Genomic DNA, 72,089 nt, shown 5'->3' with positions numbered 1-72,089 from the left:
TGCGCAATTAAAATTCGCAATGCAATAACAGTTTAAGGAACAATATTAAATTGCGAGATGTGGATTTTTAGTCTTATTGGTGCGAATTGTTTTGCTCTTTGCGACTTTTATTACATTCCCCTGAATAAATTGTAAACCACTGGACCTCAGCAGATTTTTGATTGCAGATTTTATCTGTTGCATTTCTTCTGCACAGAGGGGAGAGTTTGGGTATATTATTCTGAATTCTTATTATGCCATTCCTTAGTATGCAAGTGTCACAACTCCAAGAGGGTCTTCATCAAGGGTAATGACCCTACGAAGGCTCCTTGGGGAGTATTCAAATACTGTAGGCTACAGTAATCTACTTGATTATTTTCTGGCACAAGAATGGGCAGTCCTTTTTCTATATATTTTACTTACTAAGGGCACCTTAATACAACTTTGGAGTGTGCCCTCAGATCTAAACTATACCTTAAATTAATTAAAAATGAATTACTAAAAATGAATAAAGTGCCCAGTGATAGTTAATTCATCGACAAGTTAATTCCAATCATTACAGTGCAGTGCTAGTACGTAATTAGTTTAAAAAGAATAGATTCATCAAGTGGGGATATCTATTCTTTTTAAACTAATGATGTACTAGCACTGCAATGATTGGAATTAACTGGTCGATGAATTAACTATCATTGGGCACTTTATTCATTTTTAATTAATTTAAGGTATATAATTGATGCATATTTACATATTTATTTCATTGCACTAAGCATGTTAACCTATCATTCAGGGGCAATTTATAATCCGATTGCCCATTCCTTTAAGGTTGGTAGGGTGGTGTTGTTGCAGATCTACAAGTCTACAATTCCCTTATTTTGTTTGGTCTTGGAATTGACATTGCAGTAACCTTAGGTTCATATATGTGATAATAGCGGGTGCTTTTCTCTTTCTCTTTGAAATTAACTCAGATCTAAACTACCATTAGCATTTAAGTATGACTTACCAGGTTATGTGAAACTGCTATATACTCTATCTCAGCATCTAACCAACATCAGTCATGCTCCCAAATAAACCAACCACATTATGCACTCGCACCGTTTCCAATTATTGGATATGGCCATGTATGCCACAGTCACTACAGCATCAAATGATGAACGGAAGAACCTGACTGGCCTGTACAAAACCCTGACCTCAACCCAGATAATTGAAATTTCCATGCGAGTAGTGCCTGATCCCCAATTTCACTGCCCAGTCTCCTAAGTATGAATGGACGTAAATCCCATCAACAATGTTCAAACATCTATTGGAAAGCCTTCTGAGAAGAGTAGAGTGCAAACATTGTTTTAGTAGCAAAGACATGGGCAACTTTATTATAATAACCTTGGTTTTGGAGTAAGGTGTTGGATAGGCAGGTGCCAACTTTTGTCCCTATAGTGTAAAGGCTAATGAAAAGCTTGGTTGGTATTATAAAACACTAAGGGGCACATTTACTAAGCTCGAGTGAAGGATTCGGAGTAAAAAAACTTTGAATTTTGAAGTGTTTTTTTGGCTACTTCGACCATCGAATGGGCTCCTTCGACTACGACTTTGAATCGAAGGATTCAAACTAAAAATCTTTCGACTATGCGACCATTCGATAATCGAAGTACTGTCTATTTTATAAAAAACTTCGACCCCCTAGTTCGCCATCATCAAGTATTTTTTTGGGTACTTCGACCGTCGAATAGGCTACTACGACCTTCGACTACGATCCGAACGATTTGAATTAAAAATCTTTTGACTATTCGACCATTCGATAGTCAAAGTACTGTCTCTTTAAAAAAAAATTTGACTACATACTTTGGTAGTTTAAACCTACCGAGGTACAATGTTAGCCTATGGGGACCTTCCCCATTACTTTTCTAAGGTTTTTTTGATCGAAGGAAAATCCTTCGATCGATGGATTAAAATCCTTCGAATTGTTCGAATCGAAGGATTTCATCGTTCGATCATAGGATTTGCGGTAAATCCTTCAACTTTGATATTCGAAGTCGAAGGATTTTACTTCGAGGGTTTATTAACCCTCGATATTAGACCCTTAGTAAATGTGCCCCTAACAGTTTCATTAGCTAATGGCAGATGAAGTGCTGGGCCCTAAAACAGGTGCTAATTTGTAATTATAATAACACCACAAAGAAATTATTTATACTGTGTGGTTGTATTCTTAAGGAGAGAAATTAGTTTTCTTGTATGGGAAAATGCTTTCACACTTCTGAATGATCTACCGTCATTTTTAAAATCTGGAAAAATTACCCACTTTACTAGAAAATCAATCAATAAAAAGAAGTATAAAAAAAACCTGTCCTAGTTTGTTAGTTGAACATGCGGAAAGCCAGTCATGCATAAAGCAATGTCTTCACCTGGCCCATTTAATGAAGTATGGCAAGTGGTTGAGAAGTTTGAATGTGTAGTAGGAATATCGTGTGATCTCTGTCACAGTCCATACGACAAGAAAAATAAGAACGCTATCTTCACTCTGGACCTGCCGAGGCACAAAATATTATACTGGATTGCTTAGTCACTTCAAATACTGTACATATAAAATATAATATGCGTTATCTATTAGATTATAAACACCAGTTTCTATTACACTGAGAAGTGGTGAAAATGGATATCACACCCCAATCTGACCCCTTACCAACCATAATTTTAGTGTCACCATTCGTGTAACCTCTTCCCACTCATGTGATTATAGGCAACATGTTGCATCATGGGAAGTAGTATATTAATGTAACCTGGATGTATGGTGTTTTGAGTGAACCAGATTATTTAATACGGGTTGCCTGCAGGTAGAGGGTGGAGTATACAGTATATATTTAGACCAAACTGGTCAGAAATCCTATCGGAAACCCATGAGATAAACTTGGCATGGCAATGTAAATGACAGTTTTAACTGTTTTACCTTTGTTTTCCATTAAAGTAATTTCATAAAACTGTATTTAGGAAAAATACTGCCCAAGGGCAAGTGTGAAATAGTTGAAAATGAGACAGCCACTGTATGGGCAAATGAGTATTCTTGTATATCTTTATGATCTCTTCCAAGCAGTACAGAAATTTCTCTCTACCTATAAAGTCTTCTATAACTGAATAGCAAAAACTTATAGGGAAACATGATAGATGAGAACTTTCAACAAAGAAATTCAGAGTTTATTTTCTCACACTCGTCTCCACCTTTCTTCCTTCAGATGGAAATGTATGGATATCCAACTCGGGACTCAACTGTATTGGCTTGTGGTTGAAGGCCATTGGGGGTGAGGACAGTTGTTTGCTCAACAGCAGTAACTAATGGCTACAGATTATATATCCCACATTGTGCTTACTTTTCTAGAAGAGGGGTTAGAAGGAGCCTGTTGGAGTGAGTAAAATGGGCGTTTGTCCAATATGGCTTAAATAACATTGCAATCATGATATTTAAAGACAAGTCTAAGCTGGAGTAGAATATCCGTTACAACTTGCTTCCAGAAAGTCTCAAGCTCTCTTCATTAACTACAAAAATGATGGAAGAGATTCCAGTAGTTTCAAGGATACGTTCTGTTCCTTCTTAAACAGCCCCAACTGCACATAGTTTTTGCCTAACCAGGAGTTGCTCCAAGAAGCGCAAGCATCAAATATGAAATGTAACCTTAACCAACCACTTCGTTTCAGACAGGGCAAGATGAATGCACTGGCTACTAGTTTGTAAAAGGTGTACACAAGGTGCAAATACAATTAGTTTGAGACTGTCTCAAGCAAGGGTCTAGATGTTGTTTTATGACAAAAGAGGCCTCCATGGAGGCATTTTTCTAACTACACTGAAAATGCACTTAATTGGTAGCAATCTATCAGCTCCACATGAACTTGTCTTGGTGTCTTGGGACACAAGCTCAATACCAAAAAGTAGAAGAACAAATGTAAATAAGTGTAATTTCACCTGCTTTATACTGCTTGTAATAAACCAGACCATGAAGACCCTTGAACTGACTTGGACCCCTGTTACTAGCACCGATGTGTGCACTATTCCTTAAAAAGAGAAGACAGAGCTCTTATCAAACATCTTCAATAAGTAGAGTCCAAGTCGCAGATGGTTCCTGTGGAATATCTGAAGCCGAAACTTACCCAGTGCGCAGTGGACCAGCTGTAAAATAAATAGAAGGCCACAATTTACTTCAATTCCATTTTCACAATATGCATCCTCACATTCTGCCCAACCAGACATTTTTCCTCACCCCTTTTGCTGGTAACCACATATTGAAACCAGGGCTACTGACATGTATAAGGCTGATGGGCACAGGGAAAATACATTCATTATTATAGGGTTGTTTAGCCTCAGTTCTGCAACAGCGGCATGCAGCTTTTGTTGGGGGTTTATTCTCTTTTAATCCACGATTAATAATTTTTATTATTTTACCGAAATAATGGTCTCAAAACAGTGGCTTAAATATGGAAACTGGGATAAAATGGCAGCTGGGGAAGAGATAAATATTATCAGGCGATTCTAAAATATCTAGTCACACCTTCAATTGCTGCATGGACAAGTAATTCATTAAACCGTTTTAAGCTTGTGTTCAAGGGAGAAGTTACCCAGTTATCAGGTCAAAGAAGAAATGAATGCATTATAAATTGTATTATATCTATATATGGTAATATTCAGATGTTTATCTGAGAGCAAGCAGAACATTTGTCTTCTGGAATCGTTTCCATTTGGCTTTGCTCTGTAGATCTTTACAGCAACTTGGCATGTATTTCAAAAGAAAAATAACTCATGGTAATAGAAGTTTATCCAAATTATAAAATATGTGCCGAATGACTTCTTGCAACATGACAGTCATTATCAGGTCCGGACTGAGAATTAAAATAGGCCCTGGCATTACAGGTACACAGAGGCCCAATCAGCCCACACAGAGGCCCAAACAGCCTCTACCAGCCCACTAAATACTGACTTTCTATGGGACCTTATAGCAGCCCCTCTGGCATTTGCCAGAACCCACAGATTGTCAGTCCAGGCCTGGTCATTATCATCCCTAATAGGTGTGTATATAAAGTCCACTTCGACTTTAAAGGAGAAGGAAGGCTAAAATTAAGTAAATTCTACAGAAATAATTTTCCGCACCTTCTAACCACTTGCAACCACTAATTCAGAGTTCAAAATGGCAAAATAGATGCGCCGACAACTCTATAAATGAAAAAATCGTCAAAGTGCCAAAAAAGAAAGGAAACGAGAGTTAATATGTCGCACAATCTAGAACAGATTGAATGTGAAGATAATTGTGTTTTGCTGGAATAAAGTGTGAACAAGAAAAACACGTCTTGGTGTGGTTAATTCATTATTGCGTCAATTAATAAATAAATTCATTTTGTGAAAAACTAAATTCAGCGTCATTATTGAATATTGTGAAATCAAAGAATGATTAATTCTCTGTTAAAGTGCTGGTAGGGCATTAAGTGCCAATTATCTGATACGCAGTTCACAGTCCACTGATGAATAAATTACCCAATTAAAACGTAACATTTAATAGCTCCTTTTTAAAAATAGAGGAAAAATTCATAAATTAACAACACTTGAAATTAATATATGTATGCTGATCTGGTATGGAGATTGTAGGGATTACAGCATCTATAGTAAATTATTATACTGGTCCCGCCTAGATCTTTCATCGACCTAAATGCCCTTTGGTAGAGTCCTGCAGCGGGTTGGGTACCCGTGGGTTACCCGCAAAAACCAGCGGTACCCTGCGGGTTGAAGTTTCAGGTGCGGGTATAGACACGGGTCTTCGGTTCTGCTGGTTTGCGGGTCGTGGGTCGGGCCGCGGGTCTTCTCAATATCGATTTTTACTCCTTTTTTCTGATCACGTCTACTTCGATGATGTCACTTCCAGTTTACAATGACAGCACTTCCTGATTCTTAATGGTCAGCCGGGTCGCAGGTCGTTGCGTATAAGGTATATGCGGGTTGGGTCCAGTAGCAGGTCCAATCGGGTAAGAATGCGGGTTGAAGGTCCGGGTTGCGGATTGCGTGTACGGGTACGGGTTCTAAAAAATTGACCCGTGCAGAACTCTACCCTCTGGTTAAATATATAATATATTGTGGGGATCACGAGTATATGCGGCACAGTAAATAAGGTGATTAATGATGTGAATAGGAACGGCGGACAGACCATTCAATTGATAGCAAATCCTTAAATAAACATCACTACAGTCATTAGATCCAATGACGGTGTGCAAACAAAAGTTAACTGCCACTTTGTCCTCTCAGAGGCACCTAAATGAAATTGGCCTATTCCCTATCACTCGTTATATCGCAACACCTTGTACTGGAAGAGAGCAATTGCCCAAGTGAGGAGTCTGTATAAGTGTGATAAGGTTATTGTAGGTCTGTCCGTCGTGTCTCACAAAAAAGTTTCCATAATTTCGCCTCCTCCTGAGATACCGTCCCCCTACTGCATCAATCGCTATTGCTGTGAATCTAACGAAGGCGCTAAATGCCTGACGCGTGTTTCAACCGTGAAGGCTTTCTCAAAGGCCACATTGTGCGACCTATTAACTCTCTTTTAACTCTCTTTAGCGATTCCTTTTTTTTGGTACTTTGTCGTTTAAAATTAAGTAAGCTTTATCAGAAAGGTCTATAGAAATACACCAGTGAACCCTCAAAGTAATGCTGTTCTGAGTCCTCTGTCAAAAGAAACACTGCATTTCTTTCCTTTTATTGTGTACTCATGGACTTTTGTATCAGACTTCCTGTTTTCAGCTTAAATCTCCAGGGCTAGGGCTTGAGCATGCTCAGTTTGCCTCTCAATCCCTCTCCCCCTCCCTGCTGTAATCTAATCCCAGAGCTATAAATCAACAGGGAGAAATAGGCAACCTTCTTGACACAGAGTTTTTGTTCAGGGAGAGTAATTTTGCCATGTACTCAAAGGCCTGAATATTACCATAAATGTGGGACTATGCACTTGTCTTTCTTTAACCAACACTGGGATGCATTATTTGCCTAGTGGTTAACCTCATTTAACCAGACTTTTGAGATGCTTTGGTATTAAAGCAAGCTTTGACTGCACTTTTTAATATCACATTGGATTTAAACCGATACTGCTATTGCCGGGATGCTTCTGCGAATTCTAAATATATTTCAAAACTCAGTCCCTGAAACAGTTTGTGAAGATGCAACTGAAATCAAAAAGATTCCCTTTTTTCACATTTGCTGCAGTCCCATGAATAGAATAAAGAACTTGATTGTTATGACAGATCGATACTGTAGATAGACAGACAGGCGCAGTCTTGGGGCTTTGGAATGATGTGGGTTGAATGATAAAAACAGGATATAATTAAATTTTTCTGAACAAAATTCCAATATTTTCAAAAGACAATGGGGCGCATTTACTATCAACGGACATATTTGCAGCAGTCGTTAACTTTGATCAGTCCACTGCAGTTCAACAAGTATTTAAAACTCTGTCAGTATGAATTACAGGTATGGAATCCCTTAACCAGAAACTAGTTATTCAGAAATGACGGGAACACCCTCTCTCATAGACTCCATTTTAATCAAATAATTCAAATGTTTAATAATAATTTCTCTGTAATAATAAAAAGAACTTGGACTTGATCCCAACTAAGATATAATGAATCCTTATTGGAGGCAAAACAATTCTATTAGTAGTGTATGGAAATCCAAATTATGGAAAGACCCCAAATCGAGAAAATCCTGAGCATTCTGGATAAAAGGTCCAATACCTGTACTGCATTTGAGCAAATTTGTTAGAATCTGTAAACTGAAAGAACGCTGGCTGAAACGTTATGTGCAGCAAAAACTCCATCTAATACTTCATTGTGATTGGTCAGTCTGAGCTGTATCATAAATTATGGCTTTCACTTTCACCTTTGCTGTGCCTAACAAAATATTATAGCTCATATAATACAGTTAATAAAATATGATATAAAAAATACTGGTCTATGGGTATGTTTGAAGTAAGAATATATTGCATGGGTATTTACCTCAAGTAAAGCAAATGTCTGGAAACATTTAAGCGTCTTCTGTATATTTCTGTACAAACCCTTGTGTGTTCCTTTTTCCGCATAAAATCGGATTATGGCTATGGCAAGAACGAGCCACCTGAAAAGAAAAAAAAAAGGAATTCTACATGTCAAACAGATGCTCTAGATATCCATTCTCTCTGCATTGTCTATTGTTTTTCATTTGCACCAAGCTTTCTATTAAGCTCAGAACCCTGTCGGCCTCGTTCAAAGTTTTGCGCCATGAACTTTATTTAAATAAACACTGATGTGCATCTACTTTGTTATTTTTCATTATATATATTTTTCAATTTAAGTAACTTTATCGAGATTGCCCTTGGACTTGTGAATATATATATATATATATATATATATATATATATATATATATATATATATTCAAATCTCAGTCATTATAGGAAATCAATCCAGTGGCATCATAGATTTTTTAGGTTATCATGTTCTAGAATGAACTCTATAAAACATTTGTTAGAGTAACATCCCACATTTATTTTGAAATAGAGATGGTACAGACTCTCTTTAGACATCAGGCTCAAATCCACCATTCATGGATCATTATGACACTTTCTTCCATGGATGATGGGTCCTTGGGACATACCTCCCAATGTTTTTGAAATAAAAAGAGGGACAAAGATTTGGCGCATTTAGCAAATTTTTATAACCGCACCCATTTTTGTGGCTACACCCTCTAATTACCATATTCATCTACAAAATTTGGCAGGCTATGAAAGTTTGAACACATTTCTGTGGTTTTTTTTGCTAATGAAAGTGACTTGCCCTTTAAGCTGCAAATCACAGTTTCCCCAAGGGACCTGCTTATCTTAAATTGTAACAATTGCTTCTTTGCTTATCTTAAATTGTTACAAAAGTACTGAAGTGCACCTGCCACATGTTCTGGGCTCTGAAAAGCCAATTAAGTTTGAAACATTGTATATTTTTCTTGCTGTTCAGTGCAGTAGATCACATTTCAGCAACAATCAGGGACTGTGGGTTGAGCTGTCAAAATTGGGACTGTCCCACTTATATATAAGTATATAAGTTGGATACACTGGTATAAGGAAAAATAATTTGTGAAAATGTAATAGCATGCCTAGGGGCAAATTTACCTAGGGTCGAATATCGAGGGTTAATTAACCCTCGATATTCGACTGCCGAATTGAAATCCTTCGACTTCGAATATCGAAGGATTTAGCGCAATTCGTTTGATCGAACGATCGACGGAATAATCGTTCGATCGAACGATTAAATCCTTTGAATCGAAGGATTTTAATCCATCGATCGAAGGATATTCCTTCGATCAGAAAATTGTTAGGAAGGCTAACATTGGTAGGGATGCACCGAATCCACTTTTTTGGATTCGGCCGAACCCCCGAATCCTTTGTGAAAGATTCGGCCGAATACCGAACCCTAATTTGCATATGCAAATTAGGGGTGGGAAGGGGAAAACATTTTTTACTTCCTTGTTTTGTGACAAAAAGTCACGTGATTTCTCTCCCCACCCCTAATTTACATATGCAAATTAGGATTCGGTTTCGGCCAGGCAGAAGGATTCGGCCGAATCCTGCTTAAAAAGGCCGAATCCTGACCGAATCCCGAACCGAATCCTGGATTCGGTGCATCCCGAAACATTGGCCTCGGTAGGTTTTAGGTGGAGAACTAGGGGGTCAAAGTATTTTTTAAAGAGACAGTACTTTGACTATCGAATAGTCAAATGATTTTTAGTTCGAATCGAAGGTCGAAGTAGCCAAAAAAAACATTCGAAATTCGAACAATTTTTCCTCTATTCCTTCACTCTAACTAAGTAATGGGCTCCCTAGTATGTATTAATAAAAGGGCCAAGCTATGGCGCCAATCAAATGAGAAATGAAATGCATTACAACACACATTCATTTCTTGCATTTACAAATTGCCATCCTCTTCTTCTGAAATATATGAAACCCTTGTGGAAAGGTAATAGAGTAGCAGATTTCAATTAAACTCTCTTGCAAAAGAAATGAGCTCCGATAGAAGCGCCAGCCATGTGAGACTTTTATGTTTTATTATTATTGTCAAAACATTGCCACCTGCTGTTAAACTTCGCTGCATCTCTATGTGAGGTCTTTAATTACCATCAGACGCAGAAACTTGCCGAATATAACCTTGAAGACAGCCCTAGACGTGATATATTTCTAATAACTATTAGGGGAATTTGTTGGGAAAAATCAGAGAAGGTGTTAGCCAGACATTGCAGCAATTGTGTCTGTCTGTAGTAAAGCATCTTTACAAATGATTGTCTACCAGCAAATGAACCCTGATTTTTAGTTTAGTCCTATCAGCTTGAAAGCCTCCTAGATATGAGAGCCCTAGGGGTTTCTGCGCTGTGTAGACTACATTATGTCAGGTCTGGAGACACAGCTAAAATAAAGGGTAGAAAAAAAAAAAACAACCTAAGCACACAATGGGGTGCTAGAACTCTATGTAGGTGTATCTGCTGCTAACTATGGCCTTGTGGATCCATCTCTTCACCAGAAACTTTTGGCCCAGCTCTGCCTGGGGTTAAGCACAACTGTTGGTTTCACAGGACACTTACAAGGGGCAGATTCTAGGGACTGAATAAGTGTGGGGACAACCCTTGTATTCTGGGAACTGTTCTGGAAAACCATGAACATCAACTTAAAGTGGCCATACATGGAGAGATCCGCTCGTTTGGCGATGTGGCCAAACGAGCGGATCTCCCTCCGATATGCCCACCTTGAGGTGGGCAATATCGGGCTGATCCGATCGTGGGCCCTAGGGCCCAACGATCGGATCCTAGCGAACGCAAATAGGCGGTCGGATTGCGGGACCGCATCAACGAACAGATGCGGCTGCGATCCGACGGGATTTTTAATCCCATCCGATCGAGATCTGCCCAACTTTCGGCCAGATCTCGATCGGGGGAAGCCCGTCGGGGGCCCCCATACACGGGCCAATAAGCTGCCGACTCGGTCTGCCGGCAGCTTTTATTGGCCTGTGTATGGCCACCTTTAGTCTACGGTCCCTGCACTACGTGGCCAAGTTATCTATAAAAAATGTAGGATAACCAATGCCTAATCTAAGAAGGCATGGCCAACAAATCCTATATACGTAATGTGCACTTTTAGGGGCACATTTACTTTGCTCGAGTGAAGGAATAGAATAAAAAAAAACTTCGAATTTTTTTGGCTACTTCGACCTTCGAAACGAACGATTCGAACTAAAAATCGTTCGACTATTCGATAGTCGAAGTACTGTCTCTTATAAAAAAAACTTTGACTTCCTACTTTGCCAGCTAAAACCTACCCAGGTGCAATGTTAGCCTATGGGGAAGGTTTTTTTGGTCGTGGAAAAATCATTCGATTGATGGATTAAAATCCTTCGAATGGATGAAGGATTTAATCATTCGATCTAACGATTGTTCGCTCGATCGTTCGATCAAACTAATTGCGGTAAATTCTTCGACGTCGAAGGATTTACATTCGTCAGTCGAATATCGAGGGTTAATTAACCCTCGATATTCGACCATATGTAAATCTGCCCCTTAATCTATACCATAGAAGAGAATATGCTATAAGGGGCTGATTTATTAAACTTCAATTTCAATCTTTTTGCTGCATTTTGAGAAAATCAAGACAAAAACTCTGCTATAGTTTTTAAATAAAATGGGTTATAAAAAACAGATTGAAGAAGTAAAAAAACACAATGGTTTTGTGACATTTTTTTTAGATTTATCATATGGAATTCTTGAAAATGTAAAAACTTAAAATTCCATCACCTAAGATGCCACGGAAGTCAATGGGAAGGGTATTTTTTAACATTCAAGCACGTTTTTGAGGCAATTTTTATATCACTTTTTTTTGGTGCAGAAAGTGTTTTTCCAAGTGACTAAATGTAATTGAAATAAACCCTTTCTAAATTTTAATGACTATGAAAAAACAAGTTGTATTCATTCACTTTACTTATTAGAGTCACCAACTATCTGGTGAGTCAAAAGCCTGAAACTCAGAAACCACTAAAAACTGAAAATTCATGATATTCTCCTACAGGAAAGTAGGAGTGAATCTAAAGTGCTATTTTTAGCTGCAGTTGGGGGTTCCAGAGTATGGTCACAGCTGCCATCAAGGGGCACAAAGGGTGCTCGGGTCATGGGCCTTCTTGATAAGAGGGGCACTAAGAGACACCAAGTGGAGACTTGTTGGTTATGAATGGGGTGTGTCTTGTGGGACAGTGGGTTTGGTGGCTCATGGGAGGGTTTTGTCATAAAGCATTGGTCTCCCATTCTATCTTTTGGCAGGGCCCCACCGCCCAGTGTCCGACTGGCCCACCAGGATACAAGGAGAACTACTGGTGGGCAGAGGAGTCAGTGGGCCCTCCTGCTCCTAACCATTTGACCTATTTTATGGTCATTTCCTATTTCTTAATGAGAACAAACAGGAAGGATAGATTATAATATTTAAAGGACAAGGAAAGGCAAATAAATAAAATCCCATATTTACTTTCTTTAATGAAAAAGAAACCTATCTCCAATATACTTTAATTAAAAAATGTGTACCGTTTTTTATAAGAAACCTGACTGTATGCAATGAAATTCTCCCTTCATTTACTGCTGTGGATAGGAATTGTCAGATGGTCCCTAACTGCTGAGCAGGGAAACAATCATACTTATGAACAGCAGGGGGAGCCCCTGCCTTACTTCCCAGCCATGCAGAACTCAATCAGCTTTGTTTATGACGATTCCTAAGCAGCCCAGTCAACACTGAGCATGTGCACAGTCTTAGTCTTGCAAAGATGTTTAACAAAGTTACAAGATGACCCCCCCTGTGGCCAACTTTGAAAGCATAAATCATTTGTTTGATTAGGCTTGTGGTGCAGTAAGTTTGTGCTTATGTTTAGTATACAAAATACAGCATTTCTAGCCTTATTCTATTTTAGACTTTCCTTGTCCTTTAAAGAAAAGAGACTAAGACACTAAAGAGATTAAGTGTAGACTGATGGGCCAAAGTTTTCTGCATCCCAGTCCAACACTGCCCACTGCCAAGGTAGACCAGTGCTGGGAGTTTGTAGTCTAGACAGGGATGTAGAGCCAAAGGCTGGAGAACGTGTAGGAGAGCCAGGATCTGAGACGTGATGGAATGCTTGGCAAAAAAGGATTCAGTGGAATTAGATATAAGCTTCTGATGCCAGTATTGAGACTGTTGCTAACTCTATTACTTTCCTAGCTGAGTCGAATAAAATATGTACAATGACCCATGGGATGATACATTTGCTCAGGGTATCTTGAGGTAGCTTTCTTAAGTGCAGCCTCAGTAACTAGAGTGTCTTAATGGAGATACCTGCATATAGATAGATCATTTCTCACAATCTAGCATATTATTCCATTAATAGTGTTCAACACACAAAAGGTTGTGTCATCAGTCCCATCCCCAATATTGCCAGCCTCTCCCTTGAAGTCATCTCCCCGTCCCATGTCCGTTTTCCCCCCAAACTGAAAAAGTGGCAACCCTAGTCATATTAGAGGTTCGGAGTTCATATATTTATATGGTTCATAAGATTACTTCCGCTACGTCTCCTTTTTTGTTTCACTCTCATTGTTAAATCAGCCACGGGCATTCAAGATGCAGCACAGATAATATTCAAGAGCAATGCAGATTAAAGATATTTTAACCTGTTTTGATCTCTTTCTCTGATCCTCCTAAAATCAGGAGGAAAATAGAGGAGGTTAAAATGCTCCTATCTGCACTTCCAAAAGAGAACTAAACTGCTGGGCCAATAACCAGAGTCTGCACCTTGGGGTTTACCAGGGGCAAAATTGTCAAGACTCGTCCATTAAGGAACACAATTATTTCCATTTGCATGAAGCCCATCTCAAGAAGGAAAAAATAATGTTCTATATTGGTACATGAGAGAATAAGCAAATCACTTCAACGGCTTCAAACCATGATAGCTTTCTGTCTGCTTTTGATAGGACTTTATTGTGCCTATATTAATGCTGAAGTTTCATGATTTGCTAAGCTACAGGCACAGTAGGCTCATACATGCGGAGGCTTAATTCTAAGCATGAAGCTGCCATCTATTATAGTATTATACCATTAATCTGCAGAGGAATATAATTAGACCTTTATTTACCATATGCTACACTGCTGCAAATATATGAAACTATCTGTGCCTATTATTTACATTAAAGGAGAAGGAAAGTTGTTAACCAATTGGGGGTGCCAAATGTTAGGCACCCCCAAGTGAATGTATTTACTTACCTGAAACCCCGGGCCGGTGCTCCTATCAGCAGAAAACTGCACCGGCCGGGGTTATTCCAGCGTGCACTATGGAACGCTTTTCTTCTTTCTTCGTGCGGCTACGCATTAGAGTCAAAAGCCAAATTTGAACCAAAAAGTCGGCTTTTTAATTCTACTGCGCATGCGTCTGCCCCGGGAAATTCGAGGAATGAAGAAACCAGAAGAGAAGCGCTTCATGGTGCTTGATGGAATAACCCCGGGCCAGTGCAGCTGCTGATAGGAGCTCTGGCCCGGGTTTTAGGTAAATAAATACATTCACTTAGGGGTTCCCAACATTTGGCACCCCCAAGGGGTAAACAACTTTCCTTTCTTCTTTAAGGATATACCTATTCTCTACCTTCTTTTTTTTGTAAGTCTTTATTTTACTTTTCATCTTAACATGGGGTACAGAAAGGAAAAAGGGGGGAGGGGGTCAAAGATTTGCACAAGGCATCCAGAGTCAAAGAACAATTGTCCACATCCAGTTCAGAGCATTATTACATATTCCTTCCATGTCGCCGACTGGCAATTCACATCAATGAACATATCAATAGTTGTCTCTCGCTTATACATATTGATAACTGACAACTGAGCATTGAACAAAGGTTCGAATAGGGGGGAAGGCAAAGAAAGAGGGAAGAAGGAGCAGAAAGTAGAGGAGTGGACATAACATGGGAAAGAGGAGGGCTGGGGGGGGGGAAGCAGGTCTAGAGCCACTTCAAGTAGCCAAATCTCCGTTAAAGGCCAGCATTAAAGACCCCATTTCGTTCTCCCTGAAAAAGCTAATTAGCCTCTACATATCGGATCCAGTCCGTCCAGGTTTGTCTGTAGGTCTTAGTAGCCCCATTCTTGATTGCCAGTAACTCCTCCATCATCCTAATATATTCAATTTCTTTCCTCCAATCTGCTTTATCCGGCGCTTGTTGACTCTTCCAGTATTTTGGGATTGTCATTCTTGCTGCCTGGAGCAGATGTATGGTGAGTTTATCCTTTACCACGTTTTGTTCCCGCTTGTCATAGCTGAACAATGCCATCTCTATGCTCTCCGTGAGTCTCAGGGACCGCACTTCTGCAATGGTATCAAAAATTTGTTTCCAGTACTGTTTCATACTTGCACAATAGAACCAAATATGGCTGAATGAGCCTTCCTCCTTTCCACATCTCCAGCAAGTCGCCGGTACATTATGATACATTTTGTGTAAAGTAAGTGGTGTGCGATACCATCTGCAAATAAGCTTATAATGTGACTCTTGTGCTCTCGTCGATTTGGCCCCTCTATGTGCTCTCGCCATGATCTTGGACCAGGTGGTATAAGGGAGGTCTACATTCAGTTCCTGTTCCCATTGTCTCATAAACAACGTTTTCACATCCTGTTCCCCTTTAATCAGTGTTTTGTAAAATTGGGACACAGGATGTTTCAAGGTGGGCTGCTGTAACAATTTTTCCCAGGCCGTTGGGGGTCTAATCTTCCGTGGTAATCCCGCAGTACGGAGATAGCTTGATAGTTGTAGGTAGTTCCAGTGGTTTCTAGGATGACGTCCCCATTGTTCTTCAACCCTGCTCAAGGGCACGATAACCCCACATTCTACAAATTGGTATAATTTAGTGGACTCATCACCAGTCTTGGCCCATCTATCTAACAATCCCTTTTTCGCAGCTGGGCGGAAAACCTGGATTGTTTAGCAGTTCTAAATCTGGAGACGGAAATGGAGATATCCCTCTGTCGTCCCTTAATTGGTTCCAAACCTCCAATGAAGCCCCAATGGTGGGATGTGACCTCGTCTGATCAGGTAAGTCTGTATATTTTACATTCATAATATTGTTCAAGCTACCCTGTATCTCATGCTTCTCAATTTCTTTCCACAGTTTAGTAGTGCTGTCCTGCTTCCATAACCAGATCCTGTGCAGGTGAGTAGCGAAATAATATTGTTCCGGGCAAGGGAGGGCTAAACCACCATCTATCTTTTGCTTAGTCAATATGTTATAGTTAAGTCTCGAGTGCTTTTCCGCCCAAATAAAAGTTGAAAATGCCTTTCTGACATTGCTGAAAAAAGATTTAGGCAGCTTAATCGGTGCCATTTGGAATAAATACAGTAATTTGGGCATCACCATCATCTTCAGGACATTCACTCTTCCCATCCACGAAATAGGCTTGGATTGCCATCTATCCAACATGGAACAAATGTCTTTGAGTAGTGGAACGTGGTTCAGCTCAAATATCCTCCCCAACTGAGCAGGTAGATTAATTCCTAAATATTTAATAGCTTGGTCTGCCCACTTGAATGGGAACGATGTACGGATACGTTCTGCCCTTTCGGGAGGAAGATTGACATTCAGCACTTCAGATTTAGCATAATTGATCTTAAAATTGGACACCAACCCAAATTCCGTAAATTCCCGTATTATATTTGGAAGCGATATTTCAGGATTCGTGACCACCAGCAGCAAGTCGTCGGCAAATGCAGCCGCTTTATGTTCTTGCTTGGCAACAGTAAGACCAGAAATGTTCACATTTTGTCGGATGGCGGTTATCAAGGTCTCCATCACCAAAACAAATAAAATTGGGGACAAGGGGCAGCCCTGTCGTGTTCCATTGGATATGTCAAAAGGAGGGGAGAGAATGCCATTGACCTTTATACGTGCGTACGGTGCGTTATAAAGAGCCATTATCCGAGCCATTGTCAGGGGGCCGAAGCCAAATGCTCTCAAGGTGGCCTCTAGGAAGTTCCAGTCAACTCGGTCGAATGCTTTCTCGGCATCAGTTGTCAGCAGCACCGTAGGGGTAGCCGTCTTGGAAGCATAAGAAATCAAGTCTATGACTTTGACCGAGTTGTCCTTTCCTTCTCTCCCTTTCACAAAACCCGTTTGATCAGGATGAATCATCAACGGGATAATATTCTGAAGCCTATTAGCTATTATTTTGGCAAACAGCTTTTGGTCCAGATTGATCAATGATATCGGCCTGTAACTGCCACACGTCGCCGGATCTTTATTGGCTTTGTGGAGAACCGTGATTTGAGCCTCCTGAGCTTGCTTATGAAAATGGTTATGGGCAGATATAAAGTTAAAATGATGGTGAAGGATAGGTGCAAGTTGGTTGTGGAACTCTTTATAGAATCCTGCACTGTAACCATCTGGGCCCGGACTCTTGTTAGAGGGTAGGGCCATGATCACTTTATTGAGCTCCTCCATGGTAATCGGTGTTTCTAGCTGCTTGAACAGCTCCTCAGGCAGCGTAGGTAGCTGTAATTGTCGTAGATATTTGTCTATCTTCTGTTGCTTATGGGGTATCGACGTTGCTGGCGGTAAATTGTATAATTCCTGATAAAATTCCTGGAAACATTTCGCTATATCTGGGTAGTTATGATGTAATTTCTGCTGTTTGTCTTTCATTTGGGCTATGTACGTTCTATGTTTTTGTGCTTTAATTAACTGAGCCAAGATTTTAGAGGATTTATTCCCAAATTCATAATAGTCACGTTTGCATTTTAGATATGCCTGTTCCGTATAAGAATCTAGAAGATGTTTCACTTGAAGTCTCTTAAGTTCCAATTCCGTTTGTACTTGCTTTGCCAAAGATTCCTTATGCCTTTCTTCCAACAGTCTGATTTCCTGAAATAATAGTTGTGTTTTAGAGTTGTGTTCTTTTTTCAGTCTGGAACTTAAGGCTATGAGGTTGCCTCTAGTAACTACTTTGAGAGTTTCCCACAACGTAGATGGATTCGTTCCTGGCAAATTATTATACAGTATAGTGTCATTAATCAGGTCGCCTATAGTGTCTCTAGTGTTCTTATTTAAGAGAATCCGTTCATTAAACCGCCACGCCCTATTCTCTACCTTCTTAAGTAGCATATGCAGCATGCCAACACAGACAGAACTATAGAAGAACTATATAGAGTAATAGAGGAAAAGACGCATTAAATGCATTAGTCCCAGATGTCTACACAGCTGCAGTCTCACGGGGGATAGTTACTGTCTGGCTTTTGCCAAGCATGACTAACCTAATTCAGCTTTTTCCATAAACATCTATGGGCTGGTAAAATAAGTGCAAATTCTAGCAATATACTGTAATTAAGAAAGAAATGGGATAGGTGTGTTAAGGGGGGGAAATATAGCCATATAGCAAAGAAGTGTATATTTATCCAGGTAAGTAGCAGAGTTTAGTTTGATATTATGGATGGAACATTTATTCTTGGCATTTCTGAAGCTGACATACAGTATAATTGGCTTTGCATCCAGCACTGATTCAGGGGAAAACGCCGCCCCCTCCCCAGTTTACCAGTCGTGAGGGGAGGCAGGAACGCTAATGTGGATAGAGCAATTGCGCTCTCTCGCATTAGTAAAGCCGAATTCACGTTTTAAAAAACGGAAATTCAGCTCTTAAAAGGTACCAGGTGCGGCTTTTTGCCACCCCGGAAACCTCTCCAGCATGCCGCCTGAGGCGAGTTTATCAACTTGCCTCGTTGGCGGCGCGCCCCTGACGGCATCAGCTCACCTAGTACCCAAGTGTTTCAATGTTGCTGATTTCTACCCAAAAATATCTTACTCTTTATCAGAACAAACAGAGCCATGTCATTGGTCAGTTTACCCTACAGCATACAACACTCTCACTATGAAATAAGAATCACTTTATAATCAGACTGATGACTTGCCTACTCAGGCTAATGTTTATGGTCACTACTTACCACTTAGGGGTAGATTTATAAAGGTTCGAAGAGTTAATTAAAATTTTCAAAAATTTTTGTGGTGTCGAAATTCACACATTCGAATTTTAATCCCCCAATTCGAATGTAAATTTGAATGTGAGAGCTATCACACCTCAACCATGGAAAGCGTTGTAATTTGAAAATTTGCTACCTAAAACCTGCCGAGTTCATAGGGATGAGCAAAGTTTTTTTTCCGCAGAAATGATGGCCACAGACTTCAATGGGAGAAAAAAAAAATTACAGCGCGTCAAAAATAATTTGTTGCCCACATTAATGCATTTAGGAGAATCAAAACGTGTTGAAACATTTTAATATGTTAATTGCCTTGCTGACATTTGAGGGTTTTTTTCGGAGGGAAAATGCAATTCGAATTTGATTTAATATAAGACATTTTTTCTTAAATAACCTCCCATTTGAGTTGTGAGTATATTAAAAAAAATTCACATAGATTCGACCTTTGATAAATCTGCCCATTAAAGTGGCTATAGACGCAAATTCAGTGCATATATGGTGGGAGATGAGGCGACTGATATCAATAAAACAATTTGGATAGAGGCCCTTGATGTTGCTTAATCAGTAACGATCACAGTTAAGACCAAAATCGTTGGTGTATTAGACAATGTATTACGGCTGCCTTTCAGAATAATGGACACCAACACAAAGCCTACATGTAGAGAGACAGATTGCTGAGAGGGAGAGAATGAAGGGTAACTTTATTACAGAAACTGTACAGAATGTTTGATTATATATATAGAAAACTTCTTATTTCCATTAGATAAAGCTTATAATTAGTGATGGTTGAATCTCTCCCGTTTCGCTGAAAAACTTGTGAAACGCCCAAAAATGTGCAAAATTCGAAAATTGATGCTTGCATCAATTTTGACCCTTGCGTCAGTTTTGATGTGGTGTTAGTTAATGGACGTCCGAATAGTGTTGATGCGCGGTGGTTTTGACGTGAGCACCTTTTTTTGCCGGCAAATTTTTGTGGGAGTTTCGTGAATTTATTTACCAGCAACAAAATGATGAAATTTGCGCAAATCGAATTTATTCCCCATCACTACTTATAATACATTTTTATTTTCACAAATGCTCCCAAAAGTATGTGATGTATCTATGGATACAAATAACCCAACATTTTTTACTTCCCTTCCAGTGTCGGACTGGCCCACAGGGAGACCAGGAAGACTCCCGGTGGGCCCAGGTGTCAGTGGGCCCTCATGCTGCTAAACATTTGGCCTATTTCATGGACATTCCCTATTTCTATGAGAACAAAGAGGCTAAATAGAGTGAATAATAGAGTATAGTATGTAAAGAGAAGAGAATAGAGGTTGAGTGAGGAAAGAAAAATAGTACTAAGAGTGGGCCCCTGGTCTAAGATTAATTGGTGGGCCCCTGATCAAAGGTATTCGGGTGGGCCCCTGGTGTCCTGGTCTGATACTGTTCCCTTCAATTACTTATCAGTTTAGTGTGTGTAATATACAGTATATGACATGCCAAATAAAGCGCCTCAAATCTGGAACAGATTCAGCACTGACAGATGGACTTGCATGTGTGAATTAGACTAAAAGCTAATAATACATTTAAAACTTTTCTTATTGAACTATGTGAATAGTTTGCCAAAGACATATTTTTGTCTCAATAATTTAACTTGCTTGCAACAAGAACAGAAATCTATGTGTGCGTTTTACAGGGTAAAATAGGCTCTTCTTATGTGCCCCCCACCTGCCCACCCCTCATTAATACAATGAGCCTGAATATTTATGAGAACACAAGTCCTTGAGACACTAAAGAAAAACATGGTGGCTTGAGCGTTTTTTTTTCGCACTTGACTCCCTACCTCTATGGGTAGGACTACACGGACGATTTTTAGCTGCACGATGCATCTGCATCAGACAGTCCGACAATGCATTCACTTACCTTATTTCCGTCGCAGGCTATTTGTCGCAGCGCATCGGATCGTGACAAAATCGTCCCTGTAGTCCTACCCTATGTCAGAAAACAAACCCTTGCACCTTTCTGATCTTGGTCAGGTGTCTTTTTGGTGTAGGGATTTATATGCAGCAGACCCCACGGTCTGGGCCCTCCTTTTCTCCCCCCTCCCCATATCAGCAGGGTCTGCTGTCTCTGTAGTTACCCCACTGTCCTCCAATAGAATCCTTCTTGGAAACTCAGACCCAACAACGTGCATTTCTGCCTGCTTGGACTTGCTACCCGACCAGCAACTTCCTTAACCTCAACCTGATCCAAAGACCACCATTAAACAGGAAGTTTTGTTGTTGTAAGCTGGAAATTACATCATTAGCTGTGGGCTGGACAAAAAAAACAAAAATATTTAAAGGCGTAACATATAGATTATTTAATATAAGAAATATCAATAAGACCTGCAATCTGACGTGTGACCCATATTTATACCTGCATCTGAAAATCCAGTACTCTGCCCTTCAGCTTTTTAGTTAAACTACATTTCCCATCATCCTCAGTTACACCTTACCCAGACCTTGCTTGCCACTTGAGACCAGTAGCAGTAATGTTTTATGTTGCAACACCAGTCGCTTACAAATCTTCATTTGACAAATGTACTACGCACAAGTGTAATGAAGCTTGTCGGACACCTGATACACGACACCTGTTGTACAGCACAGTCAGCACTTGCACAGCTTCGCACAGTATAATATGTAACGTGGGAGCTCTGCAATGTATTCGGGAAAAATTCCTTATTCACTGCTCAAATAATGTTGTGCAATACATTTTCTTTAGCACATGCTCATTGGATGTATTTTAAAAATTATTTACCCTGATACATTTTATTTTCTTACCATTACATGCATAATGTAGAGAACGACAATACAATCATAAATTAATTCCCATAATACAGTAGGGTCCATGCAACATTTATATGCATTAAACAGGAGCCATTAACCCTCCATTTGCCCAGTATAAAGTATAAGCTGATAACCCTGTAGTGTGACTTATTCATACATTTCTGATACTGGTCACGGTGTGATTCAATTCACTAAACTAAAGCATAAATGGAGATGTATACCTGAAAAGTACATTTTGCCTAATATAATGTGATTCTAACTTTTCAAGATATTATACAGGTAGGGGATCTGTTATCTGGAGACCCATTATCCAGAAATCTACAAATTATAGAATGGCCATATCGAAAAATTATTTCCTTTTTCTCTGTAATAATAAAACAGAACCTTGTACTTGATCCCAACTAAAGGTGGCCATACACGGGCCGATAAAAGCTGCCGACAGACCGTGTCGGCAGCTTATTGGCCCGTGTATGGGGGCCCCCCGACGGGCTTCCCCGATCGAGATCTGGCCGAAAGTCGGCCAGATCTCGATCGGATGGGATTAAAAATCCCGTCGGATCGCGGCCGCATCTGTTCGTTGATGCGGTCCCGCGATCCGACCGCCCGTTTGGCGAACGCTAGGATCCGATCGTTGGGCCCTAGGGCCCACGATCGGATCAGCCCGATATTGCCCACCTCAAGGTGGGCATATCGGAGGGAGATCCGCTCGTTTGGCGACATCGCCAAACGAGCGGATCTATCCGTGTATGGCCACCTTTAGATATAATGGAGGCAAAACAATCCTACTGGGTTTATTTAACATTTAAATGATTTTTAGTAGAGTTAAAATATGGAGACCAAAATCATGGAAAGACCCCTTACCCAAAATCCCCCATATCCCAAGCATTCTGGATAACAGTTCCCATACCTGTACTACAAGTTTTCACTGGTTTTAAAGTGAAATGGAAATGCAGTTGCTGCTGAAAGCAATATAAGTCTGCCCCTTGCTAGTCATTGCACTGGGGGTTGTGTCTACTGAAATAATGTGGCGGAAAATGAAGTCTTGGCTCAAGGGAGGCTGACCTGCTACATTGGTCATGAGTCCAAACAAGAAACAAAGCTTTGAACTCCATTCACAAATAACCCTAAACCTCTTGAAATGTTAAATTAATTAATGAAGGAAGGAATGAATGAAAAGTTGTTAAAATTTCCTTTTGGGTTTATTTCCCTGTTAATGAGAGCACAAGCTATTGTGAAAACTTTCAGAAAAAGCATTAAGTTAGGTTTCTTTCAAATGATTAATAATATAGTAAATTAAGTACCCGCTATTGTAAAATATAAGGATATTGTAACAGGCAGACAAAAGAGGATGATGCAAAGGTCACCTCCAGCCTACAGATGACAATCCGGAAACAGTAAGACTGATGCCATGTGACTAGTGATGTGCGGGTCGGGTTTTTCCTTCACTGTAGCCATTGCAGATCTAGGGCCCAGTTAGGGACTAAGGGAATTGTTGCATAAGAAACCAGAAGGTTCATTAGTCAGGTCCCTTCTCTGATCAGAGTAGGTTAGAGCCCCAGGTTCCAGTGCCCTATAGGGTCAGTCACTCCGGCATAGATACTGGCCCAGTTATATCCAAAAGGAGAGCCAGGACTAACTATTGGACACTGCACTCCCTGGGAATACAGCATGGGTAACCATTAATGGATTACAAATCAATGTACTGGGATTCATGGATGCAACACCAGCGATTACAGATAAGTGATCACCAACATAAAGCGTACACAACAAGCAGGCCTGAACTATTAGTTATATGTGTTGCACCTAGTGTTGCCACCTGGCCGGTATTTTACCGGCCTAGCCGGTAAAATACCTGCCAAGGCCGGTATTCCAAATTTACAGGCAATGTAGCTGCCGGTAAATTTGTAATACGCTTAAAAAGACTACTCGGCCTGCCCCAAGTTCATGGTTCTGATTTTTATGTTCTAGTAAAACAGAGAGTTCCGTGTTCACTCTTATTATAAATACAGCAAGTGTGTCATGTTTACTTTGTACCAGGCTGTTAAAGGAACCCATACCTTGCCAGGCTACCCAGAAGGTAACAGGTAATTTGGTACAATATTATAAGTCACCGAGAAGTTTCATAACAATATGGAACTCAGAGGTGACTTCTAATATCTTCATATTTTCCAACAAGGGGTACCTTATTGATAATACACGTTTTAGCGAGTCATGTGACAAATGACATCACTACTCACCATTTATAACTGATGACATCACTAGTCACAGTATATATAGTGAATAAAGTACCCCCTCTTGTAAAATATAAGGATATTATAAGTTACCGAGGAGTTTCATGACCATATAAAAACACGAGGCCGAAGGCCGAGTGTTTTTATACAGGTCATGGAACTCTGAGGTGACTTCTAATATCCTCATATTTTGCAACTGGGGGTACTTTATTTATTATAATACACAAATTTAAGTAAGTCATGTGACAGAAATGACATCAGAACTCACCGTTTATAAGGATATAATTTACAAGATATTCATAGCTTTTGTGTATTATAAGGATATATATGTCCCTGCCTTGTACCATGTAACCCCTCGTCTTGCCCTGTCTTTTCCAGTCCTCTCCTGCTATCCGCTCCAGTCCTCTCCTGCTTTCTGCTCGCCCTCTTGCTATCCAGTCCTTTCCTGCTATCTGTTCCAGTCTCCTCCTGCTATCTAGTCCTCCAGTTCCCTGATCTCAAGTCTGCTCCTGTCTCCTGATCTGATCTACGCTCGCACCATCCTTTTCCCTCCAGTCTGTTCCTGTCCTGACCTTTGCCCTCTTCATCCTGTCTAGTCCAGTCCTGACCTTCGCCCTCTTCATCCTGTCTAGTCCTGACCTTCGCCCTCTTCATCCTGTCTAGTCCTGACCTTTGCCCTCTTCATCCTGTCTAGTCCAGTCCTGACCTTCACCCTCTTCATCCTGTCTAGTCCAGTCCTGACCTTCGCCCTCTTCATCCTGTCTAGTCCTGACCTTTGCCCTCTTCATCCTGTCTAGTCCTGACCTTTGCCCTCTTCATCCTGTCTAGTCCTGACCTTTGCCCTCTTCATCCTGTCTAGTCCTGACCTTTGCCCTCTTCATCCTGTCTAGTCCTGACCTTTGCCCTCTTCATCCTGTCTAGTCCTGACCTTTGCCCTCTTCATCCTGTCTAGTCCAGTCCTGACCTTCGCCCTCTTCATCCCGTCTAGTCTAGTTCTGACCTTCGCCCTCTTCATCCTGTCTAGTCCAGTCCTGACCTTCGCCCTCTTCATCCTGTCTAGTCCAGTCCTGACCTTCGCCCTCTTCACCCGGTCTAGTCCAGCCCAGTCCGGACCTTCGTCCTCTCCATCCTGTTTCCGGTCTGACTCAACGCACTTTTCAACCTGTACCTGCCTTCCCTTTACATGTTCCCTAGGCACATACAGCTCCTGCCTGAAGGACTCGCCCTTCCCTCATCAGTCTCCACAGCGCCCCCTAACTAATCCTTGACATAAACCAAGTAAATAAGTTAGTATCAGAACATAACCAATGCCTCTATAGAGAAACCAACTTTCTTATTGAAACAATCACTCATGATTTTTTTTGTTCCAAAAAACAGGCACTTGCAGAACACATGAATAAACTGTATTCGTACAGATATTGTTCATTCCCGATCAACAAATACCTGGACAACCATTTCACTAGTAGCATAAAATAGAATTTTCAATTCAGTTAGCAGAAGTTATACAACATATTTTATTAGAAACACTCTTCAGTTATTGCTGGATTTTACCATACCTTTCCCAAAAAATAGAATCCTTTCTAAGACCTAGAGTTTTGGGATTTATTATATGATCCTTTTGTAAAAATTGAAAAAGAATGTAAATGGAATCAGAAATCGTTCTGTAAATTGTACAGCTTCTAACTGGAAACAAAGCAATAGTCAGAGCTGCAAGGTAAAATAGCAACACTCTTAAATTTCCCTTTAGCGCCTTGGCATGAGATACAGGCCTCACATGCCATAAATATTTGTGAATGGCAAACCAATTAACCAGTAAGGAAGGCCTCAGCATAAAACAATCTCAAATTGATTGAGCCCTGGGGGGGCCTGAAGTTACCGCTACCCTAAACATTACAGATCTTTATAGTAACACCATATTACACCATCCAGACTTGCAATTGTGCATGGTCGCAACTTAGATCTTGGACTTTATACAGGACACTTGTAGTCATCAACACACTTTGAAATATATAAAGTTTAACTTTATATATTGTGTTTTTCCCCCCTCTCTTTGCTAAGACTAGGGGATAGCATTATTAATGCCATTTGATTTCATCCTGCCAAGCAGGGGTATTTGAGGGCTCCTTTCTGATGCGCCCCCCCCTCGCACATACCATTTCCAGCGATGAAGCGGGTGTGGGGGGGCTGTATATATTGCGCTCTCCGCACTGATATACTGAGAACATTTGCAATTGCTTTTTTATTATTTGTGGTTTTTGAGTTATTTATCTTTTTATTTAGAAGCGCTCAAGTTTGCCATTTCAGCAATCTGGTTGCTATGGTCCATATTACCTTAGCAACAAAAGCATATATGAATACGAGACTGAAATATGGAGTTTGCCTGAATAGAAAGAGGAGTAATAAAAGTAGCAATAACAATACATCAGCAGCCTAACAGAGCATTTGTTTTTAGATGGGGTCAGTGACCCCCATCGAAAGTTGGAAAGAGTCAGAAGGAAAAGGCAAATAATTAAAAAAAAAACTATAAAAAATAAATAATGAAGACCATTTGAAAAGTTGCTCAGAAATGGCCTTTCTATAACATTACATACTAAAGATTCTATAACATTTCATATTAAAAGATGAACAAACCTTTTAACACTGGAGGAACACTAATGAGCTACGGTGGCCTTACAAGGCCAGATTAAAGCTGCCAACATCTGTCCTTTAGCCCAATTGAGTATCTTATCTAAACGTGTATGGGGGCTTCCGACAGGTCTCTAGTCTCGATATCTGGCCACGATATTGGGAAGGTTTAATTTTTCAGGCGATCTGACCCGTCAGAGCCCATTGCTCCTCATTGTAATCCGACCGTTCGGCCCTTGGCGTTGGTGGGCATATTGGGGAAAGATCTACACTTCAACCATATCAGTTATGGAAATAACTTTGGTTGCTTGTCGTTGGCATACCACAACAGAAAGGGACATTTCTGTTGTATATCAGTTATGGCAATAACCGTGATGTAATAAAGCATGAATAATTATCAATATATATATGAATGTATTCTGAATACTAAAGATACTAGACAGAACTAATAATGTGAACCAATAACAGATCTTCTACTTGGGAGAGAACATTCTAAGTTAATATCAGTAGGGAAAATCTTCTCCACATTCTACTTTTGAGTAATATCTATCAGGAAACATTCTACTTTTCTGGCTATCCGATGGTCAACTTGTCTTCATGGATTAAACCAATATAAATATCAATATGTGGCTATAGGGGCACAAGGCGCATACGTCTCATGCTCATGACACTAACATGGAAATCAATAGTGCCAATTATAGATTCAGTATTATTTGCACACCAGCACAAAATCTTATTTTGAAACAAAGACTGTGATAACAGTTTCTACTCTTCTACATTGTTGAAACACTGCAGGTCAGAAGACAAGAGTATACAAGACAAGACTAAGGACCTCCAGTGGCATAACCGGTAACTCAGCACAGAGTGCAGAGTTTGAAACCCAGGAAGTCCTTACAGAAATATAGATAAACACCCATGACCAACAGACATGCATCTATAAAATTCTGCATCTGAAAATCCTACCTGCAACCCACAGGTTACCAGTTTTTTTTTTTTATAGGTAACCTGCCAGTACCTGACCAGCTGCAGGACTCCACATAATGGTGCAATTGTTAGTACTGCCGCCTTGCAGTGGCGGGTCCTGGGTTTTTAGCTTCCATAGGCTTCCTTCGGGTACTCATTTTTTTCGGACACATTTACATGTCTCCAGAGTCCAATAGAGGCCCATCATTCATCATTCCAGCCATGCTTGGCATTATACATAATGCTACTAGAGTTGAGTGTAACTGCTTGCTCTCAAGTAACTCATGCACCCATTGAATAGTTCTTGTGCTCACTTTGATTCAAGTCAGTTTAGACCTGGCAGTGAGTATTCCAACTGAGAACATTCAATATTAGAAGGGGTGCCTGAAAACGTTTGGGCTTGTGCATAAACTATGTGACCTGGCCTTGTATATAAAATTAACCTTATCCCTAGATATTAAAGCAGCTCTGGATATTTTACTGCCCAAGATGACATCCAATTCCCTCTTGACAGCATTAATGAAATTTGCCTTCACATCATGCATTTCTTCCCACTCATTTCTGTAATTACTGCTAGAAGCTACATTACAAGCAATACGTTTTACAAGAAGAGAATTGACACATATAGATGGCCAGACCGATGCAGCAGGCTGGACACCCCTGAGTTGTATAAATAGCAGAATTAGTCTTTGCCTTGTAAGCATGCAACAAAACCAAAGATTTACAAAAATGATGGTTTGAGCAAAGCACACCATAAAGTCCATCAACATATCCATTTATAATTGAATTTTAATAACTATTTTCTGCTCCATAACCATGTATGAAGGCACAGCTGCATATCAGGCTGGAGGCTAGTCCATTATCCTTGTGGTCAGTTAAAATGAGAGGTAAGGGATAAAGGGGCAAAAAAAAGTTTAAATAAATATGTTTGTTTTTTTTTTTTGCTGCAGGAACGAAAATTTGAAGTCAGGACTATGTGTTCAAGTTTTTCATATGTACCACAAATTTATTGTTTTGGCCATCGCCTGAACAATCTGAACAGCCAATCTACCAAAATATTCCGTTATGACAGATGATTCTCAATCTACCATGATTTTAGGAGTATCTGTCGAAAAGGTCTTACACTTTTCCATATACATCCAGAGCAGTATTGTCAAAATCCAGTAGCAGCTACTACCAACTAATTGTACAGGTGATATCAGCTATAAAGGGACTCTAATGACAGGTTCTACTTTATGTATAGGTCTAAGTGTAAACTCACCTCACTTGAAACCCCACTTGCCTGGTCCTCTTCTGCCGCTAAAGATTATATTCCTGCAACTTGCCGCAACATAGCTGCACGACACAACATAGGAGTCATAGACTATGCGTATGAAATCCTTATCTGGTTTTCCTGCAGGGCAGAGCAGGAATCTACCCTAGCTCCCAAACTCAGAAGGGCCCTAGAACGAATCCTGGGATAATCTACATTGCATAAAAATTCATAGATATTTGAAATATCTCTATTAGGTATGTCCAAACAGCAACCCCGCTGTGGTGGCTTTTTAGCTATATCTCCCCCAAAGGTAGTGTTGCAAGTTATGATGTAGCCGTAAAAGGAAACCAGGCTCTAATTTCCTGATCTAATAACTTTTAAATCAAATTTTGGATAGGTTGAGGCAGATTTTAGTTCAATGGGAAACGCTCAGTTTGTGTTGTAACTTGTGAAAAATTAAAAGGTGTACAAGAGAAACCTTGAACTGAATTAGGAGATACATTTTTCTCTGACCATATTCAAGAATATACAAAAAAAAAAAATAAGACCTTTTTTCATGCTGAAATGTTCTGTATGTCCCCCACAAAGAATAAGGAACCAGTCAGAGATGTTTTATATGGCTTAATAGACTACGGCAAAGGTGTATAAGCAGAAATGGAATAATTTGTATTGAAAGTCAGTACTCCATGCTTATAAATGAGCCCATATATCACAGGTCAAGTAATCTTATTAATATAGAGTAACTTTGCAGCTGATCTACTAACTTTACTTTTATACATCTTCGCCACTAGATCTTTTGAATTTTGAGTCCTCTATAGTTCTATAGAAAACAAGTGCAGAATTAATTTGTCTCTAACAGTAGACGGGGACATGTGTTGATATATAGAAGGCAATAAAATAACGATAATATTGATACCTGTACCAACATAACCACTTGGGTACATTTAGTTGAAACAAAATGGCAACCGACCCAGATTTATTTCAGCATGATTACACTTTGAACTCACGACTACATGCTTCAGTTACTGTAAAATGTGCCTAGGGAAGCGCTTTGCCTGCCCACTGGCATTTTTGGATCTTGCTATACTTAACCACAGGGACCGGCAATAGGACGACACAGCTGCTGTAATGCACCGTATTAGGAAATGCATGGAGCACAACTTACAGTTCTCCATTGAGCCCATCACCTTCCCCTCTCTCTCTCTTTCTCTGTACAAATTCATAGAAAGGGTTGTTATATAACCGCCATGATCAAACAGCTGAAATGACAGCTTAGCTCCTCTCTGTGCCAATTATACTGCCCATTATTGTGATACCAGGCTAATGAAGTCGTGGCAAGTGTAGGGGATTCTATTTCACATTTCTCAGAGGTGGAGGAAATGTATGAGGTGTTCCGTTACAAACTTCCAAACCTGAATTCCTATTAAACATGTCTAGTAAAGGAAAAGCTAGCATTAGTTCCAGATTTCCCTATGGGTTCTTCAGAATAGCCTCCAGTGATTTCATGGTAAATACAATCCAGCCCTCACGTAGTGAACATACTACACAGGCTGCCAGCTTTAATAATCCTTGAAGTTTATAGATCACATTAAAACAAAGAAGAAACAAGTAGGCATGTGTGCAGCCATGCAAGTTACATCCCAGGGTAATCATGTTATGTTATGCTTTCTAGGGGCTTATAGAAGCCATGAACCTCTTATCAAGCTGGCCAATGTTTGAAAAAGGTACATACCCAGCTGTCATGGCAATGTTGTAAAAGGTGAGCCATGCCGTAGCCACAGGACCGATCTTTTTCTTGGGGGGTTCCTTCTCTTCCACAGACCCTTCATCATCGCTTAATGCCATGGCTTCACAGACACAAGCTGTTTGTTAAGCTGAAGCTTCAAGCCAGGCTGACAGCTGGAGCTGACACAAAGTTAAGTGACACCCAGGCCCTCCAATTATAGAGCACGAGGGAGGATCCAACATGTCAAGGCTTCAGACAATATATACTGTAAGGCACAACATGTTGTAACTCAACAAGTAAATAAACAGGAATAGCCAAGCTGAAGTAGAATACCAATAAGACAAGCTCACTGTGATGAGAAATGACCCAGGGAAGCCAGCAATAATGCATAACAATGAACACTACTTGGTGATTAATAGAAAATAAATTAAAAAATGTATCAACTAAATGTATCAATTTAAAACAGAGTCTGTGACCCCCCCCCCTCCCACAGCTGCTTTTGCAGGTGAAAAATTAAACTTTACACTTCAATATTAGAAAAACAGTCACACATAGAAAATAGAAAGTATTTGGGGAAAAAAAAGCCTATTTCTGGTGATCTGTCTGAAGCCAACTGAACAGAAAAAAGTGTTTGAAGGTGAAAACCCCCTTTAAGTCCTTAAAGGAACAGTACTATTGAACTGCATTGGTAAGATTCAAAGCTGAAAATATATAAATATATACATATAGACACATACAAGAGTCCTCTGCACTCAACCCATTATCAATATATTTAAGGCAGAGACATTTTGTGCATACTGCTACTGAAAAATGCCTTACCCTTTAAACAAAACAGGGATTGTTTGTCCATATATTGCAATATATTTAAGCTGGCCAACTACGTCACAGTCATCCCATATCTGGCCAGTCCTACGCTTAATTTTCATCTGATTCATTGAGAATTCTATTGCTTCATTATACATTTTACAAAGGGACTAAGTTTTACCTGCAACTTACTTGCTGCTTTCAAAGTAAAACTCCCAAACTTGGCTGCCCTTTTATTAGACACCAGTGGGATCACCTGACTATAGCTGGGAAGGGTGGGAACTACAACATGGAGCTGGTCACTGCTCCTGTATAAACTATAACAAACAAGGGAAAGTTGCGCTCACCACTAATTTTTAAAACCATTAGGCGGGGGTGCAATGAGGGTGTGACCACAAAATACATAGTCAAATACAAGATTCCTCTGCACTCAACCCATTATCAATATATTTAAGACAGAGACATTTTGTGCATACTGCTACTAAAAAATAAATGCCTTACCCTTTAAACAACTATAGTCAGGTTTAACAAGAACAGCACTGATTACAAGAAAGTTAATTAAATCACACTTTCCTTCCATTTGGTTAACTAAAAGGGATGGATTTAATAAATGTTGTAATATTCTTGAAATAATAAAAAGCAGTGTCAAAAGGCTTCTTTGCTAGACTAAATTCTTACACCCGGATTATTAACATTTAGGGGGTTATCAAAATCTGAAATTCTCACTATTTTCTGAAAACCACTCCATCCAAATCTGCACAAACTTTCCCCTGTATTTATCAATACATTTTCTGCGCAGGAAAAGACTGGAAAAATAAGGTTGAAAAAAAAGACACACATCCATCAAGTTCAACCTTATAGTTTTTTTTTTAATCTGCTTAATTACCTAACTGCAAGTTGATCCAGAGAAAGGCAAAAAGCCTCTCCAATTTGCCTCAGAGGGTGAAAAAATTCCTTCCTGACTCCATAATGGCAATCGGGCCAGTCCCTGGATCAACTTGTACTATGAGCTATCTCCCATATCCCTGTATTCCCTCACTTGCTAAACACCATCCGACCCCTTCTTATACCTATCTAATGTATCAGCCTGTACCACTGATTCAGGGAGACAATTCCATATCTTCACAGCTCTCACTGTAAAAAACCCCTTCCGAATATTTAGGCAGAACCTCTTTTCTTCTAATTGGAATGGGTGACCTTGTGTCAGCTGGAAAGACCTACTGGTAAATAAAGCATTAGAGAGTTGTGTTTTTCTCCTTTAAAAATCCGATCAGAAAAACTGACTTTAATAAATAACCCTCTAAAACATTTAAAAAAAATATAAGTTTGAATCCCAGAGCTATGGTGTCCCCAAATTCCAGATTCTAGAGGTCGGTTGCTATACCATCACCTCCCTAGTTACGCAGCTCACACTGTGGGAATCACTGCACACAGCACCTTATGCTCATAGAGTGAATGTTTTAAAAGTTTATTATATTCAATCACGGATTGTTTTGTTAAATAACTTCTCACAGAATTCAATTTATAAATACTACACTATATAAAACTTTAATTATCTCCCCCTCGATAAACTTTGGTTTTTGGAAGGATACAGCAATTCATCTTTGAAGAGTCCCCTTAAACATTTGACATTCAACTAGGCAGCCTTCCAATACACATTCATCAAAAATAACGTTTTTTGAAAACATGATTGCAGTTTAAAGTAGTATTTATCTCTTTCTGTTCTCTGGTTCTGACACTTGGAAAAAAACAAGTTTTTGCAATATTGTTTCATGTCTTGCTGTTGCACAGTTTCTGGAGTCAAAGCCAGAAGTGCAGAGAAAACAGTCAGACTGCTTCTATAATTATATTTGCAAATAACTAGGGATGCACCCAATCCAAGATTCGGTTCGGTATTTGGCCATTTTCAGCAGGATTCGGATTTGGCCGAATCCTTGTGCCTTGCCAAACCGAATCCTTAAAATCATGTGACTTTTCGTCACAAAACAAGGAAGTAAAAAGAAAATTCCCTCCCCCTCACTGATTTGGATATGCAAATTAGGGTTCGGATTCAGCCGAATCTTTCACAAAGGATTTGGGGATTCAGCCGAAACCAAAAAAGTGGATTCAGTGCATCCCTTCAAATAACTTGAAAACTTGCTTTCGTTTTTTTTTTTTTTTTTACAGTGTATGTTGTGTAAGCCTAAAGCATGGCAAGACAAAGCCAACTGCAGTCCAGTATAAAAACACAATCTTTCCTCAGCTCCCCATGACTCTGGTTTCTGTAGAGACAATGCACCATTATTCTTACACTATGTGGCTCAGGGGCAACGTCACTCCTCGTGACCAGCTGCTTTCTACCCTCATGCCAACCCCACTCCACCTTCCAATCACACAAATCATTAACATTACATCATTGTGTTTTTCCAACATTGCTAAAGGCTTGGCAGCCTGCTGCTAAGATTCTAGATTTGTTGGGTAAATATATTGCCTTTTTCCCCCCAGAATGTCTTTAAAGGTGTTGGTCACCTTTAAATTAACTTTTATTATGATGTAGAGAGTGATGTTGTAAGACAATTCTCCATTTTTTATTGTTTGTGGTTTTTGAGTTATTTAGCGTTTTATTCAGCTGCTCTCCAGTTTGCCATTTCAGCAATCTGGTTGTTAGGGTCCAAATTACACTAGCAACCATGTATTCATGATTTGAATAAGAGACTGAATCATGAATAGGAGAGGCCTGAATACAAAGATGAGTAATTAAAAGTAACAATACATTTGTAGCCTTACAGAGCATCTGATTTTTAGATGGAGTCAGTGACCCCCATTCGAAAGTAGGAATGAGTAAGAAGAAAAAGACAAATATAGTGGAACCTAATTTTTACATCCCCTGATTTTAAGTTTTCCCTTATTTTACATTGTTGTGTTGTGGTCCCACCTATATATTATGCATAATACATTTCCCTGATTTTACACCATTTTTTTCTGGACCCCTCAAAAACATAAAATAGGGGGTTCTACTGTACTTAAAAAACAAATAATGAAGAGCAGATGAAACATTGATTTGTACTGGCCATTCTATAACATACCTAAAGTTAACTGAAAAGGTGAAATCACTTTTTTTTTTTTTTTTTTAATCACCTAAGAAGATGATGTTTTCTTTTTGTCTTCCAGTTCTCTCTTTCCAAATTTTAAATATTTATTTTTTATTTGCGCTGGATCTGGTCAGGTGCACTGGAAGAAAAAGGCAGGCAAGGTGTGTGTGTGGGGTGCCCAGATACACGCAGATCTAAGCACGTTCACCTCTATGTTGGGTTGGGCTTGGCTGGAACTCTCTGGGGGGGCTTGTGGAAAGTGTAGCCTTGGGGTCTCGCATTGATCCACCTCTGAGCATGACACTAATCTGCTAGATTACTGGCCCAGATACTAAATCACTAATAAGGCAATGCACATGCTGTAAAATTTGTAATTTCCGGTCTTTTAGATGCCCTGCTTGCTACACCCGCCCACCCTTGCTAGAGCCAGACTGAGTTTGAAAATAGGCAATGGGACTTTAAGTACAGAGAAGCCCAAACACCCCCTACCAAAAAATAGTGACTGTCTATGACATCTTGAAGAAACACCTCTGGCATTTTCTAGGATCTATAGACTGTCAGCTTGGGCCTGTACTTGGATCAAGTATTTAAGTCCTCAATCCGCACTCCCAACATATCCAGTTCCCTCGACCTGCTATGACTTCACCACTGACTGCCCCTCCATTGCTTGCCAGTAAAAGTTAGCAATCCTACTGGGACATATTCCTCTCTTATATGTGACCCTGTCAGAAAGTGTAGATGTTATACAGCAGGCACCAATAAGCTGGGAGAAAAAAAATGCTCCTTATGTACAAAAAAATTTGACTTTGTGCAAATACTGGTGCACACGCGCTACTGCCTAGGTGCTGGTAATAATAAATCATGTATAGAGCAAAAAAAAAAAAAACGCACTCACAGGACTTTTTAAAGGTACAGAATCCAAAAATGATGTTTATTTCAACGTTTCAGCTATTCACTTAAGCCCTGATGACGGCTTAAGTGAATAGCCGAAACATTGAAATAAACATAATTTTTGGATTTTGCACCTTTAAAAAGTCCTGTGAGTGCATTTTTTTTGCTCTCTATAATACACAAAAGCCATGAATATCTTGTAAATTATATCCTTATAAACGGTGAGTTCTGATGTCATTTCTGTCACATGACTCACTGAGACGTGTGTATTATAATAAATAAAGTACCCCCTGTTGCAAAATATGAGGGTATTAGAAGTTACCTCGGAGTTCCATGACCATCCTCGGCCATCGGCATATCCTTATATTTTACAAGAGGGGGTACTTTATTTTCTCTCTCTCTCTCCACACACACCCCCCCCACACCTTGTACGAATAAACAAATGTATATTTGAAAGGTACGTTGAACTACGTTCACTTGAATGATTAAAATAAAAATTCTCATTCTTTGTAAAGTCACGCCCTATACATGTTGATTTGAATTGGGAATGGCAAAGTGAGGAGCCATTTTAGGCAAGCCGCATCCAAAAACCAAGGGGTGAGAGAGAAATGTGCAAGTGTAAGACAGCTGTGGCCAAAACAAACGCATATTGGGCAACCTTGCATTGCAAACATAAAGTTCTATGTGCATATGGTTCTGTGAAGATCAGGTAAGAAGTCGTGCCCTGAGAGGATGGCATTGCAGAAATGAAATGTATAACCCCTTGGCTCATTGCCTAATGGGTTGGGGCCCATAGGACTTGCTGCATGGTGACAAAAGCTGCTCGTGCAGAGAGGAATTGGAGTTGCCCTTTGATGCAAATCGTGTAGGTAATATTTACCTGTCACTTAGAGCATTTTTCTGCCAGACAGCATGTTGTACCTATGTGCTTGGCAGGTAAAGGGTTAAAAATTTTACCCACAATGAAACACAGACTGAGCCAACCTATCCTGACAAATGAAGGTCTACCCGTCCCCCACTGCCCTAACCTGACCCCCAGACACAAACATACCCAGTGGCAACAGCCAGCAAACCTTAGCGTGGTTATTGCGGAGCTCACCCGTCCTCTGTTCCCCCCTGTGATCGCTGCTCTTGCGAGAATCCAGTCCCTTCTCTACCGGCTCTAACAGTGCTGCATATTCCACACTTCGGAGCGCTCATCCAGATAGAGGAGGTCTTCTGATGTCAAAATAGGCTTTTATTCAAGCACACATATTAGTGCTACAGCAGTGGGGGTACAAACCAACGCGTTTCATGCATGTGATCTCGGCACTTCCTCAGAGTTGTGAGGAAGTGCCAAGATCACAGGCATGAAACGCGTTAGTTTGTACCCCCACTGCTGTAACACTAATATGTGTGCTTGAATAAAAGCCTATTTTGATATCAGAAGACCTCCTCTATCTGGATCAGCGGTCAGAAGTGAGGAATATGCAGCATACCCAGGGGTGACGCATGCTGCTTCACTTTCCCACAGTCAGGTATACAATTATGGACCCAAAAAACACTGCAAGGTATACACATATCCAGGATACATTAATAATATCTTACATACACACCACCATCCAGAGACCTCACCCACTCCAATCTGATAGATATGTCTAGTTTCCCTACAGACTGCTCTAGAGGCAATGCCCCCCCCCACGTACACCTAGAACAGGGTTGCCAGGTCTAATTTTCAAAACCAGCCAAAGTCAGCTACAAAATAAGCCCAAAAGAGGCACTTCAAAAGCAGCACAATACGTGGAGTAAAAACAAAAAAAGGCTAAAAAATAAAATATATGTGAAAATATGCCTTTTTCAAATGTTCACCGTGTCCCATATTTTTCCATGAAACAAATGGGACAGATTCATCTGTCACAAGGGGTGTAACTACAGAGGGTGGGCCAGGAGGAATAGGGGCCCCCATAATAAATAAATATTGGTAAAACAGGTTAACCTCTAGACACTTTGGTGGCCAGCAGATTTTTGCCCCCAAATTGTTTGAAATTGAGGAAAGTCAAATGGAAAATGCGAGAATGCTTAAAAGGGATCCGGTCATCGGAAAACATGTTTTTTTTTCAAAATGAATCAGTTAATAGCGCTACGCAGCAGAATTCTGCACTGAAATCCATTTCTCAAAAGAGCAAACAGATTTTTTTTTATATTCAATTTATATTCAATATTCATTGTTCTTTTGTTTGGCTGCTGGGGGGGGAAAGGGAGGGGGGTGATATCACTAACTTGCAGTACAGCAGTAAAGAGTGATTGAAGTTTATCAGAGCACAAGTCACATGAGTTGGGCAGCTGGGAAATTGACAATGTCTAGCCCCATGTCAGATTTCAAAATTGAATATAAAAAAAAAAATCTGTTTGCTCTTTTGAGAAATGAGTTGCAGTGCAGAATTCTGCTGGAGCGGCACTATTAACTGATTCATTTTGAAAAAAAATCTGGTAACTTTCAACTTCTACACAACTTAGTCCCATAGCATGCTGGGTATTGAAATCTTACATTCAACTTAGCAGTGGGCAAATTGTTAAACAAAAACTACATTACCCAACATGCATTGGGAGACACAGGCTTGGCACATTACAGCAAGAAAAAAAAAAAAAAAAAAAAAAAAAAAAAAAAAAACACAACAACAACAACTTTGGCTGGTTTCCAAAGTACAAACCAGCCAAAGGCCCAAAAAGTAGGTCAAATCTGTACCTTGGCTAGTTTGTAGGGATGCACCGAATCCACTATTTTGGATTCAGCCGAATCCTTGATGAAAGATTCGGCTGAATACAGAACCGAATTTGCATATGCAAACTAGGGGTGGGAAGGGGGAAACTTTTTTTTATTTCCTTGTTTTGTGACAAAAAGTCACGCCATTTCCCTCCCCTAATTTGCATATGCAAATTAGGATTTGGTTCAGACCAGCAGAAGGATTAGGCTGAATCTAAATCCTGCTTAAAAAGGTCTAATCCTGAACACAATCCTGGATTGGGTGCATCCCTACTAGTTTGTACTTTCAAACCAGCCTGGGCTTTAAATGAGTAGCCGCATTTGGCTGGAAAACTCCCAGCCTGGCAACCCAGACCTAGAAGAGCTCGTCCAATCTCACCACACACTGCACCTCCCACATTAGGACACCCCCCCCACCCCCCGTAGGACTAACCCAATCGCCCCTCAAAATTCTAGGAAAAAAACACACACTAGTAAAATGGCACCAAGAAAAATAAAAAAATAAACAATTTCGAAGCACCTCAAAGAGTCACCCTTGATGCAGGTCATTAAACCCAACTTTACCTGAAAATATCAAAGGAAACAACAAAAGTCAACAACCCCATCAAAAAATAAAAAGCAGCCGCCTCAAAACTCATCAGTACTCTTGCCCCAAAACTACAAACACTTCACATATGAGATCAGGTTCCAACTCCAATAAACCCCTCATATTAAGGACACACACCTTACACAGAGCAGCTTGTGTCTAATATAGACCCACAGTCTCCACTGAACAGCGAGAGCCCCAGTGTTCCACTAAGAACTGAATGAATGAATGAATGAATGAATGAATGAATGAACAGTCCTGTCCCGAGAAAATAAAATTCTGTTTCCTGAACCGTCCTTCTCCCGATATCCCCGAGTAACCACTGTCTGAGGACTGACCCCTCACAATCTATTTATACAGCCATTTAAATAAGCCGCCGAATGTTACGTGTTGGAGACGTTCCCCGAGACGTTCACGTCTCCCTGACGTCACACGCGCCCTTCTAGGAACTAGAAGCAACAGAGATCCAGATGCTGGTGCCGCTACTTTGGCTGGAGAAGAGACCAGCGGCTGGGGACAGGGAAAGAGGGAGAAGCAGCAGATTCTTCCGGGGACACAGACAGTAGCAGCAGCCATGCCTCTTTTTACATCCAACCCATATGATCCTGATGTAGGTAAGGTGCCCCTATTGTCTGCAGCTCTGCAGGGCCTTCCACTGCTCAGCTCCCTTCTACTGCTCCTCTACTCCCTTCCACTGCTCCCTTCCATTGCTTCTCTGCTCCCTTCCATTGCTTCTCTGCTCCCTTCCTCTGCTCCCTTCCTCTGCTTCTCTGCTCCCTTCCTCTGCTTCTCTGCTCCCTTCCACTGCTTCTCTGCTCCCTTCCACTGCTTCTCTGCTCCCTTCCTCTGCTCCCTTCCTCTGCTTCTCTGCTCCCTTCCTCTGCTTCTCTGCTCACTTCCACTGTTCCCTTCCACTGCTTCTCTGCTCCTCTGCTCCATTCCACTGCTCCCGTTACCTAAGTGACAAGTGAAAAGAGAAACTCTTAGAAATGGAAGAAAATGTAGTTCCCAGCAACTTTCTTAAATTCCCTTAGTAAACATTTTACAAACTTGTGTGCAGTGGCGTAACTACCGGGGGAGCAGGGGGTGCAATTGGGCCAGGGCCCGCACCCCCTCAGGGCCCCTCCAGCAGGTCACGCGCCGCGATTCCCGGCCGTTTCTGGGTGTACGGAGGGGGGCGGGGGGCCCAGCAGCGCGTCCCGTGCCAGGGCCCGCCCACCTCTAGTTACGTCACTGCTTGTGTGTAAATGAAATGATCAGAAAATGAAATTATCAGAAGCAGTGTCTGCTTGATATTCCTTGCACTGCTGGTTCTGACATATGAAACAATGTAGCTAGAAAAGATGACATCTAATACATTGTTTCCATATAATATATATATTTATACATACACTAAAACATTTATGTCTAGAAATGCCATATTTTATCTATTGCACTTAATGCAACAGCTTAAAGCTCCAGCGGCTGTAGTTGCCTTGGGCTGGTACAGAACATAATTATCAACATTTCTACCCTACTTCTTCCTTGGTAGTTCTCCTTTAAGGTTATAATTCCTTTAACCACTTGTTACACAAGTCAAATAGAAATTCTCCCACAGAGTGATCCAGCCTTGACATAAGGAGGCATGTGTTTAACTGGAGTGGTGGAGATGGGCTGATGCCTTGCTTTGGGCCAACGTGTGGTTAAAATTTTCAGCATTTGGTGAGTGTGTTGCAGTAAAAAAAAAAGGTTTCTTTACTGATTAAGGTCGGCGTGAGGTTTGAAAGCCGGTAATTGAAATCATCACAGGCAGATAAATGTTTCATTTATCCCATCCCATCTCTCTGCTTGAGAATTTCTCAGCAGCTCTCTATATCCTGCCTCTGTTTTCTCTTCAACATTACTCCTGGGATCTCAGACAGTTGAAAGCTAATTATACACCTACTTTGTTTTTAAGCATACTAAATGTACTCCATTAACACTGGCCTTGAATGTTGATCTGTGGGTTTTGTAGTTAATCCGTGGCGTAAATAGAGGTTGCTGACTACACACCTTAAACCCCTTTAAAGGAACAGTAACACCCAAAAATAAGTGTTTTTAATGAATGACAATATAATGTAGTGTTACCTTGCACTGGTAAAACGGGTGCGTTTGCTTCAGAAACACAACTGTAGTTTATTTAAACCAGCTGCTGTGTAGCCATGGGGGCAGCCATTCAAGCACAGGATACACAGTAGATAACAGATACGTTCTGAAGAATCCAGTTGTATACTATAGAGCTCATCTCTTATCTGCTGTGTATCCTGTGCCTTTTCTCCTTTTTCAGCTTTGAATGGCTGCCCCCATGGCTACACAGCAGCTTGTGTATATAAACTATTGTAGATTTTCTGAAGCAAACACAGCGCTTTTACAGTGAAGGGCAACACTATATTATAGTTTCATTACTGTAAACCACATTCCCTTTTTGGTGTTACTGTTCCTTTAAACCTTGGAATAAGACATTCTCAGGCCCGGATTCCTTCCTTCGGCGCTCCGAGGCTGCTTTGCAAAGCAGGGTCTTAGCGCCCTAAAATGCTACTGGGCGGCATGCTGTCCCTACAGTATTGCCGCCCTATGCCTGGGCCACAAATCTGGCAGTTGCAGGGTCTGCCTCCTCTATAACGACACCACTCTATGGCATTATATTAAACTTTGCTTTTTATAGCCTGTTAGATATCATAAAATCTCTCAACCTTGGCACAATGTTATATTGAGAACAATAGGTGGGTAATTGTTAGGGTATAGTGGGCCTTTAAAGCAACTGCAGTCTCCTTCATTGATTCTGATCTGAACAGGACCTTGAGTTTACACTGGAACCGCTTTCAATTCAGAAAACTATGCGTTGGCTTCCTATTATTTGAAAAGGATATTTTGTATTATTCAATAATACAACACCAAATATTAGTGCACTTTCTTGCTTTAAAGGATAATTTAAGACTCAAGCTACATGGGCATCATTTAAGTGAAAAAACATGTAGGAATGCTTATGCAGGCCGTAACATTCATGTAGCCTAGCTGCTTTAAATTGGTGTAATGGTCACATGATCTAAAACAATGATTTTTAGTCTCATCTAAATTTAGATGAGACCCGCAACCGAACCCGCTGCTAAAACTGCACCTGAAAATCCTCCACCTTATTCCACAGAGTGCCTGCTTTTTTTGCAGGTAACCAGCGGGTACCCGACCCGCCTCAGGACTCTATCTTGGGGTTTGCTGGTATTATTTTGACTGCCCCTCCACAAGATGTATTTGTTGTGGTCCAGAAGAGATTAATATACCTGCATAGCATGACTTGCTGTTGGCATGTAGTCCGTGGAATGCAAAAATGTTGGTTTTAAATTAATGTCCAGGAGCACTTTGCGTAACGTTTGCTCTGTGCTCTATACCTATTGAATGGGACATGGCAGACAGCAGCAATACAAAGCACATTTCCCAGCATTCTGTGGGCCAGGGCCATGGCCAAAAGTAATGGTACATAGATAATTAACATTGGTTAATATGGGAATCCAGACTGTGTACGGCTTGTACCACGGCACAGCCAGTGCTATTCAAAGGCACAGTCTTGAAGCCTTACACATGCAGACAAAAGGTTTATTGATACATGTATGCTGAATGGCAATTGCCACTGATTACTATCTATCATGGATTATTATTATTATTATTATTATTAATGTAATCTGCCAATGGATCATGTTGACCAATGCATTGCACTACAACAGATGAGGAAGTGATGAGCCTTAACACCTTATCACTTACTGCTGTTGGCCTGTACAAAAAATAACTATACAGGTATGGGACCTGTTATGCAGAATGCTTGGGACCTGGGGTTTTCTGGATAACTGATCTTCCTGTAATTTGGATCTTCATACCGTAACTGTACTAGAAATTCATTAAACATTAAATATACCAATACCCTGGTTTTGATTCCAATAAGTATTAATTATATCTTAGTTTGGATCAACTACTGTACATGGTACTGTTATGTTAATACAGAGAAAAACGAAATAATATTTTTTTTAAAATGTGGATTATTTTAATACAATAGAGTATATGGTATACGGATTTCGAATTCATGTGAGTTTTTAAAAACTCCCCTAAACTCCCATAAATTCGAAATTCAACCAATCAAATTTATGTAAAAAATCTGATTTTTTTAAACTCGGATGAATGTAATCAAGCTGAAAACTCGAATCGAATTTGATTTGAATGTTAAAAACTCGATTCGTGTTTTTTCCTCCGAAAAAAACTTGAATGTCAGGAAGGCTGCAAAAAACTCAAAATTGATCCCTGGACGTCTCCCATTGACTTAAACAGCAATTTGGCAGGTTTTAGGTGGCGAAGAGTATGATAAATCTTGAAAATTTAATTCAATTTTTTTAAAAAAAAAAAAAATGTACATCAAATTTGAATAACTCCCTAGTCTAATTTTACAGTTTTGCCAATTAAAAAACTCATAAATTTGAATTTTCAATTCTGCCCTTTGATAAATCTGCCCCTAAGCCTGTACCTGGGATCTTCGCTGTAAGACAAAACCGCTCTCCGTTTCCCATAAAGAGATGAAAAACAATACAAAATAATCAATATACATCAAGTTTTCCCCAGCACTAGTTTGACATATTCACCTGAAGGCAATGTTACTTTTCATACCAATCATATTTTGTTTTAACTGTACAGAGAAAGCAACCAGCGAACTTAACACAGCTGAGGACTGGGGACTTATCCTGGATCTTTGTGATAAAGTCGGTCAGTCAAGAACAGGGTAAGGCTTTTTATATAATGTATGAGTAAAGCAGTGCACTGATTTAATTCCAAACTATTTGTACCAAACTATTTGTAATGACGTACGTACACTGTTCATCAGAATAATCAGCAGTCACAGTGATGTGCTTGTGTATATGTGTGTAATATAGAGTCCTGCGTGGAACCAATTTGTTAAACCCGACCCGCAACCCGCATACTTTCCCGCTTGAACCCGCTACCCAACCCACAAGTACCTTATCCGCAACCCAATCCGCGACCTGCTGATCATCAAGAAACAGGAAGTGCTGTCATTGTAAATCTGGAAGTGACATCATCAGAAGTAGGCGTGATCAGAAAAAAGGGAGTAAAACAGGAAGTGCTGTCATTGTAAACCGGAAGTGACATCATTAGAAGTAGGCGTGATCAGAAAAAAAGGAGTAAAACTTGCTATTGAGAAGACCCGTGACCCACAAACCCAGAGAACCGCTGACCTGCGTCTATACCTGCTCCCGAAACTTCTACCTGCAACCCGCAAGGTACCGCAGGTTTTTGCGGGTAACCCGCGCGTACCTGAACTGCTGCAGGACTCTAGTGTAATACACACACACTACTGGGGGTCATTTATCAACACTGGGCAAATTTGCCCATGGGCAGTAACCAATGGCACCCTATCGGATTGCTGCATTCATTGTTCTACTTGCTGCTGGCTTTAAAAAGCTAATCACTGATTGCTACATATTGCATTTATGTAGCTTAATATGCAAATCCTCTGTTTCTTTTGGAATTCTTTTTCTGATCCATCTGCACTACTGTGCAGTGTTGTGTAACAATAGACTTCTATAGGTATTACTTCTATAGGTGTTATCCAGATTGCTCGGGACCTGGGGTTTTCCGGATAACTGGTCTTTCTGTCATTTGGATCTTCATACCTAAGGTCTACTAGAAAATCATGTAAACATTAAATAAACCCAATAGGCTGGTTTTGCTTCCAATAAGGATTAATTAGTTAATTAGATGGGATCATGTACAAGTTACTGTTTTATTATTACAGAGAAAAATTAAATCAAGTTTAATTTTGACTATTTGCATATAATGGTGACTATGGAAGATGGCCTTTCCGAAAATTCTGAGCTTTCTGGATAACGGGTTTCCGGATAACAGATACCTGTAGCAACCCTCCAGCTGTCTACTTGTCAGGAATTCGGTTTAACTTCAATTATTCACAGGTAAATAGTTCTCTCTCCAGATATATTTACTTGTAAGTGCTGGAGCTGTGTACCCTGGCTGTTCTAGCAAAGAGTTGCTTTGGAATACGTGAATATCCAAAAAAGAAAAAGAAAAAAAAGTTGGTTCCCTGTTTTTCTTGCACTCAAACATTGTCCCCCACTCCATTGTTACTGCAAATGAGAAATCAAAACTTGTTAATAACTTATTAATGTTTAATAGTATATTTAGAACACCGACTAAAGGGGTGGTTCAACTTTAAGTTAATTTTTAGTATGTTATAGAATGGCCAATTCTAAGCAACATTTCAATTGGTCTTTATTTTTATTTTTATATTGTTTTTGTATTATTTGTCTTTTTCTTCTGACTCTTTCCAGCTTTCAAATGGGGGTCACTAACCCCATCTAACAACAAACGCTCTCTAAGGCTACAAATGTATTATTTGGTGCTTCTTATTACTCCTCTTTCTATTCAGGCCTCTCCTGTTCATATTCCAGTCTCTTATTCGAATCAGTGCATGGTTGCTAGGGTAATTTGGACCATAGCAACCAGATTGCAGACATTGCAAACTGGAGAGCTGCTGAATAAAAAACTAAATAACTCAAAAACCTCAAATAATAAAAACCAATTGCTAATTGTCGCAGAATATCTCTCTCTACATCATACTCAAAGTTAACTCAAAGATGAACAACCCCTTTATTGCAATTGACAAATCAAAATTTGTTAACAACTTCTTAGTGTTGTTATAGTACAGGAATGGGATCCGTTATCCGGAAACCCGTTATCCAGAAAGTTCCGAATTACGGAAAGGCTGTCTCCCATAGACTCCATTATAACCAAATAATCCAAATTTTTAAAAATGATCTCTTTGTTCTCTGTAATAATGAAACAGTATCTTGTACTTGATCCCAACTTAGATATAATTAATCCTTATTGGAAGCAAAACCAGCCTATTGGGTTTATTTAATGTTTACATGATTTTCTTGTAGACTTAAGCTGTGAAGATCCAAATTACGGAAAGACCTGTTATCCGGAAAGCCCCAGGTCCCGAGCTTTCTGGATAATAGGCCCATACTTGTATATTTAGAACACAGATTTGCTCAGTTGTCATTGTGTTTAATTCCTATCAGACCTAAAGACTGCCTACGGTCCATAATGAGAAGAGTGAACCATAAAGATCCTCATGTGGCAATGCAAGCACTTACGGTAAGTGTCCTCTTTATTTCAGTTTTTTGTCAATTTCTGGTTTGAAAGTATATATTACTGGGCCTGTGATGTAGCCATGTTTTCAGGCTGTCACAGTGGAGCTGTAGGCTATTCTGATAAATTCACATGCAATGTGGATTGATATTACGGGGCAGATTTATCAAATTTCAAGCTATTTTTTTGTGTACTTTGACTAGGGAATAGTCCAAATTCGATATTTATTCGAAATTTATCATGTACTGTCTCTTTAAAATTTCAACGTCGACCATTCACCATCTAAAACCTGCCGAATTGCTGTTTTAGCCTATGAGGGACCTCTTACAACCTAAATCGAAATTTTTTCGGGGGAAAAACTTCCAATCGAATTCGATCAGATGCGCTATTCCTTTGATTCGTACGATTTGAATTCGGCCGAATACGGACCTATTCGATCAAAAACTGACCTATTCGATCAAAAACTGACCTATTCGATCAAAAACTGACCTATTCGATCAAAAACTGACCTATTCGATCAAAAACTGACCTATTCGATCAAAAACTGACCTATTCGATCAAAAACTGACCTATTCGATCAAAAACTGACCTATTCGATCAAAAACTGACCTATTAGATCAAAAACGGACCTATTCAACCAAAAAAAACTTAGACTAAATTTCGGTTGGTCTTTTTCAATTCGAAATTCGACCCTTGATGAATATGCCCCTACATGTCACAATAACTGTATATCATGCAAAGGTTTTTATGGTGACTTCTGGCAAACTCTGAGCCAGAAAAACCCTGATCCCAAATCTCAGTTTTAAAGACTCGTTTTATATTATTTGTCATATGGATATTGTTACTGTGTATATAAAGACATTGTAACATCTGTCTCTACTAAACCAAAGCATGAATTTTCACTACTGAAGAAGCGGAGCGTAGTGCAGCTATTGGACCCGTTATCCTGCGGTTTTCTGAAAAACAGATCTTTCCATTACTTGGATCTTCATACGTTAAGTCTACTAAAATATCATGTAAACATTAAATAAACCTATTAGGCTAATTCTGCTTCCAATAAGGATTAATTATATTTTAGTTGGGATCATGTACATGGTCCTGTTTTATTATTACAGAGAAAAAGGAAATCATTTTTAAAAATTTGGATAAAATGGAGTATTTGGGAGATACCGTATATACTCGCGTATAAGCCGAGTTTTTCAGCACCCAAAATGTGCTGAAAAACTCAACCTCGGCTTATACGCGGGTCATACCGTAATACGCTCCTTCCGCGGCCCCAGCAGGACTGTCTGTGACTGACTGTCACGATCGCCGCCCGGAGCAGGTCCAGGAGCTCCGGGCGGCGCGTCCTTCCCTGCCGGCGTTCGCTCCCAAAATGGCGGCGCCCATGGCCGCCACGTGGGTAGCGGCGCCGGCCGATCGTGACAGTCAGTCACAGACAGTCCTGCTGGGGCCGCGGAAGGAGCGTATAGCAGAAGGAATAAGAGGGAACATTAGGTGGGCCCCCAGGGCCTCGTCAGCCCAGATCCACTCCTGCGGCTGGCAGAGCTGCTTCTTGCCTTCACTCCTTCCTGACCTCCCCCACTCAATAGCAGCTGTAATACCCATGAAGAAGGTAAGCACTGGGGGAGAAGGGGGGACAGAGGGGAATTTGTGGCTGGGGGCCCCGTGCGGGTGGTGGGGAGGTAGTGTGCAGCCTCTGATTCCATAGTTTTCTGTTCCATAGTTTTTGTTACTCCTTTTTCTCAAAATTGTCTACAAACTTCTCAATATGATTTTATCTGTTAAATCATTTCTTTTAAATGTAAAAATGAGCTGACTTTTATGTCTCGATATTCACATTTTGAAATCTGACATGGGGCCCCTAGGCTTATACACGAGTCAATACATTTTTCCAGTTTTCTTAGGTAAATTAGGTACCTCGGCTTATACACGGGTCGGCTTATACACGAGTATATACGGTAACCTTCCCGTAATTCAGAGCTTTTTGTACAAGGGGTTTCCGGATAATGGATCCCATACCTGTATTGTACAAGAACACATACAGTTTTCTGTCCCACCAGCTTTTGTTATCTAAAACAGGGCTTTCGATTGTAGTTTATATATGGAGGTCTGGTGATTTAACATCTCATGGCTCTTTAACTTTTTAAGAAATTAAAGGGGCGATACTGGCTCACATGGATTCTACTTGTGCTGAATGGCTTTAAGGATTCAGCATGTGCATTTTGCACTAAGCAGTGGAATTGAAATTACTTTGATTTTTCAACTTCCTGGTTCTGCACAGCAACTGTCGTCAGAATTAAAGGCAAATCATATATTTACCCTTCCTAGTTAAGCCCCCTTTAAAAAGTACCCCTCTTTACAAACTGATCTGACTACAGGAACAGTTACTGGCAATGATAAAACCCTTCAATAAACCATTAATTCTGTATAGAAAATAAAGATTATACCATTTCCCTTCCAAAAAGAATAAGCAGAATACATTCAACACAAGTTCTTTTTTTGACGTTGAATAAATGTGTATATGGATGTTTATTGCCTCTCTTTCAGATCGAATGAATCCCACGGCAGCCCATCATTTTGGCAATAAAAAAAATATAACAAAAAAGTGCTCAACCCCTTGCATTGTAGATGAGACCTATGAGATCCCTGGCAGTTGCTTATCGCTTATAAGTATTAATGTGAGCTGGGGTATATGCAGTTGCCTTAATATGTTGTTTATCTTTGCATTGGAAACATTTCCTAGATTTATAGACCTTAATTTAAACTACAGTTTTTTTATCTCGTGCTTTTATTGTCTTCCAGTTACTTGGTGCCTGCGTGTCGAACTGTGGAAAGATCTTTCACTTAGAAGTATGCTCCAGAGATTTTGCAAGTGAAGTTAGCAGCGTTTTAAATAAGGTGAGTAATCGGTTTGCAAGGGATTATGGGATTGCAAACCTATACAGGTATGGGACCTGTTATCCAGAATGCTCAGGACCTGGGTATATTGGATCTTTCTGTAATTTGGATCTTCATACCTGAAAGGGGATGTAAAGGCAAAAAAATAAAATCCCATTTTTACTTTTTTAATGAAAAAGAAATCTGTCTTCAATATATTTATCTGATTAAAAAATGTCTACCGTTTTTATAAGAAACCTGACTGTGTGTGGTGAAAATCCCAACTTCGCATGTTAGTGAATTAGCTTAGTCTGAGCGAATTTTCGCATGGCGAAGTGTTGCGCTGCCTGCGAAGCTGGCGACTTTTCAGCGCTTAGTAAATTTCCCTATATGGGAGACAACCATTCTGTAATTCGGAACTTGAGAACAGGTTTCCAGGTAATGGATCCCATACCTGTACTAAACAGTGTACTTTTCAAAGGTATGTCCATGGCTACTACTGCATGGTTGTTTGCCAGCCTATGTGATTAGTCCATAGAATGTGATTTAGCATTTGAACCCTCATTACCTTCTAACAAGGTGCCAGGTACAGGTAGTGGTATTTTAAAGGGATACTGTCATGGGAAAAAAAAAATCACTCTTTACTGCTGTACTGCAACTTGGAGTGATATCACCCCCTCCCTTCCCCCCCCCCCAGCAGCCAAACAAAAGAACAATGGGAAGGTATCCAGATAGCAGCTCCCTAACACAAGATAACAGCTGCCTGGTAGATCTAAGAACAGCACCCAATAGTAAAAACCCAGAAAAACAGCAGCCTGCCAGAAAGCATTTCTCTCCTTAAGTACAGGCACAAGTCACATAACCAGGGGCAGCTGGGAAATTGACAAAATGTCTAGCCCCATGTCAGATTTCAAAATTGAATATAAAAAAAATCTGTTTGCTCTTTTGAGAAATGGATTTTAGTGCAGAATTCTGCTGGAGCAGCACTATTAACTGATTCATTTTGAAAAAAATTTTTTTTCCCATGACAGTATCACTTTAAACACTGTGGCCCTCCGGTGGTTAGCTACAAGTATGTGAACAACACTCGGAATGCACATACATACAATTAATTGAAACAGTTGTGGGTATTTAGAAACATCCTGTATTTCTGTTTCAACCATTCCAAGTAACTTGTCTTTTTTGAAAATATTTTATTACACCTTTGCCCTTTCTCCAAAGCTGCAAATACTATTTTTCAATGGATATCAAATGAATGCATTCCTGTACCTTATAAATAGGCAGCTGGTTTTATTTGAGTTCATGCCATTCCAATAGAATTCACCTCTGTTTATATAAATATAAACAGCCATTACAGTGTATGGTGCATAAGTCAGTACTTGCTGTGTTACTCGCACTTTTGTTTTAGAAGCAACATTAATAACAAGTAAATTAGAGATCTGTCACTTACATAACACTTAGGGCTGCTGTATGAGTGGGAGTGAAGTTGTTTAAACGCAGTCCATAAAAAAAACCCAAACTTAGCTTTTTCGTCTGCAGAATAATGAAGCCAATAAGCCCAAGTGTTATTATTATTATATATTTATTTTTTTTAAACTAATTTCATACATTTGCTTTTGAAATGGAACATATAAAGCTCCCTAACAATCGGCTGAGGTTTAATCTTTCTCTCTAAAGTTGCCATAGGAACACATGACTCTAAAAAAAAACCTTCATTTCAATTTGAAGAATTTAATTTGCTCATATTTCACATTATTTTCCTGTTTCTATGTTTCATTTAGTTAGGCATTTCTAATAGCCATTTGAGCTAAGAACAGCAAATTAACAGCAACATTAATAAATTACATTATTGCAGTGGAAATGCTGTTGTGTTTGTTTTTTGCAACCTAGGTAAAACACCTCCAAAATGGCATGCAGGAATTTATTTTTTATTGTCTATTGGCATCTCAATGGCATTTACCTGACCACAGAGGGTTAAACCATTCACAGCTCCACTTACAAACAGCAATAAGTGGGATATCAATTGGATTGTGCTGAAATTGGCCTGTGCATGGCCAGCTTTTGTCAAAAATGCCTACATATTAGGCTATGGCTGCATACACCTAAACACTTTCTATATGAATTTACTGTGTATGAGCAAAACTAATGGGAGGCCTATTTTTTAAAAGAGACTGAAAGGCTAAAACTAGGGATGCACTGAATCCATGATTCGGTTCGGGATTCGGCCAGGATTCCGGGCGGAAAAAGGCAGAATCCTGTCACTTTTTGTAAGTAAAACAAGTAAGTAAAACAAGTAAAACATGTTTTCCCCTTCCCACCCCTAATTTGCATATGCAAATTAGGATTCGGTTCGGTATTCGGCCGAATCTTTCGTGAAGGATTCAGGGTTTTCAGCCGAATCCAAAATAGTGGTTTCTGTGCATCCCTAGCAAAAACGAAGCTTAAGTAAGCTTTATCAGAAAGGTCTATATGAATACACCAGTAAATCCTCAAAGAAGTGCTGTCCTCCTGTCAAAAGAAAAAGCATTTCTTTCCTTCTATTGTGTACACGTGGGCTTCTGTATCAGACTTCCTGTTTTCAGTATAAACCACCAGGGCTAGAGCTTGAGCATGCTCAGTTTGATCCTCTCCCCATCCCTCCCCTCCCTGTTATAATCTGAGCCCAGATCTATGAGTGAGCAGGCAGAGACTCAGGCAGGAAGTGATGTCACACCAAGCTAATATGGCAGCTGCTATTCTAAACAAACAGAGAGAGCTTCTAGAGCTGCTTACTCAGGTATGGTAAAGCATTGTACAGAATAAATATAGCATTCTAGCTTGCACTATTGTGGCTAATCTATTGGCAATAAACTGCTTCGGTAGCTTTCCTTCTCCTTTAAATAAGGGTTAATACACCCAGACATTGTTTTGTGTTTAGTCACAGTATTACTGGGTTTACTATGAGCCCATGTAGTCACAGGTGGTTTGTATTAGGGTCAGTGCTGTTCATAAGACAGAATAGAATCACGATTCCATGTTCTCCAAGTGACTAACCACCTCTCAACTTCACTAGTCACAGAGTGGTGGCTGCACGGCTGCTATAGCAATACACTGTATATGTAATATAGTTGGGCTTTGGCCTTACAGAACTGTGCAGCATCTGCTTCCTCTTCAATTCTTAGTAGAACTGTATGCAAGCAGTCTTGGGACATAGCATAGAGTTTCTTAAAATGGTGATTCACCTCAAACTTGGCTTATCATTGTATAAACAGCAGATTTCTAAAACAAAATTCACTTTATTTTTTGGGGGGGGGATTTAAAGTTGTTCACATTTTTGTAATGATGCCGCTAGGCTTGGAATTTAATTGTATCTGGTTGCTAGGGGGTAAATGACCATAGCAGCAAGGGAACAGTCTTGGTGCTTAAATGGAAGATGAATTGTAGAGGTTAGCCTGTCTGAAATTGTATGGTATAAAACGGAGATCGACTCTAAATTGTGTAGGGACCCATAAGTTAAAAATTCCCTTCCTGCTTTTCTAATGCTTCCAGTGTGCTGTTCTTAACAGGGACATCCAAAGGTGTGTGAGAAGTTAAAAGCTCTGATGGTGGAATGGGCTGACGAGTTCAAGAATGACCCTCAACTGAGTTTAATATCAGCTATGATAAAGAATCTCAAGGAGCAGGGAGTCACTTTCCCTGCAGTTGGCTCCCAGGTATGAGATAAGTGGTGACATTTTTCTGTCTAGTGACATTTCTTGCCAGATATACACAGGCTTAATGTGACAAATGCATGTCCCCTACAGTTACTAGACAACTGCCAAGCCAACTGGGTATTCGAAAAAAACTCTTACGCTATGTAAGAATGTTTAAAGTGTAGGTATTGTACAGGCAATGACTTAGAGGACACTTACTCTGGAAAGTAACTCTCAATCCTGACTACTTCTATTTCATATTGCACTACTTCTATTTCACGTTTCTGCAAAGTGCCATGTGATCGATTACCAACACTGCATAATTCGTGGCAGAAATGCGTAGAATTTTCCAGATTGTAACCGTTTTAACAAATTCTTCCTGTGAAGGCTGCAGAGCAAGCAAAGGCCAGTCCAGCATTAGTCGCTAAGGACCCAGGAACAACGGCTACTAAGAAAGAAGAAGAGGATCTTGCAAAAGGTACAAAATCCGTAGAACCCCATTCTAGGTTTTTCAAAGGGACCATAAAAATAGAGCAAATCCTGGGAAAATGTATACATTATATATTGGTGGGACCCCCCGTCTTAAGTTTTCTTATAGTCGATAAAATTGAAACACTATAGATGTGCACTGGTCGTTGTTTTGGATTAGAACAGAAAGGCCAACCCGTTCTTCAGTCCCATTTTGCTTAATCTTGACTTTACAATGTTCTTATACTGCCCCCTTTTGTTGTTTTGTATTCCTATATTGTAATTGAGTTCAAATGAAAGGAAGCAAGTTTTAACATACATTGGATTTATACATTGTTTTGCAAAGTTTTGGTTTTTTTTAAATAAATTTAAATGCAGGACTTCTTCTATGGCACAAAATTTGTTCAGGGCTCCAGCTCATAATAAGTATTCCAATGTACTGTACAGTCATCCTGTTTTAGTTTTAAGGAAGATGCAGTATTGTGAATAAGCATTCACCCTTATCTTTCTTTCAAACTGGGCCACCCTTCCCATTGCAGTTTGGGAGTGTTTTGGAGTCTCGCAAATCTTCAGCTAAAAATATTTTCAGCCACAGTTTAAAAAATGAAGGTGGCAATAATAACCACATTTACTTATGAAATGGTGATACAACAATGGAAAACCTCTTTGGTTGGTGAAACATCACATCTGATCTGAGATTATTCTAAGCCTTTTGCTCGGTGAAGGCTAAACAAATAATACCCTAAGGGTAGGACTCCACCGGCGATTTAATCTCTATCCGGTGGGCTGTGCAAAACCGCAGGCGTCAAGTCGAAAGCGACGGAAATAAGGTGAGTAATGGCATTGTCTGATGGTGTTGCAGCGTTTATCCGACACGACTGTCTGATGCAGATGCTGCGTCTGCATCCGACAGTCGTGTTGCTTCGGATCAACGCTGCGACTTCACCCGACCTTCCCATATCTTGCCTTATTTCCATCACATCCGACGTGATGCCTGCGTTTTTGCGTAGCGTGTCGGATCACGCCAAAATCGCCTGTGGAGTCCTACCCTTAAGCTGGCCATAGACGCAATGATCCAATCATACGAATCCTCGATTTGTCCGATTTTCTGACCGTGTGTGAAGAGTCCCAACATTTTTAGTCCCACGGAGATCGGTCGTTTGGTCGATTGGACAGGTTAACAGATTTCTGTCTGCTGACGATAATATCTCTGCATGTATTGCCGATTGTGCGATTTTCAGTGGGTGACTGTCGCCAGCTTTTGTCAGACATAACATTCGTACAATTGCTGTCAGGAGCAGACCATCGTCGGATCTGTTCTTTTACTACTTTGTTTAAACTGAAGGTTAGTGGCAGGTCGGGAGATGGGGAAGTCCGATCGTTCGAGGAATCGAACGATCGGATCTTTGCATCTATGGCCAGCTTAAGTTGGGTGCAGGGGAAGGCGAAAAATATCCCGTTCTCTGTTTTTTTATGTAAAATCAATGGGAGATAAAACAACCTTAAAACAGGGAACAATTTAAAATTATTAATTGTGAAATCATCCCTTTTTTTTTTTTTTGCAGCAATAGAATTATCACTAAACGAGCAAAAGCAACAAAGCACTGTTTCAGGTCTATATCCCAGCACCAGCCTCCTGACCGCACTAAAACCAGAGGGGAGAAAAGTGCAGGCTATTTATGACTTTGAAGCTGCTGAAGACAATGAATTAACTTTTAAGGCAGGGGACATAGTTACAGTTCTGGATGACAGGTGAGTCCAAATTATTAGCATCTGGATTCATTCATTTCTTCCAAGTAGAGCCATCATTCTGTTATTTAGTCTTTAGTTTTAGGCATAGGCAGAGGGTGATTTTTGTGCTTGGGTAGGCTACTTAACCCATTCCTTGCCAGGATGTTTTAAAATTTTACCTCTCTGCTTATGTTCTGTAAACACAGGGCATAGAAGAAAGTGCAATTACTGTTTTGTACTAACTCTCTAGAATTTAATATCTGTAGCAGGTAAGGGCATAAAATAAGATATTTTTTTATAATGACCCTCTGTATAAACGAGACATTTCTTTGCCTCTCACTATTGATATGTACATATACATATACATGATAGGAATGTGTAGTGCTTATTCCTACTGCATAATAGACTGCTGTTTTGAGAACAGTGAAAACTAATGAGAAACTGGGAATCTAATTATCTACTGTGCAAGGACCAGACACTGAGTAGCTTCAATTTCCCCTTTAAACTTCTATTCTGCTTAGACTACACCCACTCAATGCCTTTGCCTCACTAAGGATTTTGAGAGGTGCAGTTCAACACCAGCTTGAGGCTACGGAGTGAACCCTGGAAGTAGCTGAAGTTCAGGGTTTGGTTAGTATCTAGTGCTCTCTTACCAGTTTCTCATCTGCAGGTGCCACTACTGTATTCCTAATTGTTTATACTGTTTTCCACCATCACCTATACATTCTATTTTTTTTTACCCCCATTTCTCTTGTTTCTTCTCATTTACCCAATCCATCTTCTCTGCTAACACTTTATAGGTCATGTTTCTCTTTGTGTGCTGACTTCATGTTTGCCTATCTTGATATGCATGCTCTACTATTTATTACTGTTTTCAGGCTGATGGGGAAAGGGGCAGAAAGGAAATTAAAGAAAAGACAGTAGCTGGGTGCTGGCCCTGATACACATAACCCTGGAACAGGAATAGTTATGGGGTTATTTACTAAACTCCATTTTTTTCTGGTCAGAGTTTTCATGATTTATTAAACCTCGGTGCTTTTAAAAGTCCAAATAAAAAAGTACTCCGCCCCAAACCTGCCGAGCTCATGTCGAAGTCAATGGCATACAATTGGAAGATATCCCGATCTGCGATGGGTTTCGTATAATAATCAGATTCATTCCTGGTTTTCAGGCGTCCAATCCGAAAAAATTGCACAAATCTGATTTTTTTTCACTTTTTTTATAGAGTCTTTGCCTGCACCAGATTTTTTCAAGTAAATTAATTGATAGCTACAGTAAAAATGGGCGTGGGAGTTTGGTCGAAGTGGTTTTGACAAAATCGTGAGACATTTTCGGAATTTAGTAAATAACCCCTCAAAGTGCAAGTCCCGGGCCTGCCACTAGGGGATTGGCTAGACTGCAGGAAGCTTCAAATTCCACCAGCCTAGCCAATCCTCTTGAGGCAGTACCGGGACTTACATCTTGAGGGGGCAAGATAGTTTTTCTTCTCTTGATTCTTTATTATCAGCCAGGTTTGAGAAGGCTTAGCCACCCCTAGCCTTGATGAAAATCTGCCCATGGGTTTAGGGCACTACCCATATCTTTGCACAACCTACATGTAGTTCCCTGCAAATAAATGATGGCACTTGTGTAATAGGCAAATACAAGAGGTCCTCTGCACTCAACCCATTATCAACTTGTGTAATAGGACTATAGTGCCTGCACCATAGATTCTATGTTTCCAATAAGTACTTTGCTTCTACAGTGTATATGTGGCAACACTGCAAATCTATCTGATTGGCCCTTACGGATATAATACTGGGGGTAAATATGTTGCTGTGCCTTTGAGAAAACAACTGCAACTCTGCAAAATTTTACCCATTTGCAGTGAAGTACATCAAATCCAAAAGCACCTCTCGTCTCCCTCTTTTTTTCACATTTGAGATATATTGTAGAATCACTTATACTTATATGTCAGAGCAGATGTCCTGCTAAAGGTATATCCATGAGCTTTGCCTGTCCAACCAGAACTGTAATGAACAGAACATCCTAATGTACAGTCAATACAGGCGATCCTTGTGATTTGTACCATTGCATTGCCTTTGTTTATATATAATCACTGCTGTTTGTAACCTTCAGTGACCCCAACTGGTGGAAAGGCGAAACTAATGAAGGAATTGGACTCTTTCCTTCTAACTTTGTCACAGCCGACCTTTCTGCTGAACTGGAGATTGGTAAGTTCATGTTTCAGTTGAAAGTTTCTTCAGTGCTCTGGATTCTAATTGAAACCATCTAGGGTTTAAGCATTAATGTCTTCACAAATGTCATTGTCATGTGACATCTTTAGATAGAATGTTGTTAAAGCAACCTAACAGGTTTATGAGATAAGTGATAGCGATAATGCCTTCTGCACTATAAAAATCCTATCCTTCGGTGTCTTTAAACTTGGACACAAAAAGACTCTTCAGAATATGCTAAATGACATTTCATCTGTACTGAAATACAAGCGGGCTACCAAAAACAAGGGAGTAACACAGGACAAAATAAGATGTTTTCACTTTTAACAGATGACCTGCAAATTCTTTGCAATAACAAATATATAGTCAATAGTAACTGGCAAATCTGACCTATTTTGCTTCACCGGAAACTTTCAAAACGGCGTACAATTTGTCAAATACATTGAAGTCTATGGGCGTAATTTTTTTTTTTTTGACCCTCAACTATCTTTTTTTCACCCATTGGAGTCTATGAGCATCTTTATCACGGCAAAACTGCCCAAAAAGATTCATTCATCAATAAGGGGCAGATTTATTAAGGATCGAATTCAAAGTTGAAATTCAAATTTTTTTTTTATGGTCAAAACTATTCACCACCTAAAACCTGCCGAATTGCTGTTTAAGTCAATGGAAGAGGTCCATTGTTGTTTGCAGCCTTCCTCCAAAAAAAACTCAAATCTAATTTCATTTCACTTTTTCGGGTCGATCCTATTCAGCTGAGTTTCAATAATTTGATTTGATGTAAATAAATTTTGCTTGGTCGAATTTCAAGTTCATTGGAGTTTTAAAAAAACTCACATAAATTCGACCCTTGATAAATGTGCCTCTATTTGTCAATGCTTGTGTGAATCCCTTTAAATACATTTTACAAAGAAAAAGAAATGAGGTGTGAGTACTAGTGATGGGCAAATCTGTGCGAAAAATTAGCGAAAAGCATTGAAGTCAATGAGCGGCAAAATTATTTTTGACGCAAGCGGCTAATTTTATACGAGCGACTATTTGGTCCAAATGCATTAAAGTCAATTGGCGTCCGAATAAATATGTTCTATACTGCCTAATGTGTACTAAATATTAAGATGTATTTAAAAACATGAAACCATTGTGTGACTGTGTGGTAGAAACATGTTCACATACCAGGTAAAAACGGAAAGTAAGTGAAGTCCAGCGCGTCATCCTAGCATTACAGAGTAAGGTTTTTGTCCAGACTTCCCAGCTTTGTAAATCGGTAACAAATTTCACTCTGGAGATTGCCGGAGAGTCGGAATGCTGGAGAGTGGCAGCTCAGTGGCGTAACTACCGGGAGAGCAGGGGGTGCGATTAGGCCAGGGTCCACACCCCCTCAGGCCCCCCCGGCAGCTCGCGCGCCACTGACTTCTTCAGTAATTCCACCCGTTTCCGGGCGTATGGAGGGGGGCGGGGGGCCTGGCTGCACGTCGTGCACCAGGGCCCACCCCCCTCTAGTTACGTTACTGTGGCAGCTATAGTATAATCTGTTACACGGCTTTTACTTTTACAATTTGACGTGCTGGCATTTCTCAGTTGTTGCTTATAGCAGCCATACAAATTCAGAATCTCTTCCTTTTATTAAACATGAGGAGCCCAACACTGTTTTGCAATTTAATATGACTGGGTAAATATCAAAGGAAAACCTACACTGTAGCTTACAGTAGTGATCCACAACCAGTGGCTCAGGAACAACATGTTGCTCTCCAACCCCTGTGGCCTCAAAGCAGTTGCGTATTTTTGATTTCCAAGGCAAGTTTTGGTTGCATAAAATAGCAAGGGTGCTGCCAAACAGTCTCCGGTAGACTGCCAGTCCACAGAGGGGCTTCCAAATAGCCAATCACAGCTCATATTTGGCACCCCTTAGAACTTTTTTCATTCTTGTGTTGCTCCACAACTTCTTTTACATTTGAATGTGGCTCACGGGTAAAACAGGTTGGGGATTCCTGGCTTACAGCAACATTATTGTTCTCTAATGAAAAGTTGTTTTGGTCGTAGCACTGGCTATTTATCAGTGTGTCTTTATATTTAAGGTGAACTACCCCTTAAAGCTTATGGAACACGCAGTACTTCCCATCCTATTGCATTTCTGTTGCCTGAAAAACACAACAAACCTCCTCCTGAAATGTGCTATGGCCTTATTATTTGTTGCACTATTGTTACATCTGCCTGCGCTACCAATTTATTACAGTCTGTACTACAACTGTGTTGCATCATTGAACTAATCCATGGAAGACAATGAAAATTTCCAGACACAAGGGGCATCTCCTATTACTTTTCTGTAAGCAACATGACCAGACTCCACAAAATAACCGCATGTGTATATCTGAAAAAGTGCCCAGTTGTTTGCAGTGTTGGTGTCCTGTATTCATGTATATTATTGTTTTTGTTTTTTTAGTAAAAACTGAGAAGAAAACTGTACAGTTCAGTGATGAAGTTCAGGTAGAGACAATTGAGGAGGAACCTGAGCCAGCTTACATTGATGAGGTGAGTAATGGTGTGCTTATCTCACATCTCTTCTAACATTACAGGTCAAATTCCTTACTCTGTGGCCTTCATTAGATGGAATCATGGCCGTAGAGTGGAATGTGGGTTTGGGAAACTGACTTGTATGTATTTATGTGAACTTTTGAGGGGGGAGGATACAGCTCTAAAAGCATATGAAATAATCGGAACTCTGGTAAGGGAAATAAACACGGAGGAAGGAAAACGTGATGCCAAGAATAGCCTGTCTCTCAATATTTCTTTACATAGTTTATTTTCTCAAACTAATAGTTAATGTTACACTAGATTTCTCTTCCAATAAGGTAATAATGTGCTTCATATCCCTACCCATGACCTCTTAAAATTGCCACATGGGTAAACATAAGCAGTAGTACTTTTTACTTGTCTAGGCGGGATGATGGTTTCATTCCCCTTAAAGCATTATATCACTTTACAAACACTAGATGGCAGTATGAATAAATGCAGTCAGAACCCTTGTTTTCCACAGGCACATGCATCTCATTACAAGTTACACACCATTGTGTTGTGCCATCTTTGTTATATTTTGCATACAGGCCCATACAATTTAAAGGAAAACCAGTGATTACTTCTAGGCCATTGCTTCCTGATGCAATATCTTACTTTTCAGCCTGCAATCAACTGTGCGACATGATAGGATCTAAAGTGATTATGTTTTAAATACTGGTGTTTTAGGTTTATGGCACACAATGGACATGTGTTGATTTTGTGGGTATAGTGTTTTGGTATTGACCAACCTGGTTCCTTTTTTGTCCCTTCATTTTATTTTACAGGATAAAATGGATCACTTACTACAGATGCTTCAGAGTGCAGATCCATCGGATGGTTTGCCAGACCCTGCAGATTTACTTCACCTGGAAGGTGATACTCCGTTTTTCTGCCTTTATCTTGACTGTTAAAGGGTCAGTAACATCATTTTTTTTTTATTAAAAAATAAGTTAGTGTAGAACGAAAAAAAAACACAAAGGGGCATGTTTACTAACATTGGAGAGAAATATCTGGAGAGATTTCTGGAGATCGGATCTTTGCTTTTGTTCTCTAAGTTATAGATGGCTGTTTAAATCTAATTGCTGATTGGTTGCCATGGACAACATCTCCAGAAATCTCTCCAGATATTTATCTCCAATGTTAGTAAACATGCCCCAAAGACACATTATTAAACTTTTAAATCTTTAAGTCTTTATTAAGAAATAACTTACCAAAACTCTGCTTGCGCTCCTCTTCAGAAAAGGTTACACGGCGACGATCAATCATGCGGTGCTTGATTTCTCCTCCCTGGCTATCTCCTATAAGGAAAGCAGGGAGTAGAAATGGAGCGCCGCGCGATGGATCTTCGCCATGTCGCCTATTCTGAAGAGGAGCACAAGCGGAGTTTTGGTAAATTATTTCTTAATAAAGGCTTATCGACTGTAAATTTTAAAATGTCGTGTTTTTTTTTCGTTCTACACTAACGAATTTTTTGATAAAAAAAAATTGATGTTACTGGTCCTTTAATCATTGGATGTCTAATTTAACCTAGTTTCATTGAACAAATGCCTTTTCTTTGGGACTAGGGACATTTCCATGACTTTGTATAAGTGGGCCAGCATGTTTGTGTTGTTGTTCCCAAATCTGCACGCACATAATATATCTCAGACCAGTTGTCGACATTTTAAGGTTAAACAAGTTTGGAACCTATTATCCAGAATGCTTTGGACCTGAGGTTTTCTGGATAAGGGATCATACTGTAATTTGGATCTTCATATCTTAAATATGGTCAAAAATCATTCAAATATTATTATTATTATTATTATTAACATGTATTTATATAGCGCAAACATATTGCGTAGCACTGTAAAGTAAATGTGATTATACAACTAAATGACATGAATTATGTACATAGAACATATGGAGTAACATACATCACAATCAACACAGGTACAAAAAGGTGAGGAAGGCCCTATGCATAGGCATACACTCTAAAGGGAAGGGCGTAATACACAAGGTGTGGGAGTGGGCAAGATCGAATTAAGTGGGTGAGAAATGTGGTACTGTATGTGGTGTTGCGTTTGGTAGTTAAGCAGAGTGAGGGTAGGCTTCTCGAAAGAAGTGCGTTTTAAGAGATTTCTTGAAAGCAAAAAGTTGGGAGAAAGTCGGACAGACCGTGGGAGAGAGTTCCAGAGGAGGGGTGCAGCCCTTGCAAAATCTTGAATGTGAGGAGGTAATGAGAGAAGAGTTGAGTAGCAGGTCAGTAGAGGAGCGTAGTAAGCGGTTGGGTGAGTATATAGAGATGAGTTCAGAGATGTAGGGTGGGGCAGAGTTATGAAGTGCTTTGGAAGTCAGTGTCATTAATTTGAATTTGATTCTGAAAGGTAACGGAAGCCAGTGCAGGGATTGACAGAATGGCGAGGCAGAGGAGGAGCGGTTGCTGAGGTGTATGAACCTCGCAGCAGTGTTAATTATGGACTGGAGAGGTGACAGTCTCTGGAGGGGGAGGCCAATTAAAAGAGTTACAGTAGTCTAGACATGATATGACGAGAGAGTGAATAAGAATTTTGGCAGCATCTTGGGTGATAAATGATCGTATTTTGGATATGTTCCTTAGGTGGAAGTGACATGATTTAATAAGTGACTGGATATGAAGAGTGAATGACAGGGCAGAATCTAGGATAACCCCAAGGCACCGGGCCTGGGTAGAGGGGGTGATAGTGGAATAGTTAACTATAATGGATACTTCCGGGATGTTACTGGTGTTAGTTGGAGGAAAGAGAACCATTTCAGTTTTGGAGAGGTTTAATTTAAGGTAGCGTTGCAACATCCAGGTAGAGATAGCGGACAGGCAGGAGGAGACGCGAGTTAGGAGTTCTGGGTTGAGATCAGGAGATGAGAGATAGATCTGAGTATCGTCAGCATAGAGGTGGTAGTGGAAACCATACGAGTTGATTAATTTGAAGTATAGAGGGAGAATAGTAATGGTCCCAGGACAGAGCCTTGAGGAACTCGAACAGAAAGAGGTAGGGGAGTAGATGATACTCCATTGTAGGAGACACCGAAGGAACGATTGGTGATGTAAGAAGAGAACCAGGACAGTGCTGTGTCACGGAGGCCAAGCGAATGGAGGGACTGGAGGAGGAGAGGGTGATCTACAGTGTCAAATGCGGCTGAGAGATCAAGCAGTATTAGTAGTGAGAAATGATTGTTGGCTTTAGCGGATAAAAGGTCATTAGTTAGTCGGGTCAGGGCAGTTTCCGTGTTGCAGTGTTGTGGCTTAAAACCAGATTGTAGGGGGTCCAGCAGGTTATTGTCAGAGAGGAATGAGGTTAGTCGGTTGTAGACTAGGCACTCAAGTAGTTTAGAGATGAAAGGTAGCAGAGAGATAGGTCTGAGTATGTCAAAATTGGAGGGATCAAGAGTGTTTTTTCAGAATGAAAAATATGAAATAATCCCAGGATTAATTCTAGGATTATTTTGCGTCCAGTAAGGATTAATTATATCTTAATTGGGACCAAGTACAAGGTACTGTTTTATTATTACAGAGAAAAAGGTTGTATGTTTTAAATTTTTTAATTATTCGAATAAAAGAAGTCTATAGGAGATGGCCATCCTGTAATTCGGAGATTTCTGGATAACGAGTTTCCGTATAATGGATCCTATACCTGTAGTTGACAGTACATAATGCCTGTCTTTATTGAGATAAGTGTTCTTATCTGTCTTAATTGTGATTTAATTGTCGGTGCATTGGAAAACATATGGACAGACATTTATGTACATTATATCAGCAGGAACGTGCGTTAATACTGATATCACATATTCACACTTACCAAAATGGACTAGTACCATTATTTCCCTTTCATTGTTCTTAAAGGCCTCACCTTTTACTTTCTTTTCAGCTGCTTGCCATCAGATGGGACCTTTAATAGATGAAAAACTTGAAGACATTGACAGGTATCCTTTTACAAAACATCGCATTTCTAGATGGCACAATAAAATGGAAACAAATATTTTGAACTTTCTGACAACCATTTTAGATTAAGCTTTAAAGGTGAACATGGGCTTCACATGGGCCTGCAGCCTTGGGGTCAAACAAAATTGAATTCAATGGAAGCAAGTTCTGCATAATTTCTTGTTTGTTTTTTTCCAGAAAACACTCTGAACTCTCGGAGCTTAATGTTAAAGTAATGGAAGCGCTCTCCTTATATACCAAGTTAATGAATGAGGACCCAATGTATTCTATGTATGCAAAGATGCAGAACCAACAGTTTTACATGCAGTCAGCTGCTGTTCCGCCTCAACAGGTATGTTGTCTGTAAACACTTTTACAATGTTTAGTGTGTTTTTTCACTTAAAGGACCTTTAAGTGAAAAGGGAAGTTTATTAGGGCAAAAAGCAGGTGATTAGGTTAGAGTAAATCTCTTGTTTATAAATGGACCTAGTATAAAAGGCCAGCCAGAAGAATTTAAACCTCGCTGTGTAGTAGTAACTTTATATTCCTTTTTTAGTCAGTTGTCCTCTAAAAGTAACTGCCCCATTGACTTGCATGGAAATCTCCTTCAAGCACTTATCCGGCAGCAGATACTCAGGAATGCAGCAGTCCACTTCTATATATTTCTGTAGTGCCAAACAGTAATATTCAGGGCCACAGTTTTGCAAAATTTGTATTAAAAAATCAATTCTACCCACACTAATAATAGAACTACCCTGCATAAAGTTTATTAATATCAATGCTTTATCAAAAAAATATTGTTTGAAAATACTGCTTCCTGTCTACTGAAAAACGGCAATAGAGTGACTAACTCTGCAGATCTGTGCTCCACATCTTCCCCCTAACCCGACTTCGGCCAAAACCGGATCAGGATGACGATGTCTGCGGTACCAGGGGATCGGGATGTCAGGCGTTATGTTCTAGGCGTGCTGTTTGATATTGGAGCAGCGCATGAATCAGCGCACCGCCTCTCGCATCTTTCCCGTCACAGGCTAATACTGTCCAGGCCAGCAAGAAATAATAGTGATTATCCAGAGGGAGACTGGCAGAGTACTCAGCCGCGGAATCTACCAAGCTGGGTATTTGGAATTTACTTGAAAGGCAAACCATAACATTGAATGATGTGCAGACATCACTGGTGTGGTAGAATAGACCGATGCGAAAAGAGGCCCATTTAGGACACTGATGCATAAGAATACGCACAATTGGATAACTGAGCTGTTAGTAGTCTTCCTGCTGCTGCCAAAGCCGTACCACTTAACTTCCGGTTTTGGCAGAAGTCGTGTTAGGGGAAAGATGTGGAGCGCAGATCTGCAGAGTAAGTCACCCTATCGCCGTTTTTCACTAGACAGGAAGCAGTGTTTTCAAACAGTGGGGCTCATTTATTAACGCAGCGCAGCGCTAAAAAGAGCGCAGTGGCCAGACATTTGCCCAGCGCATGCGAGTATTTAATAATGTAGCGCACGATACCTTAACAGTGCGATTTGTGCGCTAATGTAGACACAAGACAGGTGCGACGTGTGAAACTGCGTATCAGCTGTCGCAGTGCTTATAATAAATTGTGCGCACAGGAAGATACCGCAAAGGTAAGGATTAGTTGTGCTCATGTATGAATGCGCTGCTTTAATTAGTTGCGTCACATATTGCGCATATTGCGTTCACTTAGACGCATCTGCATTTGTTTCTGTGCTAATATTTGTTTGGTTGCAAAGGTGTTTAGCCTACCTGATACCCTTAAAGGAACCTTGGTCAATATAAACATGTTGGGTGGAAGGCGTGGTTAATATGCACTTTACAAGGGTTGTTCATCTTGAATATACTAGCGCAGCTGGGCAGGAATGCGCATTTTGAAGAGCGTTACTATTACGCCACGAAGAGGCAGGCGTAAAAATTGTGGTGCTGTTGCCCGGGTGCAGTTTTGCACATATACAGACGCAAATCTGCGACGGCCGCAGTGCAAGCGCATTGTAGCCACACCCACAGCCACGCCCCTAACAACCACGGCATCGTTTGCGACATAAATGCCCAATCTTTTGCGCAATGCGCATAAACAAAACCATCGCAAAAGCTCTGTGTTATGCGCAATATCACGCAAATATATTAGCGATCACGCTTGTGATGGCGCAGACAACCTTTTGCGTCCACTTATGCGCTGCGCTGCTTTAATAAATGAGCCCCAGTATCTTTTTAATAAAGCATTGATATTTATAAACTTTATGCAGGGTAAAATTGATTTTTTAAACCAATTTCTTTTAGTCTTACAGTTATTTTAATCCTCCGAATATAATATTCTGCTGTCATTAACTATTCATTTTTTATGTTGGACTCCTTGTGGAAATCAAATTAATTCATATTAAACTTCTTGGATGGAAAACCATCTGTAAACCTGGAATACACTGCTGGGAGACCCGTGCTGATAAAAGGAACCCTACATAATTTGCTCTCTGCGTAAACAATTTATTGTATTTTACTCTTGGCTCTAGTCTCTTTAGGGATGTCGTTTGTATCGGGACATGTACGTTATAAATGCCATGTGGAAGACAGATCAACTGATATTATACTGAAGAGATGGGAATGGCGAGGATGGAAATTTCTTTGACAAGCATTGTATTCACTTCCTCTTTCCTGTTTTGTTTTTATTTTTTTCCTTTTTAGTCCTATCAGGGCCCCCATCCGAACACTGCCTATCTTGTTACAGGGAATGCACAGATGGGCCATATTCAGACCTACCCAGTCCCGGCAGAACAACTTCCTTCTCTAAATCAGGGAGCCGTTCCACACCCTGCAAGCTCTGAGCTGCCCAGCCAGTCCCCGCAAGCTTCCTATAAGTAATGTGAATATTTGTTTTTCTACTTAAGCTATAATCCTCCTCTTTAAATCTTACGCTGTACATTCAGATAATATATGTATGTTACTGTGTTTACATGGCAGAACGTGCTGTAGCTGGTCTACAAGAGATCAGCCACTGCACACTTTATTGTATGTTCTCTACATTGTCATTTAACGATTTGTATGTTTGTGAGATATTTTTCATGTATAAGTACAGACTGTCTTATATGGAAATTCGGAATGATAGAAGGGATTACAGTAGTGCTATGCTAATTACAGTTCATGGAAATGGTTTGCCTCTGGGAAATGTAATTGAAATCAGCACGTGTACTCTTCTTTGGAGACAGAATGATAGCATGAACGAACCAAGTGATATTACGTGAAAAAAAGGAAGTGAGAAAGCGAAAACTCTAAAGCTGGCCATAGATGTTGAGATCAGATCCTGATCATGAGACCATGATCTTCTCAGAACGATCGTACGATTTTACCATCAACTAAAAAGACCAATTTACCAGGAAAACAAAGGGGAGCTGCCTGCTTGGCCCTACAAACATAGATAGATTGCACTGGGGCCGACAAAGATTTTTTGACCTGGCCGATCAATTTCCCGACAGATGTCGGCCGAAAAATCGTAAGATGTACGATCGTTCGAATACCACTAACCGCACAATAATTTCGAAGGATTGGTCGGGCTTCCCTAAAATCGGTCATTCGGCAAGAAGAATAGTGGCGTCTATGGGGAATTTAAGGGGCCTATTTATCATGCTGTGACAAACATCACAGGTGATGCTGCCTATAGAAACCAATCAGCAATTAGATTTTTAACAGTGACCTGCAAGTTCTAAAACTGAAGCAAAGATCTGATTGAACTGATTTTCGCACATTTATTATTTCTCACCTCCATTTTGTAGTGAACGAATATGACTGAAATTTTCATAGGCTTCTGTTGGGTTTACTAACCCAGCTTGGGAATTCTCAAGTAAATTGCAGGATCAAATTCTTCAGTGAAGGAAATATTTAAGTGCCCTGCTGGATAGAATTGATTGTGGCACCTCTGCACTTCCAAGTGTTTCACAAGAGAAAACTGATAAAAAAAAAAAAAACTGCTGTCCCTGGAAGAAATGCTTAATTTTCTCTTTACACAATCTTGACCAATAAAAAATCTGCTCTACTGGGGCAATGACACAAAGATTTCCAGTATTTTACCACTCAACTTCCAGCTCTGTTGAGTCAAAGATGCTGGGAATCTCTTAAGTTCTCTTTTTTCAGAGCAGACTCTTTAAAGGGGACATATAGCATAAATGTTCACAATGCATCAAACCATGTAAAATAGAAGAAATACGTTTTATTGTAATACCTTTTGGATCAAAATGTCTGTATTAGCTTTAAAACTGTGATCAGCCCTCCCCCCTTTGCAACTTCCTGTCCAGAACTCAGGAGGGTTTTCAACAAATACCACGTCCCTGTGTTTTTTTCAAACCTAACAACACACTGAGACAAAAACTGATACACCCAAAGAATACAACACCTAAAGAAAAACAATGCAATATGGTATATGCAGTCAAGTGTAGCGCTGAGTGCATTGATCTATACATTGGGGAGAGGAAACAACTGCTCACCAATATCTAGTATAGGTAAATCTAAAAACAACTGGACTTGCTGAGTAATCAATGAAGACTTTTCACTACTCATCCGAGCAGCTTCTTCAGTTCAACTGACTGGTGTGGGAATTTCTCTGCATATAAACTCTTCCACTAATCCAATCACAATGGCACATTGTAACGCTTCAAAGAGGTGACATCTGAAGAAATTCACAGAGGTGTTGATTCTGTGTAGTTACTGTGATAGGATTATCCAATGTGTCATGCAACTCCTAGAAAGAGGTGTTTCTTGTGAGAGTTGCATGAATGGATGCGTGAAGTGTTCTGATACCGCCGGGGTACAGATGTTAGAACAGCATTGTATGTAGCAGACAGGTGGTGTTGAATCGCCTCTTTCACACCTCATTCAAACCAGCGGTCTTCTTTATCCAAGATTTGGACCTTGCTATCATCAAAGGAGTGTCCCTTTTCTTTTAGGTGCAGAAAGACAGCTGAGTTTTGCCCTGTAGAGTTCGCCCTCCTATGCTGAGCCATTCGCTTGGAGAGCAGTTGTTTTGTCTCCCCAATGTACAGATCTGTGCACTCCTCGCTACACTGGACTCCGTATACCACATTGCTTTGTTTTTCTTTTGGTGTTGGATTCTTTGATGTACCAGTTTTTGTCTCAGTGTGTTGCTAGGTTTGAAAAACACAGGGACGTGGTGTTTGTTGAAAATCCTCCGGAGTTTCTCTGACACTCCAGCTACATATGGGATGACTATGTTTCACCTACTATGTGTCTCCGGGCGGTTATTTCTATTGGTGTTCCTGTTACTATCACAGTAACTAGACAGAATCAACACCTCTGTGAATTTCTTCAGATGTCACCTCTTTGAAGAGTTACAATGTGCCATTGTGACTGGATAAGTGGAAGAGTTTATATGCCGAGAACTTCCCACACCAGTCAGTTGTACTGAAGAAGCTGCTCGGATGAGTATTGAAACATCTTCATTGATTACTCAGCAAGTCCAGTTGTTTTCAGATTTACCTATACTAGATAAACCATGACCTGGATGAATGAAAACCTTCATAGTCAAACTGCTCACCAAGCGAATGGCTCAGCATAGAAGGGCGAACTCTACAGGGCAAGACTCGGCTGTCTTTCTACACCTAAAAGACAAGGGACACTCCTTTGAAGATCTTTGATAAAGAAGACGGCTGGTTTGAAAGAGGCGTGAAAGAGGCGATTCATGTCAAGGTGGAGAAACCATCCCTGAACAGAGGCGGGGGCCTTCGACACCCTCTGTCTGCTACATACAATACTGTTCTAACATCTGTACCCCGGTGGTTTCAGAACTCTTCACACATCCATTCATGCAACTCTCACAAGTAAAACCTGTTTCTAGGAGTTGCATGACACATTGGATAATCCTATCACAGTAACTACACCAAATCAACACCTCTGCAATTGTCGCCTCTCTGAAGAGTTACAATGTGCCATTGTGATTGGATTAGTGGAAGAGTTTATATACCGAGAACTTTAATATGTTTGCTAGGAAAGGTTCCTTGTAAATTAACTATTGGTCTAAATATGATGACTGCAGTCAGTGAAGGTTCTGCTGCTTTATTTGTACCATAGTTTTCTTTGTTATATATATATATATATATTCACAGCATCCTATCTTTTTGCTGTCTTTCAGTCCTACAGTGATCAGTTCTACACCAGGAAATATATACATGAACCAGGTCACAGGCCATAGCCTGAATCCTTCCGCCAGTGCTGCTCCCATCGATATCACTGCTTATCAGAATGGCATTGGTACCACCCAGGTACAAAACTATACACTAACCTCACCAGGAAGTGTAAATCATCAACAGAGTGATGCTCAGAATGCTCTTCTATAGGACTTTAAACTCTGGACTTTGTATATTAATAATTCAATGAAACCCACAATTTGACCTCTAATGTCCCTGTAATCTTGTCTTTTTCCATATAGAAAAAATAATGTAGTTGAAAATTCTCTTGCACACTAATTCTCCTACTTTATTTACCAGAACACTAAAATTGGAGAGAAAACAACAAATAAACGGAACAGCATGGAGCTTGCTGGTTTTAACATGAAACCTTTACAAAGGTCACACTTTCATGGTGGACAAATGGTAACGTCCTGTGTTTTGTTTGTGATCATAATATGCTTGTCGGTTTCAGCTCCAATAACGACCTCTCTTCCCCATGCACTATGACAAGATATAACTTAGTGAACCTTTATCTGTTGAGTATTAAGAATATCAGAGTAATTATCCTCGTAATCGCATTCTAAGGAGCACAGTAGGAGGTGCAATAATGTCTGGCACTTGGTGTTAGTGTGAAACAAGATATTACTGACGTCACCGTGGTGCAGTGCGTAACTAAGATATAAACACAAGCAACGCGTTTGTAATTCAATTAACATATATCATAGGGATCTAATATTCATTTTCATCTTTTACTTAAAGGGGGCTAAAGTTTGACCAAGAATTGGACTAAAAGTGTTGTTTTCATGTTACTATAGGAGACCAGATATACAGCTAAGGTACAGTTAGTGTTGAGGATTTATACCTACACAGTTTACCCAGGAGCCTCATCTATTATTTCTGGTCAGGCACAGGACATGCTTCGTCTGCTCTGGCTGCTGCCAATCTGCTCAATACACATCAGCTGAAAGTGACTTTTAATTCAAACTGAGTCTTTACTAATCTGGAGTCCACGTTTCCTAAGACTCAAGTAGCATCTATGTGCTGACCATCAATCCTTAAGCAACCCTCTCAACTCAGTCTCTCGTGCTAAATGCATCAGCATTTTAACTTTATCCCTGATTTAAAGGGTTACTGTTAAAGTTACATGGAACATTTTCATTGAAACTTCTATGAATATTGGGCCTCTGTGATAGGAGAAGGACATGTTGATCAGTAGTTTCTTATTTCTGCTGCAAAACAAATCTCTGTAGGGAAGCGCAAGAATGGATACTATGGTGCAGTGTCCTTAAATTTGTATATTAAAGTGTCAAGTGCAACACACTATGCAGTGTTAATTACGTGAAACTTGTTTGAAAAGTGCCATGTGCTGTAGACCCTTCAGGTAAGTTAGACCAATGATGGTAAATCAGCCCACCTCTGGTGAAATTGCCTACTCACCAGATTTTCAAAGTATGTACAAATCAAGCAAACTGGTGCTGACTCCAAGGTGTCCTCGAGTATTCACGCATATTCATAAAAAGAAGAAATGTATGATAGTGCCGACGTATTTATTTAAAATTAATGTGTCCCAGCAACTGGGTATACTCACAAAATGACATGAAATTGGGAATGCTGTACAATTAAAACTACTCCTGATAATTGCTCCTTAACTGTACAACATTCTCAATTTCTTGTTAATTTGTGAGTAAACCCAGTTGCTGGGGCACATTTATTTGAAATAAATACGTCTGCACTATCTATACATTTCTTCTTTTTATGAATATGTGTGTGAATACTCGAGGACACCTTGGAGTCAGCACCAGTTTGCTTGATGTGTACATACTTTGAAAATCTGGTGAGTAGGCAATTTCACCAGAGGTGGGCTGATTTATCATCCTTAGTCTAATTTACCTGAAGGGTCTACAGCTGTTTATATAAAATATATCTGGAACGGTCTATTTCCTATGAAGGACGAATGGCTAGTGTCAGAGGGTCGATATCTATTACCCCCGCCCTCTATGACGCCATAACGCTATAGGGCCCAAGGCAGGATGGACTATAAGGGCTTATGGTCAACTGTGGACAATGGTCACTCATATAATTTATATAAGCCATACAAATAAATGATCTCCACTCTATTACTTAGATTCCAGAGTGTCAGCAGAGTGTCAGCATAGTGTCAGCATGTCTCTATGCCCTTTTGCAGAAGTGTTGTTCAATTACTGGCTTTACCACAATGGCTATGTTTAGCCAACAGATGTTTAAGAGGCTGTGGACAGTTGGAACCAGAAATCTTTTATGTTGCAAAACTGCACATCTTACAGGAATGTATAAATATATATGCCAGTAAGTCTCATCGCCAGACCATTACTGTAAATGCCTTCTGAAAGCTATATAACGCTTGGACCAAGAGGTGTGTCTTTGGTGAGTCCTTGGGTGACATTGTGGGGCCGATTCACTAACTTCGAGTGAAGGATTCGAAGTAAAAAAAACTTCGAATTTCGAAGTGTTTTTTGGGCTACTTCGACCATCGAATGGGCTACTTCGACCGTCGACTACGACTTCGAATCGAACGA

General features: G+C 40.0%; 2 protein-coding genes across 5 annotated transcripts in view; one reads left to right on the top strand and one right to left on the bottom strand.

Moving 5' to 3' along the window:
* hacd1.S (3-hydroxyacyl-CoA dehydratase 1 S homeolog) overlaps nucleotides 1-31,086 on the bottom strand; it is a 37,303-nt gene extending 6,217 nt beyond the window's left edge. Inside the window, exons 1-5 of the mRNA XM_018269130.2 lie at nucleotides 30,626-31,086; nucleotides 7,984-8,101; nucleotides 4,111-4,129; nucleotides 3,926-4,014; nucleotides 2,376-2,497 (exon numbers count right to left, since the gene is read on the bottom strand). Coding sequence (XP_018124619.1) covers nucleotides 2,376-2,497; nucleotides 3,926-4,014; nucleotides 4,111-4,129; nucleotides 7,984-8,101; nucleotides 30,626-30,738 — 461 coding nt within the window. The 5' untranslated portion in view covers nucleotides 30,739-31,086. The remainder of the gene's footprint in view (nucleotides 1-2,375; nucleotides 2,498-3,925; nucleotides 4,015-4,110; nucleotides 4,130-7,983; nucleotides 8,102-30,625) is intronic.
* Nucleotides 31,087-39,115: 8,029 nt separating this feature from the next.
* Nucleotides 39,116-70,593, top strand: stam.S (signal transducing adaptor molecule S homeolog). Of its 4 annotated transcripts, XM_018269127.2 has the most exons (16): nucleotides 39,116-39,328; nucleotides 40,312-40,415; nucleotides 43,407-43,491; nucleotides 45,827-45,902; nucleotides 48,702-48,797; nucleotides 52,322-52,468; nucleotides 52,835-52,925; nucleotides 54,481-54,667; nucleotides 56,765-56,859; nucleotides 59,303-59,391; nucleotides 60,201-60,288; nucleotides 63,297-63,351; nucleotides 63,548-63,701; nucleotides 66,044-66,216; nucleotides 69,498-69,627; nucleotides 69,853-70,593. In XM_018269127.2, exons 4-16 carry the CDS (start codon nucleotides 45,852-45,854, stop codon nucleotides 70,039-70,041), a joined length of 1,545 nt encoding a protein of 514 aa, XP_018124616.1. In that variant the 5' UTR covers nucleotides 39,116-39,328; nucleotides 40,312-40,415; nucleotides 43,407-43,491; nucleotides 45,827-45,851; the 3' UTR covers nucleotides 70,042-70,593. The 4 variants fall into 4 exon arrangements, with proteins under 4 accessions (XP_018124616.1, XP_018124617.1, XP_018124613.1 ...); XM_018269128.2 differs by lacking the exon at nucleotides 40,312-40,415 and having other exon boundaries at nucleotides 39,116-39,324; XM_018269124.2 differs by lacking the exon at nucleotides 40,312-40,415.
* The last annotated feature ends 1,496 nt before the right edge of the window (nucleotides 70,594-72,089 follow it).

Source organism: Xenopus laevis, chromosome 6S, assembly GCF_017654675.1.
Source record: "Xenopus laevis strain J_2021 chromosome 6S, Xenopus_laevis_v10.1, whole genome shotgun sequence".
Lineage (NCBI taxonomy): Eukaryota > Metazoa > Chordata > Amphibia > Anura > Pipidae > Xenopus > Xenopus laevis.
This window is presented reverse-complemented; position numbering and strand designations above follow the sequence as displayed.

Bases quoted from the DNA above. Each gene is read 5' to 3' on its own strand.
- stam.S (XM_018269124.2), top strand. From the start codon at position 39,289: ATGCCTCTTTTTACATCCAACCCATATGATCCTGATGTAG. The intron at 52,469-52,834 runs GTATGAGATAAG...CTTCCTGTGAAG, and splicing joins TCCCTGCAGTTGGCTCCCAG to GCTGCAGAGCAAGCAAAGGC. The intron at 54,668-56,764 runs GTGAGTCCAAAT...TGTAACCTTCAG, and splicing joins GTTACAGTTCTGGATGACAG to TGACCCCAACTGGTGGAAAG.